This window comes from Bufo gargarizans, chromosome 11, assembly GCF_014858855.1.
Source record: "Bufo gargarizans isolate SCDJY-AF-19 chromosome 11, ASM1485885v1, whole genome shotgun sequence".
Classification (NCBI taxonomy): Eukaryota; Metazoa; Chordata; class Amphibia; order Anura; family Bufonidae; genus Bufo; species Bufo gargarizans.
Window position 1 is genome coordinate 11,035,387 of NC_058090.1, and position 72,089 is coordinate 11,107,475.

Genomic DNA, 72,089 nt, shown 5'->3' on the forward strand with positions numbered 1-72,089 from the left:
GGGTGGAAGACTTCAGGAACCTCTTGACAACCAGATTGAACACGTGTGCCATTCAGGGCGCATGGCTCAGCCCTCCTTCCCATTTTCGGTCACCATGGTTTTGATTCAGAGTTTTCGCTGAGAAAGCCAGGACTCGATTTCTTGATGAAAGACACAGAGAAGTTCCTCCCCTGTGTGACTCAGTTCGCCCATGCAAACAAGGTGCAGTACAGCCTGAAACCGCCATGCCCTACACATGTGGTATGCTGGAGGGGCACTATGTCCCTGCAGTGGAGGCTGAGGGCATGGTGGAGGATGAGGAGGCAGAGGCAGACATTGTCGAAAGGACCAACGGCGTGACAACGTGGAGGCGGAAGCGGCGTGACCTGGCCAAGTTGCTGGTGTGGCTGTGCAGGAACCACATTCACCCAGTGGGCCGTATTGTTCCTGACCCTAGTTACAGCTCCACACTTCGGTGCTGCCTTGTACTTTGGCAGACACCGACAGGCTCAAGAACTGGCCCACCTTCTGTTCTACATGTGTGTGCAGGGCTAGTACTGCCTTTTTGGCAAATAAATGATGGCTTGGATTCTCCACCTCAGCCCAGCACAAGCCATCAGTTCTCTAAAAGGTGCTGTCACGGCCAATTTATGTTTGACCATGACGCTATTGCGTGCAGACTGGTTGCCGGGGCAACGTGTAGTTTTCTGTTTGAACGTACACTTTCCTTTATTTGGTGCTTTCCCCATTTTGGTTGTCACAGGGTTAATTTAGGTGTGTCTGCTAGGTGTGGTGGGTGTGACCTTAGGCCTCTTTATATGTTGGTGTGTTGGAGCCTGTGGTCAGTCTTATTTTGTTGTCTGCCTGAGTAGGAGCTCTGCTCCCTGGCTGAATGTGTCATGCTGTGTGAGCCACCCTTAGTTGTCATTGTTATTATTTGTGTCTGTTTCTTGTACTCTTCCTCTCTGGTTTTGTTGTAGGTCTAGTGTGGTGTGCTATGTCTGGTATTTGTGGTGTTATTACCAGCATGGCTGCTTGACGTGTCACTTTTGGTATTTGTATGTTGCACTGGAGGGGTTCAAGCAATATGCAAGACTATGTGCTTCCCAGCCTGGAACCTCCATGCTTCTTGTAGCCTCCGGGAGGTCCGGGTTGTCGTTGGTGCCGTCCTTTCATCTCGGCTGCGGCAGGTAAGAGTTGATAGCATTTGTGGTGTTGCTGTACTATTTACCTGCCGTACTGTTTATAGTCTTGCACCTTGCCAGCTACTGGGCCTCTGGAGACGCTTGTTATCCGTGTCCTGGATGAACAGGTGTTCACTGCCCTGTCACCAGCTGTAGGGCAATGCAGGGATACTTAGACTTCTAGGCACGTGGGTATAAGTCCCCTTACCTTTGAAGGGGGCTCATACAGCTAGGAGACTAGGGCCTGTTGAGGGAAGTTTTAGGAGGTGACCAGCTCCCTTTTCCCTGCATTGCAGCCCGGTAGCAAAGGACATTGCGCGATGGGGGGGGATTCCCCCACTCCCCGTCATGACAGGTGCAGAGTCCACCACTTTGAAAGGGAGGAACTGCAGCACCAGCAACTTAGCCAGGAGCACATTCAGCTTCTGCGCCGTTGGATGAGTGCACGTATACTATTGCCTCTTGGCAATCGCTTCGTTGATCGATTGCTGACGGAATGACTGGCGAAAAGTAGGAGGAGGAGCAGGAGCATCAGGACCAGCAGATGGTGGGAAGGACAGAGCTCCCTTTGGCTGAGGTGGTGGAGCTTTGACTGCCTGAAACTGGGTGCATGCCACTGGCAGGTTGGACCACCACATTGGAGCCACGGTTTTCCCAGGCCACATGACGCTGCATATGTTGATGCAGGGCCGTGGTGCCAACATTGGCACCCTGGCCATGCTTCATTTTCTGCCCACAGATTCTACAAATGGCCATGTGCACTTCCTCGGGGGGCTTAACAAAAAACTGATGCACCACCGAATAGGTGATTTTACCCCTAACACTCAGCACTAACTGACTGCTACTGCCGCTGCTTCCGTAAACCCCTTAACCACTACTTTCCGGGAAGGTAGGCTCCTGCGAAGCGGGTGGTTTACCCTAGGCACGTTTGGCTCCCGACCTCCCACTGCTGCCACCCTGCTGACTCCCGGTCATGCTAGCGTCTTGTTGGCTCCGCTGCTGGCTCAAGGGCAAGCTGCCACCCTCTTCTCTCGATGATGATGAAGCCCCTAATTCACCCAGCTCCCAAGTGCGATCAGCTACATCATCATCGAGTACTGTCTGCATGTCACTGATGTCCTCCTCAACGGTCTCTGGGTCAGGAGCCTGACCGCTCGCAACACCAGCTCCCACGCCACTCTCCTCATCACTACTTGCCTGCCTACCGGAGGAAGCAGCAGATGTCTCCTTCACATCTTGGCTGGCCAGTAGCTGCTGTCTGTCCTGTAGTAGCTCGTCCTTGCTGTATACTGGGACTGAGCCAACAGCATATAATACTTCTCTGGGTGAGGGAACAGAAAAGGACAGAGGCAGGTTGAGGACAAGTGAGGGCACAGGGCCTGTTCCCAGGCCAAGCCAACTAAGGGTTATGTCTAACGAACCCACAGACTCTTGGCTGGGGGTGTCTGATGTCACTTGGGACAAAGTGGATGACCGAGTCAACCATTCAAGAACCGCTGCGACTCCTGCTGCCACACCCCCTTACTCTGCTGTGACCTCTTCCTGCGCCAGAAACATTTAGGCCTCTGCCACTCCTCTGTTCAGGGCCCTTATTTATTTCCACTTATACACTCCATAAAAGGCTTTAGAACATATAACTGCACCGCTGAACGGCAAATATATATATTTTTTTGCCACTAATACACGCCAAAAAGGGCTGTAATTTCCTTACTTTCCCACGAATACAAGCCAAAAATGCTTTAGAACATATAACTGCACCGCACAAGGGCAAATAAGACATAGAAATATGTCCTTGTAATAAACCCTCTTAATGTCTGTATCACACAGCACTTGCACCGTTATAACAAGAACGGTTTGCTTGAATTACAGAGCTGTATAATGGAAATTTGGATCCGCAGTCGGTGCAGCAAGGTGTAAGAGGATTGTTCCCATTACCCAGGCTGTAAACTCCCCTACTGAACCCTGTTCTGCTTCAATACTGTGGAATGATTCCTCCCTATCCTTTCCCTGAACTTCTATACAGCAAAATAAAAGTTTTAAAGTCTTTTCTAGCACTGTCCCTAGCGCCTGCTGACGTCTCTCTCTGCACTAAGTACACTGGAAAATGGCTGAATCCAAGATGGCTGAGGCTATTTATAGTGCTGTGATATCACAGGGCTGGCTGCTGATTTGCTGCATGCATGGCATTGTGGGTGATCCCTTGTTCACAGAGGAAATTCAGATTCGGTGCAAATATAATTTTTCCTGAAATTCGGATCGAATTCCACTTCGTCAACTTCGATTCGGTCATCTCTAGCTGTAGCCATGGGTCTTCTCCAATCAAATTACCTGCTCTAAGTCTTTGTTTGAGAAAAGGTGGAATGCGGAACAAATAGATGATCACTCACCTTGTAGACCCTACTCTAGGTCAGTACAGTAGCCATAATCTTCTTGGTGGTTGTCCCTGCCTTCTTCTCCAAGACCAGTCTTGAGAAGACTGGATTTAAGGTGCAGTTGGTAGGCACCTATTAATGGCAAAAAGATAACATGGGTGCAGCTTGTACTGTTGCAGAAAAGTAATTTTGCATAATGGAGAAGAAAATACTTTTGTGGACATGGACTTCAAGTTTGTTTGCATGTTAGGGCCATCATCTTCTTTGGAAACGTTACAATTTCTTTCCAGGATCTTCCTGCTGCAGCACAATAATATTTTCGTTCTCTTCCTGTTGCCTTGCAACAGAATGTTTACTCTTACTCTGCTTCTGATGATGTCATCAGAGCCTACTATTTTAACCCAACCAAGTTGCTCACCCATTGCCTGAGCATCAGTTTCTACTGTACACAGACACTGTTTAGCCTCTTACATACCTATACAGACTTCTGTATATGACCATTCTTGATCACCTTGCCCTTTGGATTGTCAATGTATTTCCAGGTCTTCCACCCAGGGGCGTCGCTAGGTTAAAACATTCGGGGCCTGGGCCCCGGATGTTTTGTACCATGCCCCGAATGTCCTGCCTGCCTGCTAGATGCAACTGTATTGCCGTACACAGAACGGCAAATACAATTGAATCTTATACTGGGAACAGGCGAAGGACCTTTGGTGACATCACAGGCCATGTGATCAGCAAAACAGGCTGTGATAGGATGACCTGGATGATGTCACCATCCAGGTCATCCTATCACAGCCTGTTTTGCTGATCACATGGCCTGTGATGTCACCAAAGGTCTTTCGCCTCTTCCCAGTTCAGGATTGGACCGGAGTCAAGAGGAGAAGGAGCCTAATAGTGATGTCTGTACAGGCGAGGTAAGTGAAGGGAGAGGTAGAGAAATGCTGGGAGTTGTAGTTATTTAACTGGGATGTATTTTAGGGCTGAAGGGAGGGATGTTATTGACATGGAACTGTGTGCTTGAGGTGGCTGGGGGAGGGAGGGATGTTATTTACATGGGACTGTATGTTGAAAGTGGATGGTGGGGGGGAATGATGTTTATGTACATGGGACTTAATGTTTAGGGTCCGTTCACACTTGCGTTTGGTGATCCGCTTGTGAGATCCGTTTCAGGTCTCTCACAAGCAGCCCCAAATGCATCAGTTTAACCCCAATGCATTCTGAATGAATGCGGATCCATTCAGAATGCATTAGTTTGGCTCCGTGCGGTCCCCCGTTCCATTTTGGAGGCGGACCTCAAAATGCTGCAAGCAGCGTTTTTTGTGTCCGCATGGCCTTGCGGAGCCAAACGCATCCGTCCTGACAATGTAAGTCAATGGGGACGGATCCCTTTGCATTGACACAAAATGGTGCAATTGTAAACGGATCCGTCCCCCATTGACTTTCAATGTAAGTCAGGACGGATCCGTATTGGGACTTAGAAATTAAAATCTAATACAAACAAATTGGTCCTGAACGGATGCATTCGTTTGTATTATATCGGTGCGGATCCGTCCTGTACAAGTACATGACAGATCCGCACGAACGCAAGTGTGAAAGTAGCCTTAGGGGGTGATGTTTACATGGGATTGTGCGTTGGAGGCGGCCTAGGGAAGAGGTGATGTTATTTACATGGGACTGTATGGTGGAGGGAGGATTATAACTGCAGGGGGCACTGCAAATCCAGGGGACATTATAGGCGTTCTTATTACTACTGGGGGCTCTATAGGAGGGTCTTATAGATCTGCCTTATTTCTACTAAGCGCACTATGGGGGCCTTATTACTACTGTGGGGTCTGTAGGGAGCTTTATTGCCACTGGGGGAACAATAGGGGGCCTTATTTCTACTAGGGACTCTGTGAGGGTATTATTAATATGGGAGGGCATTGTTGAGGAGCATTATCACGGTTGGGGCAGTGTTACTAATAAGGGCATTCTAGAAGGGAATTACTATTGGTGGGACTATGAGGAGCACTATTACTATGGGGGGCAGTAATGTTTCTTTAGGATAGTATTTGGGGGTATGAGGGGGGGGGGTTGAGGTTTTGGCATAGAAAGCAGCAGGATAACACTGTGGGGACTCCAGTTGGGGGATAATGATAGAAAGTGAGGAAGCTAAGATGTCTGTGTGTCACACTCTGCAGAGACGAGGCGGCTGAGAAAAGTTGTCCAGACCGAGAAGATGATGACAGAGAGGAGACGTCACCTGGAGGCCCTGGATGTGACAGGTAAGTGCCGCTGTATAGCAAGTACAGCATAGTGCGGGGGGGGGGGGGCATATTTATTGGGGCTTGTGCCCCGGATCTTTTGAGACCCTAGCAACGCCCCTGCTTCCACCCATCCTTAATTCTACTTCAGTCTTCATTTGCTCCTTCTGGATTGCTGAACCTGATATTCTGGTTCTGACACATTGCTCCGTCTGACCTCCCACCATTCCGGTCATCGATGCCGCATCATGCTGCTAATTGAGGACAACGTTAAAGAGGTTATCCATGAATAGGATATATCACTTTATATATATTGCTTAGTTTGGTATGTACATTACATTTTCCTCTCTGGTAGCACCCCCTGCTTATCCTTCTGGTCCACCTTCTACTACTTTCAGATGAATGGACATGCTCAGTTGCAGGCTCTCAGTGCTGGAGTAGTGATCTCATAGAGAAGCGAATGCAGTTGTCCAGACATGTTTCATTCGTTCATCCCTACTTCTTAATATATAGCTCTATCTATCTTTAGACAGTGGAGAAAAAAATTGTGGGGGCATTGCATGCCATATGTATCTCTGGGGCTATATGGGAGAGACTAGTTTGTATGGGTGGGGTTAACAATAACTAAATTCAATGCATCTTTGGAGATATAGGTGCTTGATGAGCTGCTGCCCTTCCACAGAGAAGAAAGAAAGTCTTTCAGATAAGGAGGTGAGTATAAAAAAGAGGTTTAAATTTGTAGGGTAACCACTACTGATTAAGTTCAAATATCCTTATGAATTGGGGGGGGGGGAGGGTATCCTTTAGAATTTGAACCTCACTATAGTGCCAGGTGGCTTGTATCCTCATGGTTCCACTTTCAAGGTGCGTGGGCATAACAAAGGGGAGAAATATGTTGTGCTTCATCCACTTGGTAGTGAGTCTAGTTTCACAGGACCTGGCAGATGATCAGTGAGGTTCCAGCAACAAGACCACCTATATTTTGAGATTGTAAAATGCGGAGAACCGCTTTAAGGTACCCTTTTGTCTTGTGTGATTATGTTCAAGATTCCATGTTCTGGAGATTTATGAGCTAGCACCAAAAAAATGGGAGTCAATTTTCAATTGGCCAAGGATACGAGCTCAGTCCCACTCTTCCCTGGTCTTTCTGTAGAATATATCCAAGTATATCTCAAGGTGGTTACATTTTTAGATGATTATTGGAATATCTATAGCAGCAGGAGATGAATGTTGTGTTTTTCTCGGCTCTGCTCTTGTGATGCTCTCATGCCACACTGTTATGAGACGCCAGCACAACAGACTGTTCCAATAACCGTCTATTTTCTTGCCTGAGATATGGGTTACTGTAAATGCGAAGACGTGATGAATAACAGGTCTCCCGCTTCAGTGGCAAGATATACATCACAGACCAACAATGAATGGTGTGTAGATAACCTGCTCGCTAGTGTAAAACCACTTATCATAGCAAAGGTCACAGCATCCATACAGCATAGATCACCGCAAGAGTAACATGGCATCAGCATCCTAGAGCAAGTCTATGGCTGCAGATACCATTTATTTATTTCATGCACTTATATAGCGCTACTATATTTTACAGACATTAGCATCCAACTGTCCCCAATGGGGCTCACAATCTAAGGTCCCTATCAGTATGTCTTTGGAGTGTGGGAGAAAACCAGAGAACCCAGAGGAAACCCACGCAAACACAGGGAGAACATACAAACCTCATGCAGATGTTGTCCTTGGTCAGATTCGATCCCAGGAACCCAGCGCTGCAAAGCACCAGTGCTAACCACTGAGCCACCGTGCTGCCCATTACAGTGCAAAAAACTGGTTCAGGTCTCCAATCCCTACATTTATAGGGTCTTCATAGCTGGCATAGGGGTTAATGGGTCCCCCTTAGAACTAGAATTCAAGTGTGAACCCCTAAAGCTATGCCCCTGCTATGTGAAAGAATGTTTCTAAAGATTAAAAAAAATATTTTTATTGACGGTCAAAGTTTCCAATACTTAGAAGTTCCAAACATTTGCACTCTTTATTTGTCCAAGCTCATGCCTTGTATTGTGAATGAGAGTCCTCATCATTAACGGGAACGCTGGTGCTGAAATTTCTTGCATTTTAGCCTTTACAAGTGGAGCAGATTTACCTTTATGTCTCCATGGTTACAGACTACAAACAAACCTTGTGTAGTCTGATTCTGTAGTCGTGTGTTATTTCACCCCCCCCCTTCCCCCCCCCCCCCCCCCCTCTGTTCTTACCAATCAACAGAAGAGTCAGTAGCTATAGGGGAAGCATGGAAAGCGGCTGCTTTGGGGCCCGAAATCATAAGAAGCCCATCCAGGAAGAGGACTGAAAGATTTTATTGTCAGGGCCCCCTCAACAGGTCCTCCTTTGAGAGCGTGATCTTGACTAGCCACAGGAGTTGGGGTTGCAAAAAAGTTGCCTGGGGGGGAATTCTAAAATTTGTTGGGGGCCCAGTCATTTCTAGTACTGCCACTGGTCAGTAGAGTGATATAACTACTATATGTTACACATATGTGTAGACACAAAATGATAGATTAATCAGTAATCAGTAAAATTGCAATACTATCAGAGATGAGTGCAGTTATCCAAAATTTGATTTGGCTGCTTTGCCGAATTTCATCAAGAAATTTGATTCGTAAGAAATTACGGTAATTTGTCATCAATTGCACTGCATTGTACTTAGCAGGTGCAATGATGGGAAACGGTGATCACACCGCCCTCCTTAATTAAACCCATCAGATGCCGCGTTCATCATTTATTAGCGGCATCTGACATTAAAATTGATGCCTTTCAAGGGTTAATCAGGGTTAAAAAAAAACCATGAGGTGACGCGACGATGCCATCACGCTGACCCGGCGGGGTGATGTCATCACTGATGACGTCACCGCGCTCGGCCAGCACGCTGACATGGTGACGTAATGCATTAGTTTGTGAAAGATTTTGCACAGTTTCTTTAATCAGGATGGCTACTCTGCGAGAAAATGGATAAGGTTAGCATTTTTTGGTTTTTGTTTGTTTTACCACCGTTTCAGGGGAAAAAAATTGTTACCATGAAGCGCGAGGAATTTCGGCTTTGTGGCGAGTCAAATTTTTCATGAAATTCGGATAAAAGTCAATTAATTTGACTTTGATTCGCTCAACACTGAAGTTATTAGGTGCATTTGCAGAAACTCAATTATTTCCACATAACTCACCTGTGTGGTGACATACTTATCATCGCAAAGTTATATGGATTGACCACTCAGGAACCCGGTGATGTGACGCTCCTGTGCTTCTGCTGACATCATAGGTTCCCATAGTCATCACTTCTGCTGTGGAGGGGACCAAAACTATTCCTCTCCCTGGTGCATTCGCAATCTTCAGAATCCACCTCATGTGCACATGCACCACGGAGAGAGATGGTTCTGGCGCCATCCACAGTGGAAGTAACATCTGATCCATAAACCCTGATGTTAGAAAAGGCAGGATTTTCAGAAGAGGAATGTCATATGACCAGGGACCCGAGTGGCCCAACCATGGTTGGGAAATATATTACAAACTTTCTTCTACTGACAAGCTTTGTGCAATTAATGTGGCTTTGTGGGATCTGCTGTGTCCCAGAAAACCCTTTTAGGTTATACAAGTTGGTTCCAAAACTTTGCACACTCTTTAAAAAATTTCAACAAAGTAGTTAGGTTGCACCACAAATTACAAGAGCAATTCTTCCAGATACCTGATGAGAGTCACCATGTACTCCGAGCCTCGGCACTGTACTTAGAAATAAAAATTGCAGCACAAGTAGAATTGAATCTACGTTGTGAATTATATCCACAGCAGGCTTTGTTTATAGTCATTTTAGTTATTTTTACAAAATCTTTGAATTTAACTGCATTTTTTATTATTATGACATAACTATAATAAGAATTTTTCAGGCTCATTACCCTCATTCCTGCTCGCCGAGCGTGGAGGGAATGATCGCCCTGCGAGTGGACTAATTTTAATAAACAGCATGAAACGTGACTGGTGGGCACCAAAGATGACGGCATTCTTCGCAGAACACACGGGCAGCTTGGTGCTGGGAGGTCACGTGATTGACCCTCTAAATTACAGAAAGTGATTGGTTCTCTTAGAGACAATCCCCCCCCCCACTCCTTGTTCAAATCTGCAAATTGCACTTGCCTTGCTTTGACAACAGATTTTTATAATAAGCCTTTGATTGCACATTTCAGACATTTTTATTTTCTCCAATTGAATAGGACCCAAGCAACAAAATGTATTTTTAATGAAATTTCGAATAACGTGTCACATTAGTCGGCTATTTTCAGCTACAGTAACCTTTTCCATTTAGGCTGCAACATTAGAGAAGAAAATGCAAAGAAACAATGTATCAAGAACTGAGCTGAAAAAAAGAAATAAAAAGAATAAAAGCATCTATAATAATATTTACATTACAATGTTTATATTTTATGTATCCATGACGATATATCATCCTGACATATTGTAATGGAGATCCTCCTGGAGTATAATACAGGATGTAACTCAGGATCAGTACAGGATCAGTAATGTAATGTATATACACAGTGACTGCACCAGCAGAATAGTGAGTGCAGCTCTGGAGTATAATACAGGATGTAACTCAGGATCAGTACAGGATAAATAATGTATGTACACAGTGACTGCACCAGCAGAATAGTGAGTGCAGCTCTGGAGTATAATACAGGATGTAACCCAGGATCAGTACATGATAAGTAATGTATGTACACAGTGACTCCACCAGCAGAATAGTGAGTGCAGCTCTGGAGTATAATACAGGATGTAACCCAGGATCAGTACATGATAAGTAATGTATGTACACAGTGACTGCACCAGTAGAACAGTGAGTGCAGCCCTGGAGTATAATACAGGATGTAACTCAGGATCAGTACAGGATATGTAATGTATGTACACAGTGACTGCACCAGCAGAATAGTGAGTGCAGCTCTGGAGTATAATACAGGATGTAACTCAGGATCCATACAGGATAAGTAATGTATGTACACAGTGACTTTACAAGCAGTATAGTGAGGGCAGCTCTGGAGTATAATACAGGATGTAACTCAGGATCTGTACAGGATAAGTAATGTATGTACACAGTGACTGCACCAGCAGAATAGTGAGTGCAGCTCTGGAGTATAATACAGGATGTAACACAGGATCAGTACAGGATAAGTAATGTATGTACACAGTGACTGCACCAGCAGAATAGTGAGTGCAGCTCTGGAGTATAATATAGGATGTAACTCAGGATCAGTACAGGATAAGTAATGTATGTACACAGTGACTGCACCAGCAGAATAGTGAGTGCAGCTCTGGAGTATAATACAGGATGTAACTCAGGATCTGTACAGGATAAGTAATGTATGTACACAGTGACTGCACCAGCAGAATAGTGAGTGCAGCTCTGGAGTATAATGTAGGATGTAACTCAGGATCAGTACAGGATAAGTAATGCACGTACACAGTGACTGCACCAGCAGAATAGTGAGTGCAGCTCTGGAGTATAATACAGGATGTAACTCAGGATCAGTACAGTTTAAGTTGAATTTATAGTGTTGAAGATATATTTCTTCGCTCAGGTTGCTGAATCCTATCTATTTTCTTAGTGCTCTACTAAAGTGCCTAATAACCAGCATGGCCTCCACCTGGGTTGCCCCACTGTCACTCGGCAGCCTCAATAGGAAAGCCCTGTAATTGTGTGGTGTTGTGGGTGATTTATAACTTCAGCAGACAACTTCTTGGTCTATTCTTTATCTTTTGATTTTATGTGATCAGCGGACATTCTCCAGAGTGTTTTCCAGGGACATCGATCAGGTAATAAGGTCATTGACCTTAACTCTTGACTGTCGTTGTACTGTCAGTCATTCTTCACACACGTGGGAGGATCAGTGTCTCAGGTTTATCTGCCAAGTTCTGAATGGTACTTAATAGCTACTTGAGCAGGTAGTGGATACTTCTCATGGTATCTCAGCTTCCATGTTGGTAGTAGAAACCAGTGTTGTCTGGAATGTGTGCTAATCCCAATGTTCCTGCTGGATGCCAAGGAGGGAACAACAGTATTTAAGCCTTTTCTCTCCATCACTAATAACATTTGGTGCTACTCATGGGACCCATCTTATCAAATCTGTTACCAATGTGAAGATGTCTGGGGTGAACCAAAGTCCTTCAATAAACGCAAGCCATGAGAAAAAAAGAATAGTCCCTTGCACTAAGTCCAGTAGGTAGACCTGTATATATAACATTTTTGTATTGATTTTGAGTCTACAGATATTTTCATCTCCATTCACAGCCAAAGCTTGATTAAGAATTCTGGTCGTTTCCGGTTACCAGTGCATTGTAAGAGGTCAATTGACTACAACAGAGAGTTAAGATATGAGGCCACAAGAGGGATGCAGAGATACCATAGATGTATGAACTGTCACTGCCAAGTAGACGTTTTATATTTGCCTTGGGTGGGAATGGAGAAGTTAACATGAAATAATTACAAATTAGTATTTATTCTTTTAATTTTAAATTGTTTGTCTCACTGACACAGTGACTAGCTGATCATTGTGGATCCAACTTTTAAGATCCCTGGTGATCAGATGTTATCCATGAGGGAAATCATGCATTTACCCTACAGTGGCCCCTGCAGGAGAAATGGACTTTGCCTGTTTGCCGCCTGCCTCTGACCTCAGATCTCGTTTATGGACTTTGCCTGTTTGCCGCCTGCCTCTGACCTCGGATCTCATTTATGGACTTTGCCTGTTTGCCGCCTGCCTCTGATCTCGGATCTCGTTTATGGACTTTGCCTGTTTGCCACCTGCCTCTGACCTCGGATCTCATTTATGGACTTCGCCTGGTTGCCGCCTGCCTCTGACCTCAGATCTCGTTTATGGACTTTGCCTGTTTGCCGCCTGCCTCTGACCTCCGATCTCGTTTATGGACTTTGCCTGTTTGCCACCTGCCTCTGACCTCGGATCTCATTTATGGACTTTTCCTGTTTGCCGCCTGCCTCTGATCTCGGATCTCGTTTATGGACTTTGCCTGTTTGCCGCCTGCCTCTGACCTTGGATTTCACATACTGACCTTGCTTGATCGCTGCCTGTACTGACCCAGAACCTCCAGGCTACACACATTCCCTCAGTGATTGCACAGGGTACTCTGACCCCCTGGTCAGCTGCCACTGACCCGGGGACTGCTCTGGAGCAACTACCCTGATGGCTCAAGCCTATCCTCACTATCAGAGGCTCTAGTGTAGACCAGGTAGTTGCTTAGTCACGTCCCTCTAGAGTGCAGCCAGTCAATGGCGCAGTGGGTCCACACCCGCTAGCATAACAAAAGGGGTTTTTGGCAAATAATTTTTGATGGCATCCTCAGAGTAGGTCTTTAATATATGATCAGTGGAAAAAGAGTGGTTGGTACTCAGATAAGTGTTGCGACCAGTTCATAGCATACCAAGCACAGCTTCATACATTGTTTAGTGGCTGTGCTTGGTATTGCAGCTGGGACTGAGCCGCATGAAGTGCACGTGACTAATGGACATGATGTTACTGAAGAAGAGCCGGATAAAGTCAGCATATGGTACATTCAAACAGCTGATCGGCAGGGGTTCCGGGAATAGAAGCCGCATCAATCACATAAAGGTGACCTATCCTGAGTATACGTCATCAATGCTTAAATCCTGTAAAACTATTTTAGGTAAAAATTATAATGAAAATAAACTTTTTTATTTATTTTGGAGGTTCTTGAGAAACAGGAGTGATACAAAGTATCCTTCATGTGCTTCATTGTTCCTACTGTTAGGATTCGCTCTGGAAGTTAGGATTACAGCACAGAGGAAAAGTACAAGTTCTTGGTTCAAAACATCAGTGTTTATTCACACGTGAAAGAAAAACAAAAACACACTTTTGCACTGTTGGTGTTTCTTCACACACAATGGCAAGTTAATAAAACAAAAGTCACTTTGGTGGCAGTTTTGCCTCAGAAAGTTCACATACAGGCTTTAGGCGGCCTGTTCCCCTGACACACACGGGTCTCCCCTTACCAGCCCAGCACAGGCCTCAGATCCCAGCACACAGACCTCCTGGGCTCCACTGTCAGACAGGGGTAATCTGCCACACCTGGCAGTGCTAGTTGGTTTTTATGCCTGGCAAAACCCAGCCTGGAACATGGGGAGTAAGTCACCCACCCAGCACTTTGACTACTCCCAGTAAGAGCCGTCCCGGATCAGCTATAACAGCCATGCTAAATCTTATGGTGTCAATTAGCAATAGCTGCTGCTGACACATAAAATACCGGCTCTTACTTCACAAAGGCCAGGAACATACCTTCCATCCACGATGATTCCAGGTATCTTCTTACACTCCTTACCATGCATCAGTAATGTGCAGCCTATGAGGCTCGCTAAATCAAAGATACAAAGACTTCCACAAGATCAATACCGCACCGAGTCCCCACTCCTTTATTGTGCTTTGGTGACCTTAAGATGTCATAAATGATTTATAGTGAATTTGCTGCTCAATGGTGGAAATCACTAGTTCATTATGAGTTGTCAATCCATCGTCTTTTTTGTGGAAGACATCACCAGAAAGCGGAGGCGCCATTAGGCGATTGAAGATTCAGCTCTCATATGGATGAAGCTTATCTGTGAGGAACATATTCAGAATTCTAACAAGAAGACAGACGTTCTTAAAGGGAATGTCTCCTGGTATATTAATTAGATGTCTGTATAATAGGAGTAATGTGCTTATTATTTCCATAAATGGTGTAGCTATTTTTGTTTTCTTACATTTAAAGACTTTTCTGGGGAACTGCCATTTCAGAGACAAACACATTCATGTTATACGTTCTGTGTAGACAATGCAGCAGGATGTGCTTGATTTGTGGCAGCTGAAATGAATGAGAATGAATGGTCAGAAAAGTGTCCATATTGTGGACTGATACAGCTTACAGGGAGGGATGGGGAACAGACAATCCCCAAGAGACCAGACAGTGACAGGGAGCCTTATGTCAGTGTTTAATGTCACTATCTCATCTTAGGTTGTTCTTCAACAGTATAATCAAGTTTTTATCTGTGTTTAAATCCCTCCCTCTAAGGATAATGAGGTGACTTTTCGAAACTTACCTTCTCATGATAAGGAGATGACTGCTAACACTGCTCGTCTAATGCATGAGATGACTCTGATAGCTCTGACTTCTAATAAATGAGATGACTCTGATAACCCTGACTTCTAATCAATGAGATAACTTCTGACCCTGATGTCTAAGGAATGAAATGACTCTGCAGACTCTGACTTCTAAATGAATAAGATGACTCTGCTAACTTCTAAGGAATGAGATGACTCTGCTGACCCTGACTTCTAAGGAATGAGATGACTCTGACTTCTAAGGAATGAGATGACTCTGACTTCTACGGAATGAGATGACTCTGCTGACCCTGACATCTAAGGAATGAGATTACTCTGCTGACTCTGATATCTAAAGGAATTAGAGCACTCTGTTAACTTCTAAGGAATGAGATGACTCTGCTGACCCTGACGTCTAAGGAATGAGATGACTCTGACTTCTAAGGAATGAGATGACTCTGACTTCTACGGAATGAGATGACTCTGCTGACCCTGACATCTAAGGAATGAGATTACTCTGCTGACTCTGATATCTAAAGGAATTAGAGCACTCTGTTAACTTCTAAGGAATGAGATGACTCTGCTGACCCTGACTTCTAAGGAATGAGATGACTCTGACTTCTAAGGAATGAGATGACTCTGACTTCTACGGAATGAGATGACTCTGCTGACCCTGACATCTAAGGAATGAGATTACTCTGCTGACTCTGATATCTAAAGGAATTAGAGCACTCTGTTAACTTCTAAGGAATGAGATGACTCTGCTGACCCTGACGTCTAAGGAATGAGATTACTCTGCTGACTCTGATATCTAAAGGAATTAGAGGACTCTGTTAACTTCTAAGGAATGAGATGACTCTGCTGACCCTGACGTCTAAGGAATGAGATTACTCTGCTGACTCTGATATCTAAAGGAATTAGAGGACTCTGTTAACTTCTAAGGAATGAGATGACTCTGACTCTCACTTCTAAGGAATGAGATGACTCTGCTGACCCTGACGTCTAAGGAATGAGATTACTCTGCTGACTCTGATATCTAAAGGAATTAGAGGACTCTGTTAACTTCTAAGGAATGAGATGACTCTGCTGACCCTGACTTCTAAGGAATGAGATGACTCTGACTTCTAAGGAATGTGATCACTCTGCTGATCCCACCCTCCATGATTTGGAGATGACTCTATTTATTTAGTCCTCTAATGATAACTAGATGACTAAATGGTGATTGTGTGTCAGGAAGTGTAAAGCTTACATTACACGGCCAGATAATCTTTCAGATCATCGCTAACAAGCGTTAGTATGAGCGCTCATTAGCGATGATCTGGCAGTGTAATATTGCCGCCAATTACCTGATGAACTAGCTTGTTCATCGGATAAATAGAATATTTTCACAGGTTTAAAAATCATTGCTTGCCAGTGGCAGATTGTGCTGTGTAATTATTATTTTATGGGGAAATATTTGCCAATATAAACATGTTAGAAATGGAGACAGGTCCTCAGTAAGGAGGGTTTGGTAAATGTATAGGAGTTATTCGTTCTTATACTCTCGCAAAAAGTGATACCATCCTTACCTCAATCCAATGCTCGCTATACCTCAGTAATGCTATTGCTTACTTTACAATTAACCTACCCATGTAATACTATCCAAGACCACAATCTGCTAGGGGTTCTCTGAAACCAGGAGCGCGTTTTCATATGGTCAGGCAGGGAATAAAGAAAATAACTCATTGTTATAGGTTGCCCTGGTTCCATCACCGAGCTATATGTGTGTAGACGGCACATCATACTTCTGATCCAGCAAGGACTTAAAACAGAGGAGAAGGGAGGTCACCACTGGTAGTGGAGCATCAGTCACCGGTGATTTTAAATTCTTTATATTTTTTTAAACCCCTGCACCCTTCTGGCCATATGAAAAGGGGTTCCAGGTGTCGGAGAATCCCTTCAATCCTTTCAAGACAATTTTGATGGTGATTTTGTTTATCCTCCCTGCCATAATGTTTTTTTTTATATTTTATAGTCGACATTTGAGATTTTTCTTTTTTGCAGAACAAGTTAAAAGTTTAATGGAGCTGTTTAATGTTCGACTGTAATGGAAAAATTGCAATTAGCATTTTTATTTAGTTTTTTACGGACATCATTATGTATTCAAAATACCATGTTACCCTTATTTTGTGGGTCAGTACAGTTACAGTGATGCCAAATTGTTATACTTAATGTTGTGTTTTACTGTATTTGAAAAAAATGATAACTTTTTTAATATTTATGTTTTTGTTATAGTTGTAAAAACTTTATTAACCCCCTTTTTTGTCCCCTCGTATTGTTATTTTACTAGCATTGTATAACACCCTGTAACTACATGACAGCTGCTTGGCACTCCAATTACGATCGGAGACCCCCTCCATCCATCTAACGGCTCAGATGATCGTTCAGTTTGGATTATTTTATACCCCTGTCTGAATCTAAAGTGTGCTGGAGTGAGTTGCGATTTAATGGATCCATGATAAAGTTGCCATTGGTAACATTCACCCGTGGGTCTGCTATTTAGAAGTCAGACAGGCGCAGTCCTCTCTCTGTTGGATATTATGTGCAGTCCTGTTGCTCTCCTGCACATGCCCAGATGTTGGGGTTTCTCTCAGTCAAATGGATGATTGCGGGGGGGGGGATGGTGTTTTTTTGGGGATAATGCACGACCCTCCTGCTCTTCAGAGACCCAGTCCGGAAATTTGAGGAGCTATGCAGACAATGAAATGGTCAAGAAGTGTTGGTGTGTGAAGCAAATAGGGGGGGGGGGGGGGGCATTTAAACATTTAACTTAAGGGGAGAACAATTTATTTATTTATTTATCTATCTATTTATTTAAATCTTCCATACACCTTTTAAGGCTTATGTTTTGCTGTTACAGCAACACCAAATCTATATAGTTTCACTACTTTTAAAAAAAAATTAAATCTTCGAGAAAGTTTTCTTAGCATCCTCATTTTCTGGCACCCAGCTTTTTTTATATTTATATCTGCAGAGCTGTGAGAGTTTTTTTTGCCGGGGGAGCTGTAGTGTTTATTGGGGCCATTTTGGGGGAAAATTTATTGATCACTTAATGTTCAGTTTTTCGGGGGACAAGGCGAGCAAAAAATGACACATTTTAATATTTTTTTTTTACAATCACAGTATTCACTGTCCTAGAAATTGTTTTTATATTTTAATAGTTCAGACATTTTAGGGAAAGGGGTGATTTGACTTTTTAATATTTTTGTATTTTTTTACTTAAAACAGTTTACAATTATTTTAATTGCCCTTTGGGCGCTTGAAGATGTGATCCTCTGATTGCTTATACCATAAATTGCAATAGAAAATGATTGCATTCTATGAGATTTTCACAGGCTGCCTATGGCTTAACAGGCAGCTTACTATGACAGGCCTTGGAGCCTTCACCAGACCCCAGGCTGTCATCGGAATAAACTAAGGTCCCACAATTTAACTGTGGGGGCTGGGACCCCCCTCTCTTTGTCTAACCTCACAGATGCCATGGTCTCTATGAGGAGTTAAATGACTGGGATCGGAGTTATCTCCAGTCCTGGTCATTACAGCTGGGTGTCTTCTGTATTACACACTGGCACTCTATGGAGCCCTTATAAGTCTGCTCCATACTTTCCCTGCATGCTATATACGGCAGGGGTTAATACATTTGGGCACTTTTTTTTCTGCCCATGCATCAAAAAAGCAAATATATAATAATATGCATATGATGGCTGTGAGAGGTGTAGGAAGGTACAAGGAATCATCGTGGATGATAGGTACGTGTCACCGAGGTTCCTGGCCTCGGTGGAGTAAGAGCCGTTTTTTTATGTGTCAGCAGCAGTTGCTGTTTGACACCTTGATACTTAACATGGCTTTAAAAGCTGATCTGGGACGGCTCTTACTGGGAGTAGTCAAAGTGCTGGGTGGGTGACTACTCCCCACGTTCCAGGCCGGGTTTTGCCATGCATAAAAACCAGCCAGCACTGCCAGATGGAGAAGATTACCTCAAACTGACAGTAGAGCTCAGGAGGTCTGTGTGCTGGGATCTGAGGGCTGTGCTGGGCTGGAGAGCGGAGACCCATGTGTCAGTGGAACAGGCCGCCTAAAGCCTGTATTGGAACTTAGTGAAGCAGAACTGCCACCAAGGTGACTTTTGTTTTATTAAGGCCTCATGCACACGACCGTTGTGTGCATCCGTGGCCGTTGTGCCGTTTTCCGTTTTTTTTCGCGGACCCATTGACTTTCAATGGGTCCGTGGAAAAATCGGAAAATGCACCGTTTTGCAGCCGAGGCCGTGATCTGTGTATCCTGTCCGTCAAAAAAATATGACCTGTCCTATTTCTTTTACGGACAACGGTTCACGGACCCATTCAAGTCAATGGGTCCGTGAAAGAACACGGATGCACACAAGATTGGCATCCGTGTCCGTGATCCGTGGCCGTAGGTTGCTTTCATATAGACGGATCCGAAGATCCGTCTGCATAAAAGCTTTTTCAGATCTAAGTTTTCACTTCGTGAAAACTCATATCCGACAGTATATTCTAACACAGAGGCGTTCCCATGGTGATGGGGACGCTTCTAGTTAGACTACACTACAAACTTTGTACAAGACTGCCCCCTGCTGCCTGGCAGCACCCGATCTCTTACAGGGGGATATGATAGCACAATTAACCCCTTCAGGTGCGGCACCTGAAGGAGTTAATTGTACTATCATATCCCCTTGTAAGAGATCAGGGCTGCCAGGCAGCAGGGGGCAGACCCCCCCCTCCCCAGTTTGAATATCGTTGGTGGCACAGTGTGCGCCCCCCATCGGGCCCCCTCCCTCCCTCTAGTGTAATAAATCGTTGGTGGCACAGTGTGCGCCCCCCATCGGACCCCCTTCCTCCCTCTATTGTTAAAAATCGTTGGTGGCACAGTGTGCGCCCCCCATCGGGCCCCCCTCCCTCCCTCTATTGTAATAAATCGTTGGTGGCACAGTGTGCGCCCACCATCGCCCCCCTCCCTCCCGCTATTGTAATAAATCGTTGGTGGCACAGTGTGCGCCCCCCATCGGCCCCCCTCCCTCTATAGCAGTAACAACATTGGTGGCAGTGTGCAGCCTCCCATCTCCCCCCCCCCCATCATTGGTGGCAGCGTAGTTCCGATCGGAGTCCCAGTTTAATCGCTGGGGCTCCGATCAGTAACCATGGCAACCAGGAAGCTACTGCAGCCCTGGTTGCCATGGTTACTTAGCAATAGTACAACAGTAGAAGATTCATACTTACCTGCTTGCTGCTGCGATGTCTGTGACCGGCCGGGAGCTCCTCCTACTGGTAAGTGACAGTTCTTTAGCAATGCGCCGCACAGACCTGTCACTTACCAGTAGGTGGAGCTCCCGGCCGGACACAGACATCGCAGCAGCAAGCAGGTAACTATGAATCTTCTACTATTGTACTATTGCTAAGTAACCATGGCAACCAGGACTGCAGTAGCGTCCTGGTTGCCATGGTTACCGATCGGAGCCCCAGCGATTAAACTGGGACTCCGATCGGAACTCCGCTGCCACCAATGATCGGGGGGGGAGAGATGGGAGGCCGCACACTGGCCACCAATGTTGTTACTGCTATAGAGGGAGGGGGGCCGATGGGGGGTGCACACTGTGCCACCAACGATTTATAACAATAGAGGGAGGAAGGGGGGACCGATGGGGGGCGCACACTGTGCCACCAACGATTTATAACAATAGAGGGAGGAAGGGGGGGCCCGATGGGGGGCGCACACTGTGCCACCAACGATTTATAACAACAGATGGAGGAAGGGGGGGCCCGATGGGGGGCGCACACTGTGCCACCAACGATTTATTACACTAGAGGGAGGAAGGGGGGCGCACACTGTGCCACCAACGATATTCAAACTGGGGAGGGAGGGGGGTCTGCCCCCTGCTGCCTGGCAGCCCTGATCTCTTACAGGGGGATATGATAGTACAATTAACTCCTTCAGGTGCCGCACCAGAAGGGGTTAATTGTGCTATCATATCCCCCTGTAAGAGATCGGGTGCTGCCAGGCAGCAGGGGGCAGTCTTGTACAAAGTTTGTAGTGTATTCTAACCTGAAGCGTCCCCATCACCATGGGAACGCCTCTGTGTTAGAATATACTGTCGGATCTGAGTTTCACGATGTAGCTCATATCCGACAGTATATTCTAACATAGAGGCGTTCCCATGGTGATGGGGACGCTTCAAGTTAAAATATACCATGGGATTGGAGAAAACTCCAATCCGATGGTATAAAAGAACTCCAGACTTTACATTGAAAGTCAATGGGGACGGATCCGTTTGAAATGGCACCATATTGTGTCAACGTCAAACGGATCCGTCCCCATTGACTTGCATTGTAATTCAGGACGTATCCGTTTGGCTCCGCACGGCCAGGCGGACACCAAAACGAAATTTTTGTCATGTTCGTGGATCCTCCAAAAATCAAGAAAGACCCACGGACGAAAAAACGGTCACGGATCATGGACCTACGGACCCCGTTTTTGCGGACCGTGAAAATAAACTGTCGTGTGCATGAGGCCTAACTTGCCATTGGGTGTGAAGTAACACCAACACTGCAAAAGTAACGTTTTGTTTTTTTGCATCATGTGTGAATAAACACTGAAGTTTGAATTACGAACTTGTATTTTGCCTCTCTACTGCGCCCGCTTATCCTAACTACCAGAGCAAATCCCCACAGAGGCCACTCCCTGCAGCTAAAGTCCACCCTCATTTCTTGTCAAGGGACAACAAAAATACAAAAGGGCAAACATGCAAATTTTTTGATTGTGGAAAAGGTAAAAGGCTTATAACATTCCACCATCGTTTTTAGATTCTGAAGCTGCAGAAGAAAATTAGAGGTAATTGGGTTCACGAATTGGGTGATGAATGAGGAGAAGAGAGGGGAATCGGGAACGCAGGACAAATGGATGCATTTTCTTCTTAATTGTCCACCTGAAAGCTCAGTAATTGCGGATAAAATCCATAGCTCAGCAGCTTCGTTCTCTCCGGGCCATGTGCACAGGGCAGACATTGGGGTGAAATTAAGCAAAAAAGAAAAGCCTTGTGGATAAACGATGTTTTCAATCTTCTACGGATCATAGTTATTCCAAATGCACCGAATGGAGGCTCATAAATAATTGCTGCTTCTTATAAAAAAAAAGAAACAATAAGTACCTTTGATGTGTCAGTTTCCATGGAAACCTTGCAATTAAATCTGTACCGAAAAGCAGAGTAAATTGGACTTTTAAAAGAGCTTACCAAATTTTCTTGTCTATTATGCCACTAAATTATCTTCACCTTAGACGTTCTATACTTCTCGATGGTGTTTAGTACGCACTTCATTTACTCAAAGTAAAGGTAAACTTGCGGAGGCGGGCTCGCCGAGGCACACATGGGAAATACGGCAGCTTGACTCTAAGCAGTAATGGATCCTTAAGCGACTGTAAGCCATGGGAGGCAACATCTGTTCCATCTCAACTTCTGAATTATGTGCAAGGGCGCCCATTAAAGTGCTTCGAGAGGACGACGTTTCAGTCAAGGTTTCATGTCTTGCCATACATTATGATTTCTCTTCCTTGCCTGGACGTACAGGTATGTCACTTTAGCCGTCTCAGTACCATAGAAGGGGAGTAGCTATAGAGGCAGTGTGGAATTACAGTGGCGTTTAAAAGTTTGTTTAATACTTCAGAATGTTCTATAGTTCTGCATCAATTTGACCTCAAATGACATCAGATTATCACACAAGTCCTAAAAGTAGATGCTGTAAGCACTATTTTTTTAATTGAGGAAAAAGTTCTTAAACTACGGTGTACATCTCTTGTTGTCACCCAGGTGACCCAGACACCTAAATAGTTAAAGGGATGCTTCATTTAAAAAAATGTTTAGAGATGAGAAAATTTTTCAAAAACTTGATTGGCTGGTTCGCTGAATTTTTTTACTGTGAGTTCGTATGACATGCAGATGACAGGCGTCGCTCTTAGAAGCACTGCACACTTCACTTATTTGGGCAGTCACTGGGCCAAAACTGACCAAATAACTCAAGTATTAACTCAGCCTCACAGGTAGATGTTAGCGCCAAGAAGAAGCGCACTCCTTTTCATCAGCTGATTCCACATAGATGTCTACAGACCCTGTTCTATTAAACGCTTATACAAGTAGAGCCCCCCGACAGAGTGTAGAGGGTGTCAGCAGTAAGTATGTTTTGATGTCACTGATGTTTTTGCCCTTCCTCTGATCCGTCAGAACAATAACCCACAAAAAAAAACGGGTCCTGTCTGTGGAGCATCCACCTTCACTTGGTCAGCATTTGGTCAGTAATACATCAGTATTGCTAATGCCCAAAAAAAACAGAAGTGGATCTAAAACAGAGAATGGACACGTGAATGGAATATTTGCATGTCTTCTGTGTTTTGTACCAATTCCTGCTTTTTGCTACCAAATCATAAGCCAATTCTGATGGGACCATACAGGCCTTACAGATGCTACACAGAAAGGATCCGTTGTGCGTCTCATTTTTCCTTCCTTCTGACAGATCAGAAGAAGGGTCAAATAAATGATGATGTCAGCCAAGCCAAAAAGGCTAATTAGTGGCCCAGTCATGAAGTGGGGAGGTGGGAACAGCATGAGAAGTCCACAGAGTGGCCCTATGACATAGTGGTGAGGTGGAAGCAGCATCAGGAGTCCACAGAGTGGCACAAAGAGTGTGAAGGTGGCGGCAGCATCAGGAGTCCACAGAGTGGCACAATGACAGAGTGTGTAAGTGGCGGCAGAATCAGGAGGCCACAGAGTGTCAAGGTGACATAGTGTGGAGGTGGCAGTAGCATGAGGAGACCACAGAGTGGCAAGTTGACATAGTGTGGAGGTGGCAGAAGCAACAGAAGGCCTCAGAGTGGCAAGGTGACATAGTGTGGAGGTGGGTGTCAATACCAGTACCCGCTGAAGATGGTGGGTGAAAGAAGGAGCACTTGGCATGAGATGCGTGACATAAGCCGGGTGGCAGCATCAGAATAGTAGCTGAGGCAGGTAGCCAGAAGAAACCGGTCTATTTTGTCAAAGTGTTGGTGTGGCACCATGGATGATCTAGTCTGATGCATCAGGAATTGGTGGGTGGAAATCATGGCTGATCCAGGCCTGATTCATCTTGACAAAGGTCAGTCTTCTTGGCGTCACCTGGCCAAGTTGCTGGTGTGGCTGTGCAGGAACCACATCACCCAGTGGGCCATAAAGGACACGTATTGTCCCTGATGGTAGTTGCAGCTCCACACATAGGCGCTGCCTTGCACTTTGGCGGACACCGACAGGCTCAAGGACTGGCCCACCTTCTGTTCTACATACGTGTGCAGGGCTGGTACTGCCTTTTTTGCAAAGAAATTATGGCTTGGAATTCTCCACCTCAGCTCCACCACTTGGAAAGGGAGGGACTGCAGCACCAGCAACTTGGACTGGAGCACATTCAATTTCTGCGCCGTTGGATGAGTGCAAGCATACTGTTGTCTTTTGGCAATCACTTCGGTGATCGATTGCTGTTAGAATGACTGACTAGGAGGAGCAGGAGCATCAGGACCAGCAGATAATGGGAAGGACAGACTTTACAGTCATGTGAAAAAATTAGGACACCCTTTGAAAGCATGTGGTTTTTTGTAACATTTTTAATAAAAGGTTATTTCATCTCCGTTTCAACAATACAGAGAGATTAAAGTAATCCAACTAAACAAAGAAAACTGAAGAAAAGTCTTTTCAAGATCTTCTGTAAATGTCATTCTACAAAAATGCCTATTCTAACTGAGGAAAAAGATAGGACACCCTTGCCCCTAATAGCGAGTGTTACCTCCTTTGGCTGAAATAACTGCAGTGAGACGGTTCTTGTAGCCATCTACCAGTCTTCGACATCGGTCTGAGGAAATTTTACCCCACTCCTCAATGCAGAACTTTTTCAGCTGTGAGATGTTTGAGGGGTTTCTTGCACGTACAGCCCTTTTCAAGTCACCCCACAGCATCTCAATGGGATTCAAATCTGGACTTTGACTTGGCCATTCCAGGACTCTCCATTTCTTCTTTTTCAGCCAATCTTTGGTTGATTTACTAGTATGTTTTGGGTCATTGTCATGTTGCATGGTCCAGTTCCGCTTCAGCTTTAATTTTCTAACTGATGGTCTCACATGTTCTTCAAGCACCTTCTGATACACAGTAGAATTCATCGTGGATTCTATGATGGTGAGCTGACCAGGTCCTGCTGCAGCAAAGCAGCCCCAAACCATGACACTTCCACCTCCATGCTTCACAGTTGGTATGAGGTTCTTTTCTTGGAATGCTGTGTTTGGTTTACGCCAAACATGTCCTCTGCTGTTGTGTCCAAATAATTCAATTTTGGACTCATCTGTCCAAAGAACATTATTCCAGAAGTCCTGGTCTTTGTCAACTTTATCTCTGGCAAATGTCAGTCTGGCCTCGATGTTTCTCTTGGAAAGCAAAGGTTTCCTCCTTGCACACCTCCCATGCAAGTTAAACTTGTACAGTCTCTTTCTGATTGTAGAGGCATGTACTTCTACATCAACAGTAGCCAGAGCCTGCTGTAGTTCTCGAGATGACACTTTAGGGTTTTTGGAGACCTCTTTTAGCATCTTGCGGTCTGCTCTTGGGGTGAACTTGCTGGGGCGACCAGTCCTGGGCATGTTGGCAGTTGTTTTGAAAGCCCTCCACTTGTAGACTATCTTCCGGACAGTGGAATGGCTGATTTCAAAATCTTTTGAGATCTTTTTAAATCCCTTCCCAGACTCATAGGCTGCTACAATCTTTTTTCTGAAGTCCTCTGACAGCTCTTTTGCTCTCACCATGGTGCTCACTCTCACTTCAACAGTCTGGAGCACACCAAACTAAATGTCTGAGGTTTAAATAGGGCAAGCCTCATTCAACATGCAGAGTAACGATCTACTAATTATGTGCACCTGGTGTGATATACCTGTGTGAGATCTGAGCCAATTTAAGAGGGAATACATGTGAGGGTGTCCTATCTTTTTCCTCAGTTAGAATAGGCATTTTTGTAGAATGACATTTACAGAAGATCTTGAAAAGACTTTTCTTCAGTTTTCTTTGTTTAGTTGGATTACTTTAATCTCTCTGTATTGTTGAAACGGAGATGAAATAACCTTTTATTAAAAATGTTACAAAAAACCACATGCTTTCAAAGGGTGTCCTAATTTTTTCACATGACTGTATGTGATATACAGGTTGTATCGGAGTGCCTCTTCCTTGCAATTTTTGGCAACACTTGCACTTTATATACAAGTAAATATACAGGAAAGAATGTTTCCTAACACTTTTTCCTCTAAAATTGATTTTATCTTCAGTTTTGTGCGTATTATTATCTGTAAAAGTGGCGTACTACTCGGACAACATCGTTCCCAGCAGCGACCTGGGAGTCGAAGAGGCATCCAGACATCCTCCCCATGCTGTTCCCGAACCATTTCGGTGGTGTTTCCATCAATTTCTGACCTTTTCCTGTGAACCAGACACCCTCCCCTCTTCAGAGCAGGGGGTGTCTGGTTTAATGCTCGGGTCCTCCCATTGACTTTCATTGTGCTCGGGTGCACTGAAGAGCATTCTGAGCATCCCAAGGTGTTCTACACGAGCACCCGAGCATCCCAAGGTGTTCTACACGAGCACCCGTGCACTTTGGTGCTCGACCAACCCTAAACATTTATTTTTATTTTATTTTACTACTTTGTTATTATGTCTATGTATATCTGCATGCAAACCTTGGCATCTCTCTGTGCGCTCTCTTGTGCTCCACGTCTTGAAATAAATATGAATTAGAAGAGCAGATCATAGATTTCAAAGTGATTGCGAACATAAAGAAGAGGAGATGAGGATATAAAGGCTCCATCTCCCTGTAGGTATAAATTACCACATGTTCCCTTTTATCCCGTATGCAAAGCTCTCCAGTAGAACATGTCACCCCTTCCAACCCCATCTCCGATCACTTGCCCTGATACCACTGATAATTTCCCTTTGACTTGAAAAGAAGTGTTGAAATCGAGTCACTTATATCCAGGAGAGACGCAGATAAAGAACCAGAGAGAAATAACACCGGGCCTCCGATATGTTAATGTCTTTTTTCCAATGCTTTGCTGTGCCGCTGGTAATGTCACTTCATTTTGGTTGCTACAATCAGCCTGGTTTCACATTATTTTGTGAGAATCTGTTTTTTTGTGCGCAGAACATGTCAGGAATGATAACAATGTCTCGGCTCCGAAGGTTTGGTTATCAGCTTCAGGCTGGGCATAGACCCAAAGCTGAAGGGTCATAGGGGGTCCTCTGCTCGTGATGTTGCTTTCTCAGGCAAGCTTAACCATCGCACATTGAAATGTTCAGAAAATTTCCAATATCTCTTGCAATATAATATAATTTGCTGATTCTCCTTTTTCAACATCTCTGATTGCTTTCAGTGAATGTTTTTACTCTCAGGGGCATACACTCACCCTACACAGCGGAGTCCTAACCTTGTCGATTAATCCTTAGGGGTGGACTGGATTTTACTTTGCTGCTCTGTGATGTGTCTGGATAGGGGGATGGGGTGTAAAAAGGGGGCTTGCCTTCATTTGATAGGTATAAGACTGCCAGTCTTTGCCCATGAAGATAAAAAATTAAAATAAAAAATAAAAATACTTTGGCTACAATTGCATCCACACTAGACAATCCTCTGTGAGCTAAACAGCCTAGACTCCAGACTGATACATTTTACCTGCACGGATACATTGTAACAAACCCAAGACAGAAGAATGGAGACAAAGCTTTGAGAATGCATAAGGCAGCAAAGAATTCTTGGCCTCAATTTTAATAGTTTTTTCTGCAATTCAAAACATTTTTTTTCAACTTCAAATGCGGTTTCCATTGCTGAGGTTCAATCACCGCCGGAGCTCCACCTCGACTAAACAGCAAGGATTGTCTCATTAGTGTCATCTTGTTAGTTCACAGTGTGATTTTCCTGCTCAATATCCCAGTGAATGTTGTATGTACATTATGTTTTCATGTAACCCCCCCCCCCAAATAAAAAAAAGTTCAATTAAACTTATATGTAGGATTATACAAATGCAACATTACATAATATTGTAACATGATTTTTTCAAGAGAAGATTCTACCCCCCAAAAATACAAATAAAATCTTTGTTGATCTAATGCAATTGCATCTATGCATCTATACAAAATTAGGCCTCATGCACACGAAAGTACATCTTTTGCGGTCCGCAAAAAACGGATCCGCAAAAAATATCGATGAGATCCATGTGCATTCCGTATTTTGCTGAACGGAACAGCTGGCCCCTAATAGAAAAGTACTATCCTTGTCTGTAATGCGGACAATAATAGGACATGTTCTATTTTTTTTGCTGAACGGATATACAAAAATATGGAAACGTGGAGTGCACATGGAGTATCTTCGTTTTTTTTTTTTGCGGACCCATTGAAAGGAATGGTTCCATATACGGTCTGCAAAAAAACCTAAACGGAATGGAAATGGAATGATTATACTTTCGTGTGCATGAGGCCTTAGGAGCATGACGTATCCCTTAATTTATACATTAATCCCTTCATTATCTGTACACAGGAGCAGCTACACTGCCCACCATGAAAAGATGATGGGCAGTTATTAAGGGGTTAAGCACCTGAAGGATGCATCCTAGTGGCATGAATAGAAAAAAGGGGCTAGAGCATCGACCAATATGTTCCCCTATATAACAGGACTGCATGGGCTCTGTTTGCCCCTCAAAGCCCTTGCTATGACCTATGGACCATTTTTCCAATTGTCCATCCCCATGCATTTTATTGCAGCTGGGAGCAAGTTCAGGGATGTGACTACCTGGAGTTAGCCTCCCCCAAAGGACCCCATTGCAGCCTCCTCAGTCTGCCTCCATGGCAAGTGCGCTCTTCACACTCTGAATCGAGCTGAATACAAGGTAAGGCCTCCTGCACATGACCGTTTTTTTTTTTTTTTTTTGTTTACTGGCCGTTTTTTGGCGTTCCATATACGGTCCGTATACGGAACAATTCATTTCAATGGTTCCGCCCCCCAAAAAAACGGAATGTACTCGTATGCTTTCCGTTTCCGTATTTCCATTTTTTTTTGTTTACTGGCCGTTTTTTTGCGTTCCGTATACGGTCCGTATACGGAACAATTCATTTCAATGGTTCCGCCCCCAAAAAAAAGGAATGTACTCCGTATGCTTTCTGTTTCCGTATTTCCATTTTTCCTTTCCGTTAAAAGATAGAACATGTCATATTATTGCCCGCAAATCACATTCCGTGGCTCTATTCAAGTCAATGGGTCAGTGAAAAAAACGGAATGTACTTCGTATGCCTTCCGTTTCCGTGTTTCCATATCTCAGTTCCGTCGAAAGATAGAGCATGTCCTATTATTGCCCGCAAATCACGTTCCGTGGCTCCATTCAAGTAAATGGGTCCGCAAAAAAAACAGAACACATACGGAAATGCATCCGTATGTCTTCCGTATCCGTTCAGTTTTTGCAGAACCATGTATTGAAAATGTTATGCCCAGCCCAATTTTTTCTATGTAATTACTGTATACTGTATATGCCATACGGAAAAAACGGAACGGAAACACAACGGAAACAAAAAACGGTACAACGGCTCTGTGAAAAACGGACAGCAGAACATTGAAAAAGCCATGCAGTCGTGGGCAGGAGGCCAAATTCTGAGTTTATTTTTTCATTAATTTGAGACACTTGCAGTAAATAAGACCATGTTCTACAAGGATCATTTCTGGATAGGAGTCATCGGAGCCTGGAAACATAATTAGGTTTTTCACATGCTGCCCACTAATGAATTGAACGTAATCATGTCATGGCGGGATTTTTGAGGTGTTATCTGGTGCTGCTAATCATTCCAATTTAATTTGCAGTAAATAGGAAAACTGTGGAGTCCCAGCAGAGGTTGACACACAGCGAGGAGGTAAATGAAATAAGTAGTATGCGGCGCGATAGGAGGAAAATAATCAGTCATTTTCGACTTTCGAAATGCATTTTGTTTACTTGCCATTTACCAGCAGCAAAGAGGAGCCTGTCCGTAATGGACAACATACAACATGCAAGGAGTAGAGATGAGCGAATTTCAGGTTCTGAAATTCGTTCAAGCTTCGTTTACTGGTAAAAGGTGAATCGCGTTATAGATTCTGTTACCACGGAACATAACGCTATTCTATGACAGAATGCATAACGGAATGCCTTTAGAGATCTCCAGCATAACGGAAACAGGCCGGATCCATTTTGCAGCCCATAGACTTCTATTACGACTGAATAAATAACGGAATGCCTCTAAAGGCATAGAATTGCATTATGGTCCGTGGTAACGGAGTCTATAACACAATTCTGCTTTTACCAGTAAACGAAGCGTGAACGAATTTCAAAATCTGAAATTCCCTCATCTCTGGCAAGGAGGAGAAGTTTAAAAGAAAGTTACAAAGTAACCAATGTATCAAATGAAATGTATCAAAATATACAGTATATAAATGCCTGGATTTAAAGGAGCCATGTCCTGAAGTTCTAAGGCGGCTCCTTTGTGTGAGATTATACGGTATATGAAGTCTTCTGCGGTTTGAAGGGACTGGGGCATTAAGTGAAGAGCAATCTCTATGTGATATCAACAAGCCACTTAAAGTGGAAGTGCACTTTAAACAATGCTGTTTTGTTAGGAGGTTCCTCCAGTAGTAATGTGATCACAGAGTGTCTCCAAGCTGTTGTCCTCAGTCATTATCTGTAATCTGGAAAATAACCTGACAGCCGGTGCAGAATGAATTAAGCATTTCACGGTGCCTACCGAAATTAAGAATACTGACAGACATTTTTGTCAGAATTATGAATTTAGCTCTGTAGTATAATGTAGGATGTAAATAAGGATCAGGACAAGGTAATTATGTAATGTACAGTATGTAAACAGTGACTTTCCAGCAGAATAGTGAGTGCAGCTCTGGAGTATAATACAAGATGTAACTCAGGATCAGTACAGGATAATGTAATGTAATGTACAGTACAGACCAAAAGTTTGGACACACCTTCTCATTCAAAGAGTTTTATTTATTTTCATGACTATGAAAATTGTAGATTCACACTGAAGGCATCAAAACTATGAATTAACACATGTGGAATTATATACATAACAAAAAAGTGTGAAACAACTGAAAATATGTCATATTCTAGGTTCTTCAAAGTAGCCACCTTTTGCTTTGATTACTGCTTTGCACACTCTTGGCATTCTCTTGATGGGCTTCAAGAGGTAGTCACCTGAAATGGTTTTCACTTCACAGGTGTGCCCTGTCAGGTTTAATAAGTGGGATTTCTTGCCTTATAAATGGGGTTGGGACCATCAGTTGCGTTGTGGAGAAGTCAGGTGGATACACAGCTGATAGTCCTACTAAATAGACTGTTCGATTTTGTATCATGGCAAGAAAAAAACAGCTAAGTAAAGAAAAACTAGTGGCCATCATTACTTTAAGAAATGAAGGTCAGTCAGTCTGAAAAATTGGGAAAACTTTGAAAGTGTCCCCAAGTGCAGTCACAAAAACCATCAAGCGCTTCAAAGAAACTGGCTCACATGCGGACTGCCCCAGGAAAGGAAGACCAAGAGTCACCTCTACTGCGGAGGATAAGTTCATCCGAGTCACCAGCCTCAGAAAACACAGGTTAACAGCAGCTTAGATTAGAGACCAGGTCAATGCCACACAGAGTTCTAGCAGCAGACACATCTCTAGAACAACTGCTAAGAGGAGACTGTGTGAATCAGGCCTTCATGGTAGAATATCTGCTAGGAAACCACTGCTAAGGACAGGCAGCAAGCAGAAGAGACTTGTTTGGGCTAAAGAACACAAGGAATGGACATTTAGACCAGTGGAAATCTGTGCTTTGGTCTGATGAGTTCAAATTTGAGATCTTTGGTTCCAACCACCATGTCTTTGTGCGACGCAGAAAAGGTGAACGGATGGACTCTACATGCCTGGTTCCCACCGTGAAGCATGGAGGAGGAGGTGTGATGGTGTGGGGGTGCTTTGCTGGTGACACTGTTGGGGATTTATTCAAAATTGAAGTCATACTGAACCAGCATGGCTACCACAGCATCTTGCAGCGGCATGCTATTCCATCCGGTTTGCGTTTAGTTGGACCATCATTTATTTTTCAACAGGACAATGACCCCAAACACACCTCCAGGCTGTGTAAGGGCTATTTGACCATGAAGGAGAGTGATGGGTTGCTGCGCCAGATGACCTGGCCTCCACAGTATGTACAGTGACTCCACCAGCAGAATAGTGAGTACAGCTCTGGAGTATAATACAGGATGTAACTCAGGATCAGTACAGGATAAGCAATGTATGTACAAAGTGACTGCACCAGCAGAATAGTGGGTGCAGCTCTGGAGTATAATACAGGATGTAACTCAGGATCAGTACAAGATAAGTAATGTATGTAAACAGTGACTGCACCAGCAGAATAGTGAGTGCAGCTCTGGAGTATAATACAGGATGTAACTCAGGATCAATACAGGATAAGTAATGTAATGTATGTACACAGTGAGTGCACCAGCAGAATAGTGAGTGCAGCTCTGGAGTATAATATAGGATGTAACTAAATGATTTTCCTATTTCATGACGTAAAGTCATAGTTTTATTAAAGACACGGAGGCGAGTATTGCTTTCTCCTTCTTTACTGACCACCAATAGCAGCAAAGAGAAAAAATTAACATACAGGATACCATAGCAACCAATGTCCCTCCCCTATGGCCCCTATAATAGGCCGCTCCTCCTATGGCTCTTCCTCTTTCTTTGGGATCCTGGTGCCAACATCCCGAACAATCCAACGAACTTTAACCGGAACGAAGAAATCCAATCTCGACGAAGCGGAAACCAGCAGTCGCCAACCTGGTCAACTACCGTAGAACATCAAACCGGAACACAGTATCCCATCCTCGAAGAAGCTTCAACCTGAAAGAGAGAACAGACCATGGGCCCAGGTGAAACCGGCATGTCAGGACAAGAGCATCCGATAACCATCTGCTCAAACAGACCCGATAGGGGTCGAATGACCAACGGCAATAAAGTGCATTAAACAAACACAACAATGGCAATGAAATAACCAACAGGACAATAAATACGATGGCATTAAACAAATAACAGGACAAAAACACAGCAAAGGAATAAACATAAGCGAGCCCTGAAAGAAAACAACCCACCAAAAGACCCAAGGGAGGGAATCCAGGGGGGGCAATACTCGCCTCCGTGTCTTTAATAAAACTATGACTTTACGTCATGAAATAGGAAAATCATTTAGTTTTACAGCAAGACACGGAGGCTCATATTGCAAGTGCAAAGCCTGTCAATAATTGAAGCAAACAAATTAGCTGGAGGACGGAAATAGAACTCCCTGAACGTGGTAACATTAGACCAGTCGGCCAGACGCATAACATCCTCCAATCTGGCCCCCGAAACTGCCAGAGCGGTGGCAGAGGCCCCACGCGCAGAATGGGCCGTGAAGACAGAAGTGTCAACACCCGCCAATGACATAATCCATTTAAGCCAACGTGCTAACGTAGGGCTAGCTACCGGCCCAAACGGATGCCGAATAGAAACGAACAGCTGCGGCCTGGTCGGAGACCTGTGTGCCAGAGTCCTGGACTCGTATTCCCGAAGGCACGCCACGGGGCATAAGATCGGAGAAGAGGGAAAACTAGGGTAGGACACGAACCGGATGCTAGTCTTGGTGCGACGCGAGATGTTAAAGGTAACCCCCTCCTGGGTAAACGAACGCGCGTCGTAATCAAGGGCCCTCACATCCGAGACTCTCTTACATGAGATGAGGCAAAACAACGCCAACAATTTAGCGGACAATTGTCTAAGGGATAGATCAGAATTCTCGGGCCAAGAGGCCAAGAAGGCCAAAACCAGGGAGACATCCCAAGTAGTGGAAAAACAAGGCCGAGGGGGACGAGACAACCGAGCCCCCCGAAGAAGGCGAGACACAGAAGGATGTTGACCGGCCGCGACACCGCGTAGCCCTCGTGGGTAGAAGAAATAGCGGACCTGAAAAGGTTAATGGTCCGATACGCCTTCCCCGCCTCAAAGAGAGAGGTGAGGAAATGCAGCAGGTCAGCTACAGGTGCCGAAACGGGATCCAAGTCCCGTTCCACGCACCAGTTAGCCCAAGTTCTCCAGGCTGCCCGGTAAGACTTTCTGGTGCTGGGAGCCCATGCGCTGTCCAATAGTTGTCGAGTCGCAGCCGAAATTCCCTCGAAAGATCCAGGTGTCCGGAGATCCGGCACGCCAGCAGCTGCAGGGATCCGTCGAGGAGAAGGGGATGGTGTAGACCCTGAGGGTTGCGTAGGAGATCCAACCGGCTCGGGAGAAGAACAGGGATCTCCACCAGAATCTTCAACAATGAAGGGAACCAAACCTGGGACCCCCAGAACGGGACCACCAGAACCAGGTCCGCCCGATGGCGGAGAACCTGCAGGAGAGTCCTCGGGATCATCGAGAATGGAGGAAACGCGTACAGGCGGGACACCGACCAGTCCTGGAGGAATGCATCCACCGCCATCGCCTCCGGGTCCGGACGCTGAGCTGTCTGTTGAGCCGAGAGGCGAAGAGATTGACGGACATCGGACCCCATAAATCCGAAATCGCCGCGAACACCTACGGATCCAACTGCCAGTCGCTGCCATCCGACAGGTAGCGCGAGTTCCAATCCGCCTGAACGTTGCTCAACTCCGGCAAATACTCCGCCTGCACCATGATGTCCCTGGACAGCCAAAATGACCAAAAATCTTTGGCCAAACGAGCCAAAGTGGCCGAGCGAGTACCCCCCAAACGGTTGACATACCGGACCGCCGACACGTTGTCCATCCGCAGCCTGATACACGCGTTGGCGATCCCGTTAGAGAAACTCTTCACCGCGAAGGACCCCGCCAAGAGTTCCAACGCATTGATGTGTAGAAGGGATTCCTCCGCGGACCAGAGACCCCCAGTGGAGACCCCGTTGCAATGGGCACCCCAGCCCTGGAGGCTCGCGTCCGATTCGATTGTCAACTCCGGTAGGGATCCAAAGATCGCTCTCCCGTTCCACGCTTCTAGGTTGGCTATCCACCAACCCAACTCCTCCCGGGCTTCCGAATCCAGAACCACCGCGTCCGCAAAGTAGGCACCGGTCCGAAGATGGGCGCCCGGTAATGCAGTGGTGCTGGGAATACCGCCTGAATTGATGAGGCCAACAGGCCGATAATGCGGGCCAGGTGACGTAACGAGAGATGGGGAGCGAGGAGAGCATGTCTCAACTCCTTGCGGATCGCCCGCAACTTCGCCGCCGGCAGGCTGAGGGACTCCGAGAGTGAATCCACCGTGAATCCTAAGAACTCCATCCTCTGGGCCGGAGCAAGGCAGGATTTCTCCCGGTTGAGGAGGAAACCGAGACCTGACACTAGGTCCGCCGTCCAGCATAGATGTTCCAGCAATCCCGCTCTGGACTCGTGCATCAGAAGGATGTTGTCCAGGTAGATGATGAGGCGCACACCCCGAGTCCTCAACCACGACACAACCGGACGCAGCAACTTGGTGAAACACCAGGGAGCTGAAGACAGCCCGAACGGCAGACAGGTGAACCTCCAGACCTCTCCTTCCCACCTGAAATGACCGGTCTCATCTGCCCCTCTTTCTTCTGCACGAGAAAGATGTTGCTGATCACACCCGCCGTTGTCGGGGGCGCCGGCTCAATCGCCAACTTTTGCCTGAGGGACTGTAATTCCGCGTCCACTAACGCACGGTCCGTGCGCGATAGGGGAACGAGCGGAGGGGAAGGAATCAGATAGGGAGACCCCGTGAGCTCTATGCGAAATCCCCTGACCGTGGCAAGCACCCATGGATCCGCGGTAATGAGGCTCCAAGCGTGGGAAAAAAGCAGGAGTCTGCCCCCTACACAAGGTACCATAGAATCCCCAATCTGGGGAGCACTTACCCAAGGGTCTGCGATGGTTCGGGTTGCCCCGGAAGGAGCGAGAACGCCATTGATTTCCTCCTGTGGCGAAGAACAGAGATGCGTTGCGCTGGTCCTGGAACTGAGGACGATGTCCATCGGAACCTCTGTTCGCTCCACGGGCCTGGAAATTTGCACGGCCGGACAGGCGGCCCCTACCACTGCCGGCCCGATGAGAGACCCGTCCCTGGAAGACCCTGCGCATAGAGGCTTGGGCCTTGTCCAGCGCAGTAAAAGTGCCCACGAAACGGCTCATGTCCTTGATGAAGGACTCGCCGAAGAGGAGGCCCTGGGCATCCTTCCCTGCCTCAGTGAGCGCCAAATTGGCCAATTTGGGGTCAATCTTAAACAAGATAGCCTTGCGCCTCTCAATCGCTACGGCCGTATTGTCCTTGCTGGCAAGGCATATGGCCCTCTGGGCCCAGCCCCTCAATTCCACCGGATCTCCAAGATTCTGGTCAATGGACCAAACACGTCTAACATCTTGTCCTGGCAGCTGCGGAGCGCTGAATCCAGGCCCTTCTTAGGGTTCCAACCCGGTTTGGCTAAGAACTGCGACATCTTGGGGTCCACCAACGGGGTGTCACAAACCTTATTGGGGACCACTGGCCGGGGACACTCGGCCCTAAGTTTATTGCACGACTCGCGGCTAAGCGAGTGACGCACCCAGTGCTCCAAATACGCCCCCACATGAGGAGAGGGAAGCCATTCCGCCGAACGAGGGTGATGCAACGACTCGGGGTCGAACATAGGTTCGCCCGAATCATCCAACACGACCTCAGAACGGGTAGCAGTGGAAGTCGACGCCACTTCCTTGGCAGAGGGGGCCGCCGCAGTGGAGGTCGAGGGGCCCTGAACTGGGGGGGTGAGATCCTCCTCTATGCCGTACTCAAAGTCCGCTAACGCCTCCTCGTCTGAAGCTCTATCCGAGTCAGACAGATCCGGTGATTGCGCTGTAGCGCATTTCCATGTCCGCGCCCGTTCTGCCTGGCGGGAAGAGGCCCTTTTCCGTGAGCTAGGCACGGTCTCTGGGGTGGCAAGATGCGCACCAGTCGAAGTCCCCTGTGACACAGGGGGATCAATAGAGGTAGGCTGCGGTGCGGCAATGGGGTCCTGCAAAGGAGCACTAGCGGGATGTGCGGATAGAGCCTGGGCAATAGTCTGTGACAGAACCGACGACATGGAGCCCATGGCTGCCATAATCGCGTCCGACACCGAGCGCTGCAGAGCCAGCGCCTGTGCATCTGCCCCAGCGGAGTTGCATACCTCAGGGGAGGAGGAGGGCCGACTGGCAGCAGGAGGGGGAGTAGGAGCAGACATAACTAAAGAAATGGCCGGGTGGGAGCGCTACCGGGGTCAATACTAAACCCACTGGGTAAAAACCGATGTCACCTGATGAATACTCTAGGCGCTACAGAGCAGGGGAAGCAGGAGCCGCCGACCGTGCCGGGTGAAGGAAAGTGAATGGCCAGAAGGAGCAGGAACACACTGTAAGCCCGCCCCCCAAATGTGCGCGAATCGCGGCCTCCGAAACCAAAATAGCCGCCAAGATCTCGCGAGATCTCGCGGCTGGCCGATGCTGAGGGCGTCCAAGATGGCCGCCGAGATCTCGCGAGATCTCGCGGCCTCCCGGATCACAGAGGCACCGGGAACGGCGCCGCCGATAGCAGAGATGGAGGACCCGCCCCTAACAAACCGGGAAGCGCCGGACGCTCCGGTAAGGCCAAAAACCGCAACTAACAGGGAGGGGAGGGGAAGCAGGCAACAGCAGACAAAACAACGCCCAGTGCAAAGGGCAGTATGGATAGAAGAACCAGGGGGAAACCGTCAGGAAGCCCCAGCAAAAGGCCCCCAAAGCGCGGAAATAAGCGCAGGGGAAGAAAAACCACCCGCCCCAAAAGAGGCAGGGAGAGAAACACAAGGGAAGCGCTGCTAGCAAGCAGGGTTAGTCACCCTGGGTGCGCAGCGCAAAAGAGACACCTAACAATTCAATGAACAAGACAGTACAAAAAAGGTGTACTTAGCTTGGCAGCAGCAAAGAAAGAGGAAGAGCCATAGGAGGAGCGGCCTATTATAGGGGCCATAGGGGAGGGACATTGGTTGCTATGGTTTCCTGTATGTTAATTTTTTCTCTTTGCTGCTATTGGTGGTCAGTAAAGAAGGAGAAAGCAATATGAGCCTCCGTGTCTTGCTGTAAAACTCAGGATCAGTACAGGATAAGTAATGTACAGGTCCTTCTAAAAAAATTAGCATATTGTGATAAAGTTCATTATTTTCTGTAATATACTAATAAACATTAGACTTTCATATATTTTAGATTCATTACACACAACTGAAGTAGTTCAAGCCTTTTATTGTTTTAATATTGATGATTTTGGCATACAGCTCATGAAAACCCAAATTTCCTATCTAAAAAAATTAGCATATTTCATCCGACCAATAAAAGAAAAGTGTTTTTAATACAAAAAAAGTCAACCTTCAAATAATTATGTTCAGTTCTGCACTCAATACTTGGTCGGGAATCCTTTTGCAGAAATGACTGCTTCAATGCGGCGTGGCATGGAGGCATCAGCCTGTGGCACTGCTGAGGTGTTATGGAGGCCCAGGAGGCTTCAATGCGGCGTGGCATGGAGGCAATCAGCCTGTGGCACTGCTGAGGTGTTATGGAGGCCCAGGAGGCTTCAATGCGGCGTGGCATGGAGGCAATCAGCCTGTGGCACTGCTGAGGTGTTATGGAGGCCCAGGATGCTTCGATAGCGGCCTTAAGCTCATCCAGAGTGTTGGGTCTTGCGTCTCTCAACTTTCTCTTCCCAATATCCCACAGATTCTCTATGGGGTTCAGGTCAGGAGAGTTGGCAGGCCAATTGAGCCCAGTAATACCATGGTCAGTAAACCATTTACCAGTGGTTTTGGCACTGTGAGCAGGTGCCAGGTCGTGCTGAAAAATGAAATCTTCATCTCCATAAAGCTTTTCAGCAGATGGAAGCATGAAGTGCTCCAAAATCTCCTGATAGCGGCTGCATTGCCCCTGCCCTTGATAAAACACAGTGGACCAACACCAGCAGCTGACGTGGCACCCCAGACCATCACTGACTGTGGGCACTTGACACTGGACTTCAGGCATTTTGGCATTTCCCTCTCCCCAGTCTTCCTCCAGACTCTGGCACCTTGATTTCCGAATGACATGCAACAGTCCAGTGCTGCTTCTCTGTAGCCCAGGTCAGGCGCTTCTGCCGCTGTTTCTGGTTCAAAAGTGGCTTGACCTGGGGAATGCGGCACCTGTTGCCAAAAACCTCCCTCTGAGTCACTTCGAAGAGACTGGCCTGAAAGTGCTAAAAATGACCCCTCTTCCTCCTCCTCCTCCTCCTCCTGGGCCACCTCCTCTTCCATCATCGCCCTAAGTGTTTCTCAAGGAGACATAGAAGTGGTATTGTAACGCTGATAACGGTGTCATCGCCACTGGCCATGTTGGTGGAGTACTCGAAACAGCGCAACAGGGCACACAGGTCTCGCATGGAGGCCCAGTCATTGGTGGTGAAGTGGTGCTGTTCTGTAGTGCGACTGACCCGTGCGTGCTGCAGCTGAAACTCCACTATGGCCTGCTGCTGCTCGCACAGTCTGTCCAGCATGTGCAAGGTGGAGTTCCACCTGGTGGGCACGTCGCATATGAGGCGGTGAGCGGGAAGGCCGAAGTTACGCTGTAGCGCAGACAGGCGAGCAGCAGCAGGATGTGAACGCCGGAAGCGCGAACAGACGGCCCGCACTTTATGCAGCAGCTCTGACATGTCGGGGTAGTTGTGAATGAACTTCTGCACCACCAAATTCAGCACATGCGCCAAGCAAGGGATGTGCGTCAAATTGGCTAGTCCCAGAGCTGCAACGAGATTTCGCCCATTATCACACACCACCAGGCCGGGCTTGAGGCTCACCGGCAGCAACCACTCGTCGGTCTGTTGTTCTATACCCCGCCACAACTCCTGTGCGGTGTGGGGCCTGTCCCCCAAACATATGAGTTTCAGAATGGCCTGCTGACGTTTACCCCGGGCTGTGCTGAAGTTGGTGGTGAAGGTGTGTGGCTGACTGGATGAGCAGGTGGAAGAAGAGGAGGAGGAAGCCGAGAAGGAGGAGGTGGCAACAGGAGGCAAAGAATGTTGCCCTGCGATCCTTGGCGGCGGAAGGACGTGCGCCAAACAGCTCTCCGCCTGGGGCCCAGCTGCCACTACATTTACCCAGTGTGCAGTTAGGGAGATATAGCGTCCCTGGCCGTGCTTACTGGTCCACGTATCTGTGGTTAGGTGGACCTTGCCACAGATGGCGTTGCGCAGTGCACACTTGATTTTATCGGATACTTGGTTGTGCAGGGAAGGCACGGCTCTCTTGGAGAAGTAGTGCCGGCTGGGAACAACATACTGTGGGACAGCAAGCGACATGAGCTGTTTGAAGCTGTCTGTGTCCACCAGCCTAAATGACAGCATTTCATAGGCCAGTAGTTTAGAAATGCTGGCATTCAGGGCCAGGGATCGAGGGTGGCTAGGTGGGAATTTACGCTTTCTATCAAATGTTTGTGAGATGGAGAGCTGAACGCTGGCGTGTGACATGGTTGAGACGCTTGGTGACGGAGGTGGTGGTGGTGGTGTTGGTGGTACATCCCCTGTTTGCTGGGCGGCAGGTGCCAACGTTCCTCCAGAGGCGGAGGAAGAGGCCGAGGCGGCAGCAGCAGAATAGGCCGAGGCGGCAGCAGCAGAAGAGGTAGCAGGGGGAGCCTGAGTGACTTCCTTGGTTTTAAGGTGTTTACTCCACTGCAGTTCATGCTTTGCATGCAGGTGCCTGGTCATGCAGGTTGTGCTCAGGTTCAGAACGTTAATGCCTCGCTTCAGGCTCTGATGGCACAGCGTGCAAACCACTCGGGTCTTGTCGTCAGCACATTGTTTGAAGAAGTGCCATGCCAGGGAACTCCTTGAAGCTGCCTTTGGGGTGCTCGGTCCCAGATGGCGGCGGTCAGTAGCAGGCGGAGTCTCTTGGCGGCGGGTGTTCTGCTTTTGCCCACTGCTCCCTCTTTTGCTACGCTGTTGGCTCGGTCTCACCACTGCCTCTTCCTCCGAACTGTGAAAGTCAGTGGCACGACCTTCATTCCATGTGGGGTCTAGGACCTCATCGTCCCCTGCATCGTCTTCCACCCAGTCTTGATCCCTGACCTCCTGTTCAGTCTGCACACTGCAGAAAGACGCAGCAGTTGGCACCTGTGTTTCGTCATCATCAGAGACATGCTGAGGTGGTATTCCCATGTCCTCATCATCAGGAAACATAAGTGGTTGTGCGTCAGTGCATTCTATGTCTTTCACCGCTGGGGAAGGGCTAGGTGGATGCCCTTGGGAAACCCTGCCAGCGGAGTCTTCAAACAGCATAAGAGACTGCTGCATAACTTGAGGCTGAGACAGTTTCCCTGGTATGCATGGGGGTGATGTGACAGACTGATGGGGTTGGTTTTCAGGCGCCATCTGTGCGCTTTCTGCAGAAGACTGGGTGGGAGATAATGTGAACGTGCTGGATCCACTGTCGGCCACCCAATTGACTAATGCCTGTACCTGCTCAGGCCTTACCATCCTTAGAACGGCATTGGGCCCCACCATATATCGCTGTAAATTCTGGCGGCTACTGGGACCTGAGGTAGTTGGTACACTAGGACGTGTGGATGTGGCAGAACGGCCACGTCCTCTCCCAGCACCAGAGGGTCCACTAACACCACCACGACCATGTCCACGTCCGCGTCCCTTACTAGATGTTTTTCTCATTGTTATGGTTCACCACAACAACAAATATATTATTTGGCCCAATGTATTGTATTCAAATTCAGCGGGATATAAATTTGAGGCCTAGTATTTAGGCGCTGGGTGACCGGTATGGATTTAGTGACAGAATTAGACTTGGAAATGCACAGAAGCGTGTGTGTGAAGTTATTCTGAATGACCCTATGTGCACCTTCAATATGATCTACCCTTTTAGGGATAGATTTCAAATAGCTCTGATATAGCAGAAACCACTAAATTATGAAATTGCTAAATTGGGAATTGTATTTCAACCCAGAACAAAAAATGTGCTTTGACGGACACTAAATAACTTTCCCAGCCACAACAGGACAGCGGTAACGAGAGATTTAGCGGGATATAAATTTGAGGCCTAGTATTTAGGCGCTGGGTGACAGGTATGGGTTTAGTGACAGAATTAGATTTGGAAATGCACAGTAGCGGGTGTGTGAAGTTATTCTGAATGACCCTATGTGCACCTTGAATATTATATACCCTTTTAGGGATAGATTTCAAATAGCTCTGATATAGCAGAAACCACTAAATTATGAAATTGCTAAATTGGGAATTGTATTTCAACCCAGAACAAGAAATGTGCTTGAACGGACACTAAATAACTCGCCCAGCTACAGCACTAAGGACAGATTTAGCGGGATATAAATTTGAGGCCTAGTATTTAGGCGCTGGGTGACAGGTATGGGTTTAGTGCCAGAATTAGACTTGGAAATACACAGTAGCGGGTGTGTGTGAAGTTATTCTGAATGACCCAATGTGCACCTTGAATATTATATACCCTTTTAGGGATAGATTTCAAATAGCTCTGATATAGCAGAAACCACTAAATTATGAAATTGCTAAATTGGGAATTGTATTTCAACCCAGAACAAGAAATGTGCTTGAACGGACACTAAATAACTCGCCCAGCTACAGCACTAAGGACAGATTTAGCGGGATATAAATTTGAGGCCTAGTATTTAGGCGCTGGGTGACAGGTATGGGTTTAGTGCCAGAATTAGACTTGGAAATACACAGTAGCGGGTGTGTGTGAAGTTATTCTGAATGACCCAATGTGCACCTTGAATATTATATACCCTTTTAGGGATAGATTTCAAATAGCTCTGATATAGCAGAAACCACTAAATTATGAAATTGCTAAATTGGGAATTGTATTTCAACCCAGAACAAGAAATGTGCTTGAACGGACACTAAATAACTCGCCCAGCTACAGCACTAGGGACAGATTTAGCGGGATATAAATTTGAGGCCTAGTATTTAGGCGCTGGGTGACAGGTATGGGTTTAGTGCCAGAATTAGACTTGGAAATACACAGTAGCGGGTGTGTGTGAAGTTATTCTGAATGACCCAATGTGCACCTTGAATATTATATACCCTTTTAGGGATAGATTTCAAATAGCTCTGATATAGCAGAAACCACTAAATTATGAAATTGCTAAATTGGGAATTGTATTTCAACCCAGAACAAGAAATGTGCTTGAACGGACACTAAATAACTCGCCCAGCTACAGCACTAAGGACAGATTTAGCGGGATATAAATTTGAGGCCTAGTATTTAGGCGCTGGGTGACAGGTATGGGTTTAGTGCCAGAATTAGACTTGGAAATACACAGTAGCGGGTGTGTGTGAAGTTATTCTGAATGACCCAATGTGCACCTTGAATATTATATACCCTTTTAGGGATAGATTTCAAATAGCTCTGATATAGCAGAAACCACTAAATTATGAAATTGCTAAATTGGGAATTGTATTTCAACCCAGAACAAGAAATGTGCTTGAACGGACACTAAATAACTCGCCCAGCTACAGCACTAAGGACAGATTTAGCGGGATATAAATTTGAGGCCTAGTATTTAGGCGCTGGGTGACAGGTATGGGTTTAGTGCCAGAATTAGACTTGGAAATACACAGTAGCGGGTGTGTGTGAAGTTATTCTGAATGACCCAATGTGCACCTTGAATATTATATACCCTTTTAGGGATAGATTTCAAATAGCTCTGATATAGCAGAAACCACTAAATTATGAAATTGCTAAATTGGGAATTGTATTTCAACCCAGAACAAGAAATGTGCTTGAACGGACACTAAATAACTCGCCCAGCTACAGCACTAAGGACAGATTTAGCGGGATATAAATTTGAGGCCTAGTATTTAGGCGCTGGGTGACAGGTATGGGTTTAGTGCCAGAATTAGACTTGGAAATACACAGTAGCGGGTGTGTGTGAAGTTATTCTGAATGACCCAATGTGCACCTTGAATATTATATACCCTTTTAGGGATAGATTTCAAATAGCTCTGATATAGCAGAAACCACTAAATTATGAAATTGCTAAATTGGGAATTGTATTTCAACCCAGAACAAGAAATGTGCTTGAACGGACACTAAATAACTCGCCCAGCTACAGCACTAGGGACAGATTTAGCTGGATATAAATTTGAGGCCTAGTATTTAGGCGCTGGGTGACAGGTATGGGTTTAGTGCCAGAATTAGACTTGGAAATACACAGTAGCGGGTGTGTGTGAAGTTATTCTGAATGACCCAATGTGCACCTTGAATATTATATACCCTTTTAGGGATAGATTTCAAATAGCTCTGATATAGCAGAAACCACTAAATTATGAAATTGCTAAATTGGGAATTGTATTTCAACCCAGAACAAGAAATGTGCTTGAACGGACACTAAATAACTCGCCCAGCTACAGCACTAAGGACAGATTTAGCGGGATATAAATTTGAGGCCTAGTATTTAGGCGCTGGGTGACCGGTATGGATTTAGTGACAGAATTAGACTGGGATATGGCCAAAAAATAAACAGACTATTGCTGGTTAAATGCACTTGGTGTGACAGCTTCACCCTGATGTAGGCTTTAGCCAAAAAACAACCACACCATTGAGGGTTAAATGCACTTGGTGACAGGCGCAGCTTGCCCCTGATTTAGTATATGGCCAAAAAATGAACAGACTATTGCTGGTTAAATGCACTTGGTGTGACAGCTTCACCCTGATGTAGGCTTTAGCCAAAAAACAACCACACCATTGAGGGTTAAATGCACTTGGTGACAGGCGCAGCTTGCCCCTGATTTTGTATATGGCCAAAAAATGAACAGACTATTGCTGGTTAAATGCACTTGGTGTGACAGCTTCACCCTGATGTAGGCTTTAGCCAAAAAACAACCACACCATTGAGGGTTAAATGCACTTGGTCGCAGCTTGTGCTGGCGCACCACAAGACACAAAATGGCCGCCGATCACCCCAGAAAAATGTGACTGACAAACGGTCTGGGCAGCCTAAAAACAGTGAGCAATTGAGGATCAGCAGCTCAATGATCCACAGCTGCAGATCGATCAGTTAATCAAGTCCTTTGGAGGAGTTAATCTGCCTAATCTCGCCCTACTGTCGCAGCCGCAACCTCTCCCTACGCTAATCAGAGCAGAGTGACGGGCGGCGCTATGTGACTCCAGCTTAAATAGAGGCTGGGTCACATGGTGCTCTGGCCAATCACAGCCATGCCAATAGTAGGCATGGCTGTGATGGCCTCTTGGGGCAAGTAGTATGACGCTTGTTGATTGGCTGCTTTGCAGCCTTTCAAAAAGCGCCAAGAAAGCGTCACAAAAGCGCGAGGAAAGCGACGAACACCGAACCCGAACCCGGACTTTTACGAAAATGTCCGGGTTCGGGTCCGTGTCACGGACACCCCAAAATTCGGTACGAACCCGAACTATACAGTTCGAGTTCGCTCATCCCTACTCGTGAGCCCCTTCAAACGGAGCTCACGAACGGACCGACGAACGCTAGTGTGAAACTAGCCTAATACTGATGGTCTCTCAGGTTCTTTCACACTTGCGTTTTTCTTTTCCGGCATAGAGTTCCGTCCTAGGGGCTCAATACCGGAAAAGAACTGACCAGTTTTATCCTAATGCATTCTGAATGGAGAGCAATCCGTTCAGGAGGCATCAGTTCAGTCCCTCTTACGTTTTTTGACCGGAGAGAATACCGCAGCATGCAGCAGTTTTCTCTCCGGCCGAAAATCCTGAACACTTGCCGGATCCAGCTTTAAACTTATATTGAAATGTATTAGTGCCAGATCCGGCATTAAAATTGCTGCATTGACGGATCCGTTCTTCCGATCTGCGCAGACCTTTAAATCTGTGAAAAAAATAAACACCGGATCCGTTTTTCCAGATGACACCGGAGAGACAGATCCGGTATTTCAATGCATTTGTCAGACGGATCCGCCTGACAATAGATACAAATAAATATTTTTGTGCAATTTCTGACTGATTGAATTAATTTTTTGATGTAAAATTGAAAAACAAGGGGACTTGGGTAATAATCTTGATGCATCGTGATGCATCGCCGAATCGAATCGAATCGTGGACTTGATAATCGTAATCGCATCGAATCGTGAGACGAGTGAAGATGCGCAGCCCTAGTATGTACACAGTGACCTCACTTTGTTCAGGTGCAATGCTACATTAGAGCCCCTACAGTATCTCCTGAGTGACACAGTGAATCCAAACTATGAAAATATATGACATATATAGATTATGCACTGTTGGCTATGCTCTGCACATTTTCTTCTTGTAGATTTATATCAGCTTCTAACTTCAGCTGCTCTTTGAAAACTGTTGGCTCTTTAATATGTGGAACATCAATTCTGGAACCTGCCAATATTTTCAAATCTCCCTAAAAAGTACATCTTGCCATCGGCACAATAGATAAAAACTACAAAGTAAATATGTCCTGATACAGCCAAAATATCAAATACGACCTCGGGGGAGAAGGACTTCTTCCTGCTGCTTCGTTCCAGTGATTTAAAGGACAAGACCACCTTTCTTGAACCCTGCACAGTTAACTGCATTGAGGAGGTGACTGCTGATAAGAGCAGACTCTACCTATATTCTGTACTGTGTAGTAAACTCCTATGGGCCACCTGGCTTCTTCTTAAAAAAAATACAATAAAAAATTAACAAATATAATAAAACTTTTTAATGATACTAATTATAATAACATGAATAAATAATAATAATAATAATAATAATAATAATAATAATAATAATAATAATATTTTGCTCTCTATAATGGTGGGGGAATCAATTATTATTATTTTTGTGCAAATGTTTTAAAAAGGGGTAGCATTACATAGCTGAAAACATTCTGCCACAATGTCTGCCCCTTCACCATCCTAGACCACCAAGGATATTATCATTTATATTTTCATCATTACAGTTTATGCTTTCACCACTACAGTAACATTATCATTGATCTGATCACCATTATAGAGAACAAAAGAGTGTTTCTTCAGGGAGGAACAAAAATACCATGATTTGCCTGATTTGAGTCAGATAGGATTTTTTTTCCCCCCGAAAAAAGGAAGATAATTGGCTTCTACCTCACTGGGCTTTTTTGCCTTCTTCTGGATCAACCTGCAGGATGACAGGCCGAACTGGATGGACGGATGTCTTTTTTCAGCCTTATGTTACTATGTTACTAAATATTTATTTTAATTATTATTATTAATATTATTATTATCATTACCATCTTTTAGCACTCTCATATGTACAGTAGGGATATGTGTATTTACTGTTCCAACATCAAACACCATCTGAACTACTGTTAGTTATCCTTTCAACACTCTAGATCACCAGGGGTATTGTCTATATCATTCTAAGCCAAATGGAATCTTACTTCTATCCTACACAGAAATATTTTTGCCTTTCAACCACCACAGACCATTATATGTATTGTTAGCTATCCTTCGTACACTCTAGAACACCAAGGGTATTGCCAATATCAAACTACATCATCTTTCAGAGAAAATCCAAAGGGCCTTTTGCTCTTGTCCTACATACATGGCCTCCATTCTAACATCGGTGAGGTCTCTAGAAGTCAGGCCTCCACCAATTAGAGATCGATGGCATGTCCTAATAGTATATCTGTGGAAGAAGCATTCCTTCGTGAAGCTTTATTGGCACATTTGAAGGAAAAAATATATATCTCTCTGCATACAGCAAAAGAGAATAATAAAGTATCAGTATAAACCATTGTAAGTGGATAAAATATGTTGCAAAGCAAGGAAAATGCTAATTCTAAGCACTAAAAGTCTCAAACGTAAAACTGGTGGGGAAAAAAACTGTGACTGAGTTGTGGGAATCAATATGAAAAGATTTTATATCAAACAGGCTCATTTAGGAAATAATTTATCATCTGTATTTTTTCTAATGCGAAATTAAAAGTGAAATCGATAACAGAATCAAATAGAAAATTAGAGGACAAATGTCTTCTCCCCTCACAGGCTCTGTGTTTTATAATAGACAATCCACCAAGTATTGATTTTGGTATTACAGTAATAGCTGAAAAAAAAGATTAAAATCAATAATTTTATTTCCTGTAGATCAACGTTTGAAACCTATTTAATAAGATGAACCATGCAAAGCCTGGGTAGACATGGAGGGCAATTAGCAGAATGAAAGCGGCAGCTTAAAGAAGCAATAACAGCAAGATTACTGTTATCCATTATGATAGAGCAATGGAGAAATCTGCCAACATGGCTGAAATTCTAAGAGGATCTAAAGGGTTATTCTGTAAATACATTCTGCCCAACATCTATGTCCTCAGCGACCATGCCCTGTGCATGAGCTGTAATTCTGAAGGGGGCACCATTGGCCTTGAGTGTGGTGTGGGCACTTGTAACTTCTACCCCCAATCAAACATTGGTGTCCGAGCCTATTAAAAAGACAGCATTGATAAATTGGGCAATGTATGGCTGTATTACTTGGCTGCTATATATCAGTAGACGTTACTGCATGGATCTAGGACTAGTAGTTAACTTAATTTTGACTCTGCAATCCCCCATGGTTACTAAAGCTTGCAGCATGTAGGCTATTGTTAGAGCAGGGCATGAGGTTGAAGTGCATGCCATGAAGATATCTCTCTAATATACCTCTACTAGGAACTGGGTTGCCTTCTGTTGCACCTTTAGGCTACAGATAACAGAATTTCCTAAAATTAGTTTCCGTCCGATTTGTCCAAATTGTACAAGCACTACAATTCATGGAGCAACCGACTCTACCGGAGTAGAAAATACTTTAAATGCCTGGAAACGTCTCTGCTCTAGAAAAATTCTCCCAAATTGAATCTCGAGAAATTCTTATTGTAGCAATTCTGGTCAAATTTTTATTCTAATGAATCGATTTGTTTGTGTCTACTTTAGACACAATTGGAGAGACTAGGTCCCCCCCCCATTAGACTCTGATAGACCAGTCCAACCCTAACTAACTAACTTACCTAATGCCAACCCTGTCTGAAACCCCCAATGCTTAGTTAAGCTGGTAGTATAGGAAAAAGGGGAAGCAGTGCATGCCATGAAGGTTTAAGGATGCCTGAGAGCCAAAGCGTTTGACCATCACAAGTCAATAATGTTGTCCCCTATGAATGATACAGATGAAAACAAGGGCCTGCAAGGAATGAAGGACTCAAGGTAATTTGCCCATTAATTCCATCAAGTAAACATTTTGTTTTGAATAGTAACCATTGCTTATATAGGTTTTTAAAAACAAAAAAGTTTATTTTCATGATAAGAAGACGCAAAAACATGGTAGACCAAAAATCTAAAAAAAAAACTTGCAACAAATACCCACTATGGATATTGAATTAACTGCTTTAACTTCACAACTGTACAGCAGGCAGTCCTGGTCCTTGTGAATGAAATGCATATTTATATTTATGACCAATACATTGTGTTTTAATGAATAACTACCGTAGTTATCTGTAATGAAACCTCTTTAAAACAAATCTCTTTAAAATGACCCTTTCCAGGTGGTTGCCTCACAAAGGTTTCACTGTGACTAATAATCTAATTAAATGTTGCCTTCACTTTTTTTTATGTTGTCTCACAGGATCATCTATTAGTCAACATCAACCCTAGGCTCTGAAGGACAATGAGTTGTCCAAAAATGTTCCATCCATTGGCAGCTTATCTTTCCTATTTTGTGCCAAAAGAAAAAAGTTGATTTTTTGCCACCAGTATGTCCTGAATATAACCTCTTCTAACAGGTTGGGTAGGTCCACCACCACTTCTTCTTTCTAGCATGGACTGATATGTTCTTCTCGTGGAGGTCTTTACTAATGGATAGAAAAGAACCTCTCCTAGCAGCATGGCATAAGGTTTTTTGAGACCCTAGAGCGTAGGACTGAGTTGGGTTTTAAAACCTATTACTTCTCCAGAACCTATATAACACTACTGTACTGTTTTATGACTGTATCCTACATCTACCTCATCAATACCAGATCCATGATGTGAACTAACACCACTTTTTACTCTTCTCATAATACTCAATGTGCCAGGGGAATCCATGTTGAGCGGCTCAATAAAGTTCTAAATCCAGAAGCATAATGGTTGAAGAACAATTCTCTGTACTTTTGCAACATAAGGATTTAATGAAACATGTGGATGCAAATGATAAATTCCCGGGTGATGTCAACAGAAAACTGTCAATTATCACAGCCGACAGCTCGTACCCGAAGCCAGCACTGAAAACATCTGCAGCTTTGTTCTTGAAGCTTACAATGTAGATTAGATTTCTTAAAGCATTTACATGGAAACCCTGTGGAATAATTGTATTTATCCATTTAAAAGCCCAGCGGAAGATTGTTCGGCTCCTGTTGTTTCTGGCTGTGTCGAAGTCTTTTCTCTATAGCAATGGTGATGGGAAGGTTACACGTCTAAACAGTTTACATGCGATGAGAACTTGTCTTCTGCTCCTCCCATCATAAAGCAAGTAGATGACTTGAGCAACTCCATCCGTCTCATATACCGAATCAATCCAATGCTCGTCAGACTACAGAATACAATGAGCAAATCCATACCGTATATGTTGTGATTAGCCCAAAGCAAATCACATGCAACTCCCCCTAATGGAGGGAGGATCTCAAATCAATCTGGATAAACTTGAATGAGGTTGATATCTTGACCACCAATACTGCTAGAGCAATGGCAACAGGTTACCTTTTCACAGTAATATTGACAACCTACCTGTTGCTTGTCCATGATATTGGATGTTGTAGCAGTTGTGCCCATCCCCATCCAATTTTTTGCAAATTTCGGCTGCTTTGCATCCATTTAGGCCTGGCTTAGATGATAACTTTACCCTTACAATACATGGATTCAGAGGAAACCACTGAGAGAGCTGTAGTTTACTTGGGATCTGATGCTTTTGAAACATAGATACTGTAGACAATGTTCGGTTTTGTTTCAGGGCAGGTCAAGGGAAGGAAGGATATATGATGGAAATGGCATCAAATGGCAACAGGGATAATTGGCATGACTGGCACAGACTGGAGATCTACAAAAGATGCACCAGAATTCTGGCTTACCTTGCACCAAAAATTGGCATACATGCCATATGCCAAATTTATTGGCCCACATTACAAATATGAATATATTGGCATAAATTGTGCCAAACTTCTGCGCCATTTGGCTCACATTTGGTGCTATATGATACATCTACTGTTGGAAAAGCGTACTATATCAAGTTTATCAAGGGGATTGACTTAGCAGGAAAAGTGTGCCTCTGCATTAAAGGAGGTACAATGTCCAAGATCCAACATAGAACACCAAAATTGTGCCAAAATTTGGGTTCAAAATTGTGTTGCAAAGTAAGCCAGCCAATAGCTGTTGTAACATGTGTCTATCCCTGTACCACATTTATTGTCCAGCCTGAGCCACTGTGGTAAAGTTAGCACATCTTCAGACCACCTGGTGTAAATTTATGCAGCCTACAGTCTTAGTAAGTCTTCCCCATTGAGTTTTAGACAGTTTTTACATAACACTACTTTTCGGGAAAGTACCTAGAAAATTGACGAGGCTAAGAAGAGCCAGCTGTATTAACGGTGTGCCCCATTATTTTGGTGTAAAGTAAATTAGCCAAGAGGTGGCCTAAAGAAAAGTGTGCAAGGCTACTTTCACATCAGCGTTTTGGTTTCTGGTTTTGAGATCCGGCAGAGGATATCAAAACAGGACCAAAATGGTTCAGTTCGATTTAATTCATCAAAATGCATCCTTTCCATAAGGATAATTTTTTTTAGGATCCGAAAAAACTGATCCGACACCATTGTCTTTAGTGACTGGTCTGGTTTGTTCCGTTTCGATGACTGGACACAGAACCGCAGCTTGCAGCGGTTTTGTGTCCAGTCACAAAGTGGAATGCTGATGGAACGGAATGCATCCTGATCATCCTGAACGGAGTATAACTCAATAATATGAATTGGGATAAAAAAGAACCTCAAAACTGGAATGCCAAACGCTGATCTGAAAGTAGCCTAACGTACTACATCTACTAGGAACCTTGTTATCTTCTGCTGAACCTTGAGGTCTAATATGAAAGACAAGGTCCCTGACTGATTCTTGAGTAGACCAGTCCAACCTATTACATTTCCAAAAAGTTGTCACCCAGGCCATATTCCCTTTAGTCTGAAAGTAATATCTGGATCAGCAGTCTACTGTATATTTATAGGCAATGAGTAGTGACATTACACCACAGCTCGAAAGCGCCAAGACATCACAAGAAACACTGCAGAAAGACCCTGGCATCTTCAATATTCCACATTTTTTGAGCTTTTGGAGAAGGTAGAATGTCATTATCTATTTTTCCCCTGAGAACTTTCCCAGGATCCAATGAGAGAATTAAAATGTAATCAAGGCTGAGCTTTAATTATAAGTGCAAATTGATTTAAAAAGTCTTCAACCCTCCAAGCGCCACCACCTACGATGATTTCACCATCCGCACTCAGGTTGGCAATTTCGGAACGTTTCAGAGTAAATGAATTATGACACAAGTCTGGGAAGGCAGCGGTGAGACCTGATACTTTACATCTGGCTCTGCACATGACCTGAATGCCGAGAAGTCTTAACCATTGTCACAAAGAGAAATATCTTCTTCTTTTTTTTTTTTTTTCGTCAAATTCAGCCCAAGCTTCGGATGCGAGATGAAATAAAAAATCTATTACATTGTAAAATTTGAGAATAATAGAATTTGATATTCAGGATTTGATAACCATGTCCACTTGGTACTGCAGTCCCAGTGACTGCGATGGCGCTGCAGTACCAGACACAACCTATGGGAGGTTGTGTCGCTGTTTCTAAAACAAAAAAAACATCTTTTTTCTCATCCTCTGCAATTCTGTACTTCAAATTAGAAAATATTTCCTTTATTCTTTGCAAGAACATGACTATACACTGCCTATCTTTGGAGACCAGTGGTCATCTTCTCCTGAGTTAAAGGGGCTGTGTCACTTCAGAAAATAGAGTAGCATTTATCATGAAGGGAAAGTTAATACAAGGCACTTACTAATGTATTGTTATCATCCATATTGCTTCATTTGCTGGCAGGATTCATTTTTCCATCACATTATACACAACTTATTTCCATGGTTCTGACCACCCTACAATCCACCAGCGGTGGTTGTGCTTGCACACTATATGGAGTTGTCAATAGAAGTTAAAAAAAAAACTTATGAAATCCTTATAATTGTATTTCAATATACCATAGAAAAATTGGGCAAAAAAAAAAAAAAACACTGAAGCAACAAACTTTGTGAAAACCTAAATTTATGTCAGTCTCAAAACTTTTGGCCACAAATGTATGAGAATATTTAGCCAGGAACAGAGAAGACCTAGATGAGGGGGTGATGATTTTCCAATGGGCTAGGATTTTTTTCTTAAAACAGAGAGTTTTTTTTATCATAGCAAAAAATGCAAAGTGCCTCCTCAAAGAGCAAAAAAAAAAAAAACTAAACGTATTTATCTGATTGAAGTTACAGTCTGTTACTTCCAATCCCCCCATACAGATGTGTCCTCAGCTCGGCCAAGCTCGCATTTGGTTTTAATGGGCAGAAGATAAAAACCTGCCGCCTGGCAAATCTGCCATCAGCGTATCTCCTTCGAGAATAAGAATTCTACATGCCCAATCTTTTCTTCCCTTGTGTCTGCTGAACAAAGTGTTGGATGGTGGACATCTTCTAAGACATCTAGACCTTAGTTGACTTTTTTTTTTTTTTACAATACAATTGCAAAATATTGTGATTTTTTTAATGACAATATTTAACTAAAAAGCTTTTCCAACCAGAAACTACTTGTTTAATAAAACCATAAAAATTCAATGGGTACTCAAAGCTAACATTAGAATGTCCTGCATCGGAGATCCTAGAACCATGCGGTAATAAGTGTGTATATTATGTGTCTGGAAGTAGGGGTATCTGCAATCCGCCTCCTAAATGACTCCTCAGACGTTATCAGGGGCGGATTGACCATAGACTCTACAAGGAAAGTTCCCAGTGGGAAGGCCACCCAAGCCCTCCTCAGGGCCACCAGCTGGGTACATAATGATCTGATTCTCTACGCACCCGGCCAGCAGCCGCAGGTGTCCTCCTGAATTCAACTGTATTTATGTCCTCAGGACAGTGGTACAGTTGAATACTATGCAGCAGGTGGCAGAATTTTGTGCTGCACTGTGGTATTTGGTTCAGCTGGGGCAGTATATGCTATGGACTATGGACTATGGTATTGCGGGCCCTGCCTAATTATCTTGCCCGCTGTCTGTCAGTTTGGACCCTTCTTAAAGATGGGGCACTTTTATGGGGTTTTTTCAGGGTCACTTTTAGTTCCTAAGCCGCGCCTGGACGCTATCTACATGCTTACACTGCAACGCTATCTTTAGATTGGCTGGATTGCAGAGAGTCTGTCTATCTGTCTTTTCACTATGCAGCAGTCTGGAACATTGGGTCAAACCCAGATGACAACCCTGTTTTAGGTACCTGGACAACCATGTGGGTTGTCACCAGCATTCCAGGAAACAAAATTGCCAACATTTCTATACCAGAAGAGAACTGACCTGAGATATAGACAGACATAGATAGATAGATAGGATAGATAGATAGATAGATAGATAGATAGATAGATATGAGATAGATAGATAGATAGATAGGAGATAGAGATACTGTAGATATGAGATAGATAGATAAATAGATACTAGATTAATGGATGGATAGATAGATAGATAGATAGATAGATGATAGATAGATAGATAGATAGATAGATAGATAGGAGATAGAGATAGATAGATAGATAGATAGGAGATAGAGATACTGTAGATATGAGGTAGATAGATAAATAGATACTAGATTAATGGATGGATAGATAGATAGATAGATAGATAGATAGATAATAGATAGATAGATAGATGATAGATAGATAATAGATAGATAGATGATAGATAGATAGATAGATAGATAGATAGATAGATAGATAGATAGATAGATTTTTGGAAATTGGAGGAGAATACATTTTGGTTTTGGAAATCTGCTTGTCTCCACTCTTTAGTCGGGCATCATGCAGGGTTTACTTGGGGCCACCAAAACAGAGGATGTGAATCTGAAGTTCACCCACCACCTGTGCAGACCATTCTCATATCCATATATCATTACATCATCATATTTGTAGTTATCTTTGTACACACAGGACGTTTCATCTGGTGATATCAACCCACATATCCACATCCATAATGCAAGGTAAGTTTTATGAATTTTTCTTCCCCATTCTAATCAGGTGCAGCGCTCAGGAGCCCGGGAATGTAGAAGAGCATGTCCCATGGATTCTTCAACGTTTTCAAAAACAATTATATCTGACAAGTGTAAAACGACACGGCGCGCGGCTGATGGCGGATGCGCTTGTCTCCATGTGTCGATGCAAATCGAGCAGCATCAAAATGCATAAGATACACAGAAGGTCTCGAAACGGAAAGCCAGGCGCACATATTTATAGCCGTTATTTGCTTTTACTTCTGTTGTTGCCTTGTTTTCATGCAAAGAGTTACAGAAATTAGGACTCAATCCATGATTAACCCCTTAACCCTTACTCCTGCTAATAAAATATTGCAGGGTGACATTACTCCCTGCTAGTAAGACATTGTAGAAGGACATTTCTCCCTGCTAGTAAAAACATTGCAGGAGGACATTACTTCCTAATAGTAAGACATTGCTGGAGGACATTAATCCCTGCTAGTAAGGCCTCATGCACACAACCGTTTTTTTTCACGGTCCGAAAAAACGGGGTCCGTGGGTCCGTGATCCGTGACCGTTTTTTCGTCCGTGGGTCTTCCTTGATTTTTGGAGGATCCACGGACATGAAAAAAAAGTCGTTTTGGCGTCCGCCTGGCCGTGCGGAGCCAAACGGATCCGTCCTGAATTACAATGCAAGTCAATGGGGACGGATCCGTTTGAAAATTGAGCCACAGTGTGTCATCTTCAAACGGATCCGTCCCCATTGACTTACATTATAAGTCTGGACGGATCCGCTTGCCTCCGCACGGCCAGGCGGACACCCGAACATAACTTGAAGCGTCCCCATCACCATGGGAACGCCTCTACGTTAGAATATACTGTCGGATATGAGCTACTTCGTGAAACTCATTTCCGACAGTATATTCTAACACAGAGGCGTTCCCATGGTGATGGGGACGCTTCAGGTTAGAATACACTGCAAACTTGGTACAAGACTGCCCCCTGCTGCCTGGCACCACCCGATCTCTTACAGGGGGATATGATAGCACAATTAACTCCGTCAGGTGCGGCACCTAAAGGGGTTAATTGTACTATCATATTCTCCTGTAAGAGATCAGGGCTGCCAGGCAGCAGGGGGCAGACCCCCCCCCCTCCCCAGTTTGAATATCGTTGGTGGCACAGTGTGCGCCCACCATCGCCCCCCCTTCCTCCCTCTATAGTTAAAAATCGTTGGTGGCACAGTGTGCGCCCACCATCGCCCCCCCTTCCTCCCTCTATAGTTAAAATTGTTGGTGGCACAGTGTGTGCCCACCATCGCCCCCCCCTTCCTCCCTCTATAGTTAAAAATCGTTGGTGGCACAGTGTGCGCCCACCATCGGCCCCCCCTCTCTCTATAGTAGTAACAACCATTGGTGGCAGTGTGCGGCCTCCCATTCCCCCCCCCCCCCATCATTGGTGGCAGCGGAGTTCCGATCGGAGTCCCAGTTTAATCGCTGGGGCTCCGATCGGTAACCATGGCAACCAGGAAGCTACTGCAGCCCTGGTTGCCATGGTTACTTAGCAATAGTACAATAGTAGAAGATTCATACTTACCTGCTTGCTGCTGCGATGTCTGTGACCGGCCGGGAGCTCCTCCTACTGGTAAGTGACAGTTCTTTAGCAATGCACCGCACAGACCTTTCACTTACCAGTAGGTGGAGCTCCGGCCGGTCACAGACATCGCAGCAGCAGGCAGGTAAGTATGAATCTTCTACAATTGTACTATTGCTAAGTAACCATGGCAACCAGGGATGCAGTAGCTTCCTGGTTGCCATGGTTACCGATCAGAGCCCAGCGATTAAACTGGGACTCCGATCGGAACTCCGCTGCCACCAATGATGGGGGGGGGGAAGATGGAGGGGGCGATGGTGGGCGCACACTGTGCCACCAACGATTTTTAACTATAGAGGGAGGAAGGGGGGGGCGATGGGCACACACTGTGCCACCAACGATTTTTAACTATAGAGGGAGGAAGGGGGGGCGATGGGCACACACTGTGCCACCAATGATTTTTAACTATAGAGGGAGGAAGGGGGGGGCGATGGGCACACACTGTGCCACCAACGATTTTTAACTATAGAGGGAGGAAGGGGGGGGCGATGGGGCACACACTGTGCCACCAACGATATTCAAACTGGGGAGGGGGGGGGTCTGCCCCTGCTGCCTGGCAGCCCTGATCTCTTACACGGAGAATATGATAGTACAATTAACCCCTTTAGGTGCCGCACCTGAAGAGGTTAATTGTGCTATCATATCCCCCTGTAAGAGATCGGGTGGTGCCAGGCAGCAGGGGGCAGTCTTGTACCAAGTTTGCAGTGTATTCTAATCTGAAGCGTCCCCATCACCATGGGAACGCCTCTGTGTTAGAATATACTGTCGGAAATGAGTTTCACGAAGTAGCTCATATCCGACAGTATATTCTAACGTAGAGGCGTTCCCATGGTGATGGGGACGCTTCAAGTTATGTTCGGGTGTCCGCCTGGCCGTGCGGAGGCAAGCGGATCCGTCCAGACTTATAATGTAAGTCAATGGTGACGGATCCGTTTGAAGATGACACACTGTGGCTCAATTTTCAAACGGATCCGTCCCCATTGACTTGCATTGTAATTCAGGACGGATCTGTTTGGCTCCGCACGGCCAGGCGGACGCCAAAACGACTTTTTTTTCATGTCCGTGGATCCTCCAAAAATCAAGGAAGACCCACGGACGAAAAAACGGTCACGGATCACGGACCCACGGACCCCGTTTTTTCGGACCGTGAAAAAAAACGGTTGTGTGCATGAGGCCTTACTAGCAGGGATTAATGTCCTCCAGCAATGTCTTACTATTAGGAAGTAATGTCCTCCTGCAATGTTTTTACTAGCAGGGAGTAATGTCATCCTGCAATATTTTATTAGCAGGAGTAAGGGTTAAGGGGTTAATCATGGATTGAGTCCTAATTTCTGTAACTCTTTGCATGAAAACAAGGCAACAACAGAAGTAAAAGCAAATAACGGCTATAAATATGTGCGCCTGGCTTTCCGTTTCGAGACCTTCTGTGTATCTTATGCATTTTGATGCTGCTCGATTTGCATCGACACATGGAGACAAGCGCATCCGCCATCAGCCGCGCGCCGTGTCGTTTTACACTTGTCAGATATAATTGTTTTTGAAAACGTTGAAGAATCCATGGGACATGCTCTTCTACATTCCCGGGCTCCTGAGCGCTGCACCTGATTAGAATGGGGAAGAAAAATTCATAAAACTTACCTTGCATTATGGATGTGGATATGTGGGTTGATATCACCAGATGAAACGTCCTGTGTGTACAAAGATAACTACAAATATGATGATGTAATGATATATGGATGTGAGAGTGGTCTGCACAGGTGGTGGGTGAACTTCAGATTCACATCCTCTGTTTGGTGGCCCCAAGTAAACCCTGCATGATGCCCGACTAAAGAGTGGAGACAAGCAGATTTCCAAAACCAAAATGTATTCTCCTCCAATTTCCAAAAATCTATCTATCTATCTATCTATCTATCTATCTATCTATCTCCTATCTATCTATCTATCTATCTATCTATCTATCTATCTATCTATCTATTATCTATCTATCTATCATCTATCTATTATCTATCTATCTATCATCTATCTATCTATCTATCTATCTATTATCTATCTATCTATCTATTATCTATCTATCATCTATCTATCTATCTATCTATCTATCTATCTATCTATTATCTATCTATCATCTATCTATCTATCTATCTATCCATCCATTAATCTAGTATCTATTTATCTATCTATCTCATATCTACAGTATCTCTATCTCCTATCTATCTATCTATCTATCTATCTATCTATCTATCTATCTATCTATCTATCTATGTCTGTCTATATCTCAGGTCAGTTCTCTTCTGGTATTAGAAATGTTGGCAATTTTCGTTTCCTGGAATGCTGGTGACAACCCACATGGTTGTCCAGGTACCTAAAACAGGGTTGTCATCTGGGTTTGACCCAATGTTCCAGACTGCTGCATAGTGAAAAGACAGATAGACAGACTCTCTGCAATCCAGCCAATCTAAAGATAGCGTTGCAGTGTAAAGCATGTAGATAGCGTCCAGGCGCGGCTTAGGAACTAAAAGTGACCCTGAAAAAACCCCATAAAACTGCCCCATCTTTAAGAAGGGTCCAAACTGACAGACAGCGGGCAAGATAATTAGGCAGGGCCAGCAATACCATAGTCCATAGTCCATAGCAATATACTGCCCCAGCTGAACCAAATACCACAGTGCAGCACAAAATTCTGCCACCTGCTGCATAGTATTCAACTGTACCACTGTCCTGAGGACATAAATACAGTTGAATTCAGGAGGACACCTGCGGCTGCTGGCCGGGTGCGTAGAGAATCAGATCATTATGTACCCAGCTGGTGGCCCTGAGGAGGGCTTGGGTGGCCTTCCCACTGGGAACTTTCCTTGTAGAGTCTATGGTCAATCCGCCCCTGATAACGTCTGAGGAGTCATTTAGGAGGCGGATTGCAGATACCCCTACTTCCAGACACATAATATACACACTTATTACCGCATGGTCCTAGGATCTCCGATGCAGGACATTCTAATGTTAGCTTTGAGTACCCATTGAATTTTTATGGTTTTATTAAACAAGTAGTTTCTGGTTGGAAAAGCTTTTTAGTTAAATATTGTCATTATAAAAATCACAATATTTTGCAATTGTATTGTAAAAAAAAAAAAAAAGTCAACTAAGGTCTAGATGTCTTAGAAGATGTCCATCCAACACTTTGTTCAGCAGACACAAGGGAAGAAAAGATTGGGCATGTAGAATTCTTATTCTCGAAGGAGATACGCTGATGGCAGATTTGCCAGGCGGCAGGTTTTTATCTTCTGCCCATTAAAACCAAATGCGAGCTTGGCCGAGCTGAGGACACATCTGTATGGGGGGATTGGAAGTAACAGACTGTAACTTTAATCAGATGAATACGTTTATTTTTATTTATTTTTTTGCTCTTTGAGGAGGCACTTGCTATGATAAAAAAAACTCTCTGTTTTAAGAAAAAAATCCTAGCCCATTGGAAAATCATCACCCCCTCATCTAGGTCTTCTCTGTTCCTGGCAAAATATTCTCATACAGCTGTTGCCAAAAGTTTTGAGACTGACATAAATTTTGTTTTTTACAAAGTTTGTTGCTTCAGTGTTTTTTTTTTAGCTTTTTGCCCAATTTTTCTATGGTATATTGAAGTACAGTTATAAGGATTTCATAAGTTTTTTTTTTTACTTCTATTGACAACTCCATATAGTGTGCAAGCACAACCACCGCTGGTGGATTATAGGGTGGTCAGAGCCATGGAAATAAGTTGTGTATAATGTGATGGAAAAATGAATCCTGCCAGCAAATGAAGCAATATGGATGATAACAATACATTAGTAAGTGCCTTGTATTAACTTTCCCTACATGATAAATGCTACTCTATTTTCTGAAGTGACACAACCGCTTTAACTCAGGAGAAGATGACCACTGGTCTCCAAAGATAGGCAGGGTATAGTCATGTTCTTGCAAAGAATAAACAAAATATTTTCTAATTTGAAGTACAGATTTGCAGAGGATGAGAAAAAACATGGTTGCTTTGTTTTAGAAACAGCGACACAACCTCCCATAGGTTGTGTCTGGTACTGCAGCGCCATCGCAGTCACTGGGACTGCAGTACCAAGTGGACATGTTTATCAAATCCTGAATCTCAAATTCTATTATTCTCAAATTTTACAGTGTAATTGATTTTTCATTTCATCTCGCATCCGAAGCTTGGGCTGAATTTGACGGAAAAAAAAACAAAAAGAAGAAGATATTTCTCTTTGTGACAATGGTTAAGACTTCTCGGCATTCAGGTCATGTGCAGAGCCAGATGTAAAGTATCAGGTCTCACCGCTGCCTTCCCAGACTTGTGTCATAATTCATTTACTCTGAAACGTCCCGAAATTGCCAACCTGAGTGCGGATGGTGAAATCATCGTAGGTGGTGGCGCTTGGAGGGTTGAAGACTTTTAAATCAATTTGCACTTATAATTAAAAGCTCAGCCTTGATTACATTTTAATTCTCTCATTGGATCCTGGGAAAGTTCTCAGGGGAAAAATAGATAATGACATTCTACCTTCTCCAAAAGCTCAAAAAATGTGGAATATTGAAGATGCCAGGGTCTTTCTGCAGTGTTTCTTGTGATGTCTTGGCGCTTTCGAGCTGTGGTGTAATGTCACTACTCATTGCCTATAAATATACAGTAGACTGCTGATCCAGATATTACTTTCAGACTAAAGGGAATATGGCCTGGGTGACAACTTTTTGGAAATGTAATAGGTTGGACTGGTCTACTCAAGAATCAGTCAGGGACCTTGTCTTTCATATTAGACCTCAAGGTTCAGCAGAAGATAACAAGGTTCCTAGTAGATGTAGTACGTTAGGCTACTTTCAGATCAGCGTTTGGCATTCCAGTTTGAGGTTCTTTTTTATCCCAATTCATATTATTGAGTTATACTCCGTTCAGGATGATCAGGATGCATTCCGTTCCATCAGCATTCCACTTTGTGACTGGACACAAAACCGCTGCAAGCTGCGGTTCTGTGTCCAGTCATCGAAACGGAACAAACCAGACCAGTCACTAAAGACAATGGTGTCGGATCAGTTTTTTCGGATCCTAAAAAAAATTATCCTTATGGAAAGGATGCATTTTGATGAATTAAATCGAACTGAACCATTTTGGTCCTGTTTTGATATCCTCTGCCGGATCTCAAAACCAGAAACCAAAACGCTGATGTGAAAGTAGCCTTGCACACTTTTCTTTAGGCCACCTCTTGGCTAATTTACTTTACACCAAAATAATGGGGCACACCGTTAATACAGCTGGCTCTTCTTAGCCTCGTCAATTTTCTAGGTACTTTCCCGAAAAGTAGTGTTATGTAAAAACTGTCTAAAACTCAATGGGGAAGACTTACTAAGACTGTAGGCTGCATAAATTTACACCAGGTGGTCTGAAGATGTGCTAACTTTACCACAGTGGCTCAGGCTGGACAATAAATGTGGTACAGGGATAGACACATGTTACAACAGCTATTGGCTGGCTTACTTTGCAACACAATTTTGAACCCAAATTTTGGCACAATTTTGGTGTTCTATGTTGGATCTTGGACATTGTACCTCCTTTAATGCAGAGGCACACTTTTCCTGCTAAGTCAATCCCCTTGATAAACTTGATATAGTACGCTTTTCCAACAGTAGATGTATCATATAGCACCAAATGTGAGCCAAATGGCGCAGAAGTTTGGCACAATTTATGCCAATATATTCATATTTGTAAATGTGGGCCAATAAATTTGGCATATGGCATGTATGCCAATTTTTGGTGCAAGGTAAGCCAGAATTCTGGTGCATCTTTTGTAGATCTCCAGTCTGTGCCAGTCATGCCAATTATCCCTGTTGCCATTTGATGCCATTTCCATCATATATCCTTCCTTCCCTTGACCTGCCCTGAAACAAAACCGAACATTGTCTACAGTATCTATGTTTCAAAAGCATCAGATCCCAAGTAAACTACAGCTCTCTCAGTGGTTTCCTCTGAATCCATGTATTGTAAGGGTAAAGTTATCATCTAAGCCAGGCCTAAATGGATGCAAAGCAGCCGAATTTTGCAAAAAATTGGATGGGGATGGGCACAACTGCTACAACATCCAATATCATGGACAAGCAACAGGTAGGTTGTCAATATTACTGTGAAAAGGTAACCTGTTGCCATTGCTCTAGCAGTATTGGTGGTCAAGATATCAACCTCATTCAAGTTTATCCAGATTGATTTGAGATCCTCCCTCCATTAGGGGGAGTTGCATGTGATTTGCTTTGGGCTAATCACAACATATACGGTATGGATTTGCTCATTGTATTCTGTAGTCTGACGAGCATTGGATTGATTCGGTATATGAGACGGATGGAGTTGCTCAAGTCATCTACTTGCTTTATGATGGGAGGAGCAGAAGACAAGTTCTCATCGCATGTAAACTGTTTAGACGTGTAACCTTCCCATCACCATTGCTATAGAGAAAAGACTTCGACACAGCCAGAAACAACAGGAGCCGAACAATCTTCCGCTGGGCTTTTAAATGGATAAATACAATTATTCCACAGGGTTTCCATGTAAATGCTTTAAGAAATCTAATCTACATTGTAAGCTTCAAGAACAAAGCTGCAGATGTTTTCAGTGCTGGCTTCGGGTACGAGCTGTCGGCTGTGATAATTGACAGTTTTCTGTTGACATCACCCGGGAATTTATCATTTGCATCCACATGTTTCATTAAATCCTTATGTTGCAAAAGTACAGAGAATTGTTCTTCAACCATTATGCTTCTGGATTTAGAACTTTATTGAGCCGCTCAACATGGATTCCCCTGGCACATTGAGTATTATGAGAAGAGTAAAAAGTGGTGTTAGTTCACATCATGGACTGGTATTGATGAGGTAGATGTAGGATACAGTCATAAAACAGTACAGTAGTGTTATATAGGTTCTGGAGAAGTAATAGGTTTTAAAACCCAACTCAGTCCTACGCTCTAGGGTCTCAAAAAACCTTATGCCATGCTGCTAGGAGAGGTTCTTTTCTATCCATTAGTAAAGACCTCCATGAGAAGAACATATCAGTCCATGCTAAAAAGAAGAAGTGGTGGTGGACCTACCCAACCTGTTAGAAGAGGTTATATTCAGGACATACTGGTGGCAAAAAATCAACTTTTTTCTTTTGGCACAAAATAGGAAAGATAAGCTGCCAATGGATGGAACATTTTTGGACAACTCATTGTCCTCCAGAGCCTAGGGTTGATGTTGACTAATAGATGATCCTGTGAGAAAAAAAAGTGAAGGCAACATTTAATTAGATTATTAGTCACAGTGAAACCTTTGTGAGGCAACCACCTGGAAAGGGTCATTTTAAAGCGATTATGTTTTAAAGAGGTTTCATTACAAATAACTACGGTAGTTATTCATTAAAACACAATGTATTGGTCATAAATATAAATATGCATTTCATTCACAAGGACCAGGACTGCCTGCTGTACAGTTGTGAAGTTAAAGCAGTTAATTCAATATCCATAGTGGGTATTTGTTGCAAGTTTTTTTTTTAGAATTTTGGTCTACCATGTTTTTGCATCTTCTTATCATGAAAATAAACTTTTGGGTTTTTAAAAACCTATATAAGCAATGGTTACTATTCAAAACAAAATGTTTACTTGATGGAATTAATGGGCAAATTACCTTGAGTCCTTCATTCCTTGCAGGCCCTTGTTTTCATCTGTATCATTCATAGGGGACAACATTATTGACTTGTGATGGTCAAACGCTTTGGCTCTCAGGCATCCTTAAACCTTCATGGCATGCACTGCTTCCCCTTTTTCCTATACTACCAGCTTAACTAAGCATTGGGGGTTTCAGACAGGGTTGGCATTAGGTAAGTTAGTTAGTTAGGGTTGGACTGGTCTATCAGAGTCTAATGGGGGGGGGGGGGGGACCTAGTCTCTCCAATTGTGTCTAAAGTAGACACGAACAAATCGATTCATTAGAATCAAAATTTGACCAGAATTGTTACAATAAGAATTTCTCGAGATTCAATTTGGGAGAATTTTTCTACAGCAGAGACGTTTCCAGGCATTTAAAGTATTTTCTACTCCGGTAGAATCGGTTGCTCCATGAATTGTAGTGCTTGTACAATTTGGACAAATCGGACGGAAACAAATTTTAGGAAATTCTGTTATCTGTAGCCTAAAGGTGCAACAGAAGGCAACCCAGTTCCTAGTAGAGGTATATTAGAGAGATATCTTCATGGCATGCACTTCAACCTCATGCCCTGCTCTAACAATAGCCTACATGCTGCAAGCTTTAGTAACCATGGGGGATTGCAGAGTCAAAATTAAGTTAACTACTAGTCCTAGATCCATGCAGTAACGTCTACTGATATATAGCAGCCAAGTAATACAACCATACATTGCCCAATTTATCAATGCTGTCTTTTTAATAGGCTCGGACACCAATGTTTGATTGGGGGTAGAAGTTTCAAGTGCCCACACCACACTCAAGGCCAATGGTGCCCCCTTCAGAATTACAGCTCATGCACAGGGCATGGTCGCTGAGGACATAGATGTTGGGCAAAATGTATTTACAGAATAACCCTTTAGATCCTCTTAGAATTTCAGCCATGTTGGCAGATTTCTCCATTGCTCTGTCATAATGGATAACGGTAATCTTGCTGTTATTGCTTCTTTAAGCTGCCGCTTTCATTCTGCTAATTGCCCTCCATGTCTACCCAGGCTTTGCATGGTTCATCTTATTAAATAGGTTTCAAACGTTGATCTACAGGAAATAAAATTATTGATTTTAATCTTTTTTTTCAGCTATTACTGTAATACCAAAATCAATACTTGGTGGATTGTCTATTATAAAACACAGGGCCTGTGAGGGGAGAAGACATTTGTCCTCTAATTTTCTATTTGATTCTGTTATCGATTTCACTTTTAATTTCGCATTAGAAAAAATACAGATGATAAATTATTTCCTAAATGAGCCTGTTTGATATAAAATCTTTTCCTATTGATTCCCACAACTCAGTCACAGTTTTTTTTCCCCATCAGTTTTACGTTTGAGACTTTTAGTGCTTAGAATTAGCATTTTCCTTGCTTTGCAACATTTTTTATCCACTTACAATGGTTTATACTGATACTTTATTATTCTCTTTTGCTGTATGCAGAGAGATATATATTTTTTCCTTCAAATGTGCCAATAAAGCTTCACGAAGGAATGCTTCTTCCACAGATATACTATTAGGATATGCCATCGATCTCTAATTGGTGGAGGCCTGACTTCTAGAGACCTCACCGATGTTAGAATGGAGGCCATGTATGTAGGACAAGAGCAAAAGGCCCTTTGGATTTTCTCTGAAAGATGATGTAGTTTGATATTGGCAATACCCTTGGTGTTCTAGAGTGTACGAAGGATAGCTAACAATACATATAATGCTCTGTGGTGGTTGAAAGGTAAAAATATTTCTGTGTAGGATAGAAGTAAGATTCCATTTGGCTTAGAATGATATAGACAATACCCCTGGTGATCTAGAGTGTTGAAAGGATAACTAACAGTAGTTCAGATGGTGTTTGATGTTGGAACAGTAAATACAAATATCCCTACTGTACATATGAGAGTGCTAAAATATGATAATAATAGTAATATATATTTAGTAACATAGTAACATAGATTATAAGGCTGAAAAAAGCCATCCGTCCATCCAGTTCGGCCTGTCATCCTGCAGGTTGATCCAGAAGAAGGCAAAAAAGCCCAGTGAGGTAGAAGCCAATTATCTTACTTTTTTCGAGGGGGGGGGGGGGAATCCTATCTGACTCAAATCAGGCAAATCATGGTATTTTTGTTCCTCCCTGAAGAAACACTCTTTTGTTCTCTATAATGGTGATCAGATCAATGATAATGTTACTGTAGTGGTGAAAGCATAAACTGTAATGATGAAAATATAAATGATAATATCCTTGGTGGTCTAGGATGGTGAAGGGGCAGACATTGTGGCAGAATGTTTTCAGCTATGTAATGCTACCCCTTTTTAAAACATTTGCACAAAAATAATAATAATTGATTCCCCCACCATTATAGAGAGCAAAATATTATTATTATTATTATTATTATTATTATTATTATTATTATTATTATTTATTCATGTTATTATAATTAGTATCATTAAAAAAGTTTTATTATATTTGTTAATTTTTTATTGTATTTTTTTTAAGAAGAAGCCAGGTGGCCCATAGGAGTTTACTACACAGTACAGAATATAGGTAGAGTCTGCTCTTATCAGCAGTCACCTCCTCAATGCAGTTAACTGTGCAGGGTTCAAGAAAGGTGGTCTTGTCCTTTAAATCACTGGAACGAAGCAGCAGGAAGAAGTCCTTCTCCCCCGAGGTCGTATTTGATATTTTGGCTGTATCAGGACATATTTACTTTGTAGTTTTTATCTATTGTGCCGATGGCAAGATGTACTTTTTAGGGAGATTTGAAAATATTGGCAGGTTCCAGAATTGATGTTCCACATATTAAAGAGCCAACAGTTTTCAAAGAGCAGCTGAAGTTAGAAGCTGATATAAATCTACAAGAAGAAAATGTGCAGAGCCTAGCAAACAGTGCATAATCTATATATGTCATATATTTTCATAGTTTGGATTCACTGTGTCACTCAGGAGATACTGTAGGGGCTCTAATGTAGCATTGCACCTGAACAAAGTGAGGTCACTGTGTACATACTAGGGCTGCGCATCTTCACTCGTCTCACGATTCGATGCGATTACGATTATCAAGTCCACGATTCGATTCGATTCGATTCGGCGATGCATCACGATGCATCAAGATTATTACCCAAGTCCCCTTGTTTTTCAATTTTACATCAAAAAATTAATTCAATCAGTCAGAAATTGCACAAAAATATTTATTTGTATCTATTGTCAGGCGGATCCGTCTGACAAATGCATTGAAATACCGGATCTGTCTCTCCGGTGTCATCTGGAAAAACGGATCCGGTGTTTATTTTTTTCACAGATTTAAAGGTCTGCGCAGATCGGAAGAACGGATCCGTCAATGCAGCAATTTTAATGCCGGATCTGGCACTAATACATTTCAATATAAGTTTAAAGCTGGATCCGGCAAGTGTTCAGGATTTTTGGCCGGAGAGAAAACTGCTGCATGCTGCGGTATTCTCTCCGGTCAAAAAACGTAAGAGGGACTGAACTGATGCCTCCTGAACGGATTGCTCTCCATTCAGAATGCATTAGGATAAAACTGGTCAGTTCTTTTCCGGTATTGAGCCCCTAGGACGGAACTCTATGCCGGAAAAGAAAAACGCAAGTGTGAAAGAACCTGAGAGACCATCAGTATTAGGCTAGTTTCACACTAGCGTTCGTCGGTCCGTTCGTGAGCTCCGTTTGAAGGGGCTCACGAGTAGGGATGAGCGAACTCGAACTGTATAGTTCGGGTTCGTACCGAATTTTGGGGTGTCCGTGACACGGACCCGAACCCGGACATTTTCGTAAAAGTCCGGGTTCGGGTTCGGTGTTCGTCGCTTTCTTCGCGCTTTTGTGACGCTTTCTTGGCGCTTTTTGAAAGGCTGCAAAGCAGCCAATCAACAAGCGTCATACTACTTGCCCCAAGAGGCCATCACAGCCATGCCTACTATTGGCATGGCTGTGATTGGCCAGAGCACCATGTGACCCAGCCTCTATTTAAGCTGGAGTCACATAGCGCCGCCCGTCACTCTGCTCTGATTAGCGTAGGGAGAGGTTGCGGCTGCGACAGTAGGGCGAGATTAGGCAGATTAACTCCTCCAAAGGACTTGATTAACTGATCGATCTGCAGCTGTGGATCATTGAGCTGCTGATCCTCAATTGCTCACTGTTTTTAGGCTGCCCAGACCGTTTGTCAGTCACATTTTTCTGGGGTGATCGGCGGCCATTTTGTGTCTTGTGGTGCGCCAGCACAAGCTGCAACCAAGTGCATTTAACCCTCAATGGTGTGGTTGTTTTTTGGCTAAAGCCTACATCAGGGTGAAGCTGTCACACCAAGTGCATTTAACCAGCAATAGTCTGTTCATTTTTTGGCCATATACAAAATCAGGGGCAAGCTGCGCCTGTCACCAAGTGCATTTAACCCTCAATGGTGTGGTTGTTTTTTGGCTAAAGCCTACATCAGGGTGAAGCTGTCACACCAAGTGCATTTAACCAGCAATAGTCTGTTCATTTTTTGGCCATATACTAAATCAGGGGCAAGCTGCGCCTGTCACCAAGTGCATTTAACCCTCAATGGTGTGGTTGTTTTTTGGCTAAAGCCTACATCAGGGTGAAGCTGTCACACCAAGTGCATTTAACCAGCAATAGTCTGTTTATTTTTTGGCCATATCCCAGTCTAATTCTGTCACTAAATCCATACCGGTCACCCAGCGCCTAAATACTAGGCCTCAAATTTATATCCCGCTAAATCTGTCCTTAGTGCTGTAGCTGGGCGAGTTATTTAGTGTCCGTTCAAGCACATTTCTTGTTCTGGGTTGAAATACAATTCCCAATTTAGCAATTTCATAATTTAGTGGTTTCTGCTATATCAGAGCTATTTGAAATCTATCCCTAAAAGGGTATATAATATTCAAGGTGCACATTGGGTCATTCAGAATAACTTCACACACACCCGCTACTGTGTATTTCCAAGTCTAATTCTGGCACTAAACCCATACCTGTCACCCAGCGCCTAAATACTAGGCCTCAAATTTATATCCAGCTAAATCTGTCCCTAGTGCTGTAGCTGGGCGAGTTATTTAGTGTCCGTTCAAGCACATTTCTTGTTCTGGGTTGAAATACAATTCCCAATTTAGCAATTTCATAATTTAGTGGTTTCTGCTATATCAGAGCTATTTGAAATCTATCCCTAAAAGGGTATATAATATTCAAGGTGCACATTGGGTCATTCAGAATAACTTCACACACACCCGCTACTGTGTATTTCCAAGTCTAATTCTGGCACTAAACCCATACCTGTCACCCAGCGCCTAAATACTAGGCCTCAAATTTATATCCCGCTAAATCTGTCCTTAGTGCTGTAGCTGGGCGAGTTATTTAGTGTCCGTTCAAGCACATTTCTTGTTCTGGGTTGAAATACAATTCCCAATTTAGCAATTTCATAATTTAGTGGTTTCTGCTATATCAGAGCTATTTGAAATCTATCCCTAAAAGGGTATATAATATTCAAGGTGCACATTGGGTCATTCAGAATAACTTCACACACACCCGCTACTGTGTATTTCCAAGTCTAATTCTGGCACTAAACCCATACCTGTCACCCAGCGCCTAAATACTAGGCCTCAAATTTATATCCCGCTAAATCTGTCCTTAGTGCTGTAGCTGGGCGAGTTATTTAGTGTCCGTTCAAGCACATTTCTTGTTCTGGGTTGAAATACAATTCCCAATTTAGCAATTTCATAATTTAGTGGTTTCTGCTATATCAGAGCTATTTGAAATCTATCCCTAAAAGGGTATATAATATTCAAGGTGCACATTGGGTCATTCAGAATAACTTCACACACACCCGCTACTGTGTATTTCCAAGTCTAATTCTGGCACTAAACCCATACCTGTCACCCAGCGCCTAAATACTAGGCCTCAAATTTATATCCCGCTAAATCTGTCCTTAGTGCTGTAGCTGGGCGAGTTATTTAGTGTCCGTTCAAGCACATTTCTTGTTCTGGGTTGAAATACAATTCCCAATTTAGCAATTTCATAATTTAGTGGTTTCTGCTATATCAGAGCTATTTGAAATCTATCCCTAAAAGGGTATATAATATTCAAGGTGCACATTGGGTCATTCAGAATAACTTCACACACACCCGCTACTGTGTATTTCCAAGTCTAATTCTGGCACTAAACCCATACCTGTCACCCAGCGCCTAAATACTAGGCCTCAAATTTATATCCCGCTAAATCTGTCCTTAGTGCTGTAGCTGGGCGAGTTATTTAGTGTCCGTTCAAGCACATTTCTTGTTCTGGGTTGAAATACAATTCCCAATTTAGCAATTTCATAATTTAGTGGTTTCTGCTATATCAGAGCTATTTGAAATCTATCCCTAAAAGGGTATATAATATTCAAGGTGCACATAGGGTCATTCAGAATAACTTCACACACCCGCTACTGTGCATTTCCAAATCTAATTCTGTCACTAAACCCATACCTGTCACCCAGCGCCTAAATACTAGGCCTCAAATTTATATCCCGCTAAATCTCTCGTTACCGCTGTCCTGTTGTGGCTGGGAAAGTTATTTAGTGTCCGTCAAAGCACATTTTTTGTTCTGGGTTGAAATACAATTCCCAATTTAGCAATTTCATAATTTAGTGGTTTCTGCTATATCAGAGCTATTTGAAATCTATCCCTAAAAGGGTAGATCATATTGAAGGTGCACATAGGGTCATTCAGAATAACTTCACACACACGCTTCTGTGCATTTCCAAGTCTAATTCTGTCACTAAATCCATACCGGTCACCCAGCGCCTAAATACTAGGCCTCAAATTTATATCCCGCTGAATTTGAATACAATACATTGGGCCAAATAATATATTTGTTGTTGTGGTGAACCATAACAATGAGAAAAACATCTAGTAAGGGACGCGGACGTGGACATGGTCGTGGTGGTGTTAGTGGACCCTCTGGTGCTGGGAGAGGACGTGGCCGTTCTGCCACATCCACACGTCCTAGTGTACCAACTACCTCAGGTCCCAGTAGCCGCCAGAATTTACAGCGATATATGGTGGGGCCCAATGCCGTTCTAAGGATGGTAAGGCCTGAGCAGGTACAGGCATTAGTCAATTGGGTGGCCGACAGTGGATCCAGCACGTTCACATTATCTCCCACCCAGTCTTCTGCAGAAAGCGCACAGATGGCGCCTGAAAACCAACCCCATCAGTCTGTCACATCACCCCCATGCATACCAGGGAAACTGTCTCAGCCTCAAGTTATGCAGCAGTCTCTTATGCTGTTTGAAGACTCCGCTGGCAGGGTTTCCCAAGGGCATCCACCTAGCCCTTCCCCAGCGGTGAAAGACATAGAATGCACTGACGCACAACCACTTATGTTTCCTGATGA